At 36.5% G+C, this 72089-nt stretch overlaps 5 protein-coding genes, 1 long non-coding RNA gene, 1 other non-coding gene and 1 pseudogene across 14 annotated transcripts in view; 5 read left to right on the plus strand and 3 right to left on the minus strand.

The window, feature by feature from the left end:
- The window catches only part of LOC113340334, a 2702-nt gene extending 2646 nt beyond the window's left edge, over positions 1-56 (minus strand). For both annotated transcript variants that reach the window (XR_003355450.1, XR_003355449.1), the window contains exon 1: positions 1-56. This exon is cut by the window's left edge and continues 411 nt beyond it. This is a non-coding gene — a long non-coding RNA (uncharacterized LOC113340334).
- A 17714-nt stretch (positions 57-17770) lies between these two features.
- On the minus strand, positions 17771-19962 carry LOC113276388 (annotated as a pseudogene).
- A 6150-nt stretch (positions 19963-26112) lies between these two features.
- Positions 26113-27288, minus strand: LOC113276396. Its single transcript, XM_026526002.1, has 3 exons — positions 26839-27288; positions 26517-26769; positions 26113-26252 (listed from the first exon to the last, which is right to left on the minus strand). Exons 1-3 carry the CDS (start codon positions 27286-27288, stop codon positions 26113-26115), a joined length of 843 nt encoding a protein of 280 aa, XP_026381787.1.
- Positions 27289-29336: 2048 nt separating this feature from the next.
- On the plus strand, positions 29337-32043 carry LOC113324494 (putative disease resistance protein RGA3). Of its 3 annotated transcripts, XM_026572825.1 has the most exons (3): positions 29337-29541; positions 29682-29794; positions 30740-32043. In XM_026572825.1, the coding sequence occupies exons 2-3, from the start codon at positions 29790-29792 to the stop codon at positions 32010-32012; spliced, it is 1278 nt and encodes a 425-aa protein (XP_026428610.1). In that variant the 5' UTR covers positions 29337-29541; positions 29682-29789; the 3' UTR covers positions 32013-32043. The 3 variants fall into 3 exon arrangements, with proteins under 3 accessions (XP_026428610.1, XP_026428602.1, XP_026428606.1); XM_026572817.1 differs by having other exon boundaries at positions 29682-32043; XM_026572821.1 differs by having other exon boundaries at positions 29337-29532; positions 29682-32043.
- Positions 32044-32062: 19 nt separating this feature from the next.
- Positions 32063-35269, plus strand: LOC113324475 (putative disease resistance protein RGA1). Of its 4 annotated transcripts, none has more exons than XM_026572797.1 (3): positions 32063-34210; positions 34311-34444; positions 34870-35269. In XM_026572797.1, exon 1 carries the CDS (start codon positions 32082-32084, stop codon positions 34143-34145), a length of 2064 nt encoding a protein of 687 aa, XP_026428582.1. In that variant the 5' UTR covers positions 32063-32081; the 3' UTR covers positions 34146-34210; positions 34311-34444; positions 34870-35269. The 4 variants fall into 4 exon arrangements, with proteins under 4 accessions (XP_026428582.1, XP_026428593.1, XP_026428589.1 ...); XM_026572808.1 differs by having other exon boundaries at positions 34311-34439; XM_026572804.1 differs by having other exon boundaries at positions 34317-34444.
- A 3464-nt stretch (positions 35270-38733) lies between these two features.
- LOC113324507 (phosphoglycerate mutase-like protein 1) lies at positions 38734-42994 on the plus strand. Of its 2 annotated transcripts, none has more exons than XM_026572832.1 (10): positions 38734-39084; positions 39891-39952; positions 40073-40180; positions 40314-40393; positions 40685-40847; positions 41180-41260; positions 41376-41464; positions 41884-42003; positions 42482-42529; positions 42624-42994. In XM_026572832.1, exons 2-10 carry the CDS (start codon positions 39893-39895, stop codon positions 42727-42729), a joined length of 855 nt encoding a protein of 284 aa, XP_026428617.1. In that variant the 5' UTR covers positions 38734-39084; positions 39891-39892; the 3' UTR covers positions 42730-42994. The 2 variants fall into 2 exon arrangements, with proteins under 2 accessions (XP_026428617.1, XP_026428618.1); XM_026572833.1 differs by having other exon boundaries at positions 38740-39084; positions 42485-42529.
- Positions 42995-48236: 5242 nt separating this feature from the next.
- Positions 48237-48310, plus strand: TRNAV-CAC. Its single transcript has one exon. It is a non-coding gene; the product is annotated as a tRNA-Val (tRNA).
- Positions 48311-71385: 23075 nt separating this feature from the next.
- Positions 71386-72089, plus strand: part of LOC113324521 (phosphoglycerate mutase-like protein 1) — a 4218-nt gene continuing 3514 nt past the window's right edge. Inside the window, exon 1 of the mRNA XM_026572845.1 lies at positions 71386-71712. Coding sequence (XP_026428630.1) covers positions 71511-71712 — 202 coding nt within the window. The 5' untranslated portion in view covers positions 71386-71510. The remainder of the gene's footprint in view (positions 71713-72089) is intronic.

The following is a 72089-nucleotide window of genomic DNA, read 5'->3' on the forward strand; positions in this document are numbered from 1 at the left end:
ATGACGAAGAAGATGATTATAGGCAACGATGGGGGTAGTAGGGATCCAACGGAGGGAAAAGAATTTTAGTAAAAATTTTGTTGAAAATTTTGCGGGATTTAGTGCGCCAAAAATTAGTTATTCCCGCCGATACTGAATGCAATTGCGAAACATTTTGACGAGTGCATAGTACATACAGATTAATGACTTGTCATAGATTGTTGTCGTTGGATTTGAAAGAGATGGAAATGTAAAAATATGCGGAGGGGATTAGATTTTTTGGGGAAAAAAATTGGTGGGATTATTAAGTGGATATGTATGCTTCGAAATAACAAAAAGTTGCTTTAAGAAAAATCATACGTGTATAAACGTGTCAATTATATTTGTGCCCCATGTTTATGGGTTCCTCAAGAGAATTGTATCACTTGTAATCAGTAAGGTCTTGTTTTTTATTAAAAATTTTTAAAAAAAGTCGGGAAAGTACAAGTCGGGTTGTTACGTTACAGGACAAAATTGATGGAATTAATCGAAGTCGGTAGATAGGTGAAATTGATCGATAATAGGAAAATTCGAAAAAAAATCCGAGAGAAATTGAGAAAAGTCGAGCGATATTTGGTAATATTGATGAATACTTGAGAAATTGATGAAATCCATGTGAAGTCGGGTGAAATTGAGTAAGATCCATGTACATTTGGTGAAATTAATGGATAGTCGAGGAAATAGATGGAATCCCGATGAAAACGAGTAAGGTCATGCAATATTGTGTAAGCTTGATGGATAACATGAAAAATGAGCGTGTCCGATGGACATTTGGCGGAATTGGTGAATGTCCAAAGAAACCAATGAAATGCGAGTGCAACTCGGTGAGGCGTCTCTAGAATTCGTTGAAATTTTCACCCGAGTTAAGAATTCGTTGGATCTCAATGAATATGCTTAGAGATTTACATAAGTCGATTTCGAGAAAGATTTATAAGTCATATTAGTAGCAATATATATAAGCCTCTAAAAAGTTCATCCGAGTATTAGGCGTGTTCCAAGCCTGAGCTTATTATTCCAAGCTCCCCGACTGAGTAGGCCCTTGGAGTGGATTAAACTACTTCGAGGAACATAAGTTGTGAAAAATTCAATTGACTTTAGTTTTTGTTCTTTAGTTTTAAAGGTTAATGCTAAATATCAGAATTCGAACTTCGGATTTATTTTCTGGAACATGTCTGTAGAGTTAGCACCCCAACCTAACTCAAATGGAGCAAGCTTGAATAGGATGTCATTGCTCAAGTACGGGATGATATTGGGTAATGTAGATTGAGTTTACATGCATTATACATGGATAATATCAATCGATATGAAGTTATAAGCATGAAAGAGTAAGGTATACCTCAAGATGTTGTATAAACGTGATCCTACGAAGATAATGGGTGTGATGGCTCGAATCTAATAAATTGGAGATTGGCGGTGATTTGGCTTGGTCAAAGGAAATAAAATTAGTCCTACGTGGGATAAGAGAAGTTCAATGTAGAGACTAATAAGTTGTAGAATTTTCCTCCGCATAGTACCGAGGCCTTTTAGACCTCACACCTCCTATCGAAAGTGATGAAAGATGGGGACAATATCGGCACTATATAACCTCCGTATGATCCTTCAGTTATATAAAAGTCATTTGATCTCATCGAATATCGTTACCAATTTACATAAGCCAATTCTAAAAAGAAAATAAATTCATTTGACTTTAGCTTTCATTAATTTCGTTTTTTTGCATCGAAGGTCGATGATAAAAATCGGATTTCAAACTTCAGTTTTCTTTTTTATGATTTATTCTCATTCTTGTACACTCTTACAATTTTTTTGATAAAAAGAGTATAAGTTGATTCCATGTCAAATTATCCCAAAGAGCATATGAAATGTTCTAAATTCATTTGATATTCTCTTTATCAGGTTGTGGAATTCATTTGATCTCATTTGATATGTTTTGAAACAAATTCTCTCAAACTATAGTCTAAGAAGAAAAAATTGCGTGTAGCCGACTTTGGTTATGAAAAAAATTGCGACGTAGAACCTCAATATATATGTTTTCAGAAAAAAGTTCGTTTAGGGAAAAAAATTTACTCGACTTCCTTCTGATTTCTTACCTTCAAATATCTGAGTCTTGTAATATCCCATTATGTTTTTTGAGCAAATTACTCATATTTTTTAACGGTAAATTACTCCTATTTTAGGAGCACGTGTTTCTAAAGAAGAAAAAACAAACTAAATAGTGGGAATCTAATTTAGAGAAAAGCCATTCTTTCTCTGATTTAATCAGATCTTATTCATATTTGTATTTGTCTTCTCCGGTAAACTTTTTTTTTTTGTGGGATTTCTGGATATTGTACTTTTACTGTATGTTATTTTAAGGGGTACAGCTGAATCATTGTAAATAATTTTTTTACATGATTATTTATCGTTAGATGTGGGTTATGAATGAGGACCGGTAGATGGTCTGGCTTGAGAAAAATTGCTAGAGAAGGCTGTCTACTTTTCTACTACTTCGCCGCCTTTCTTTGCAAAACCTAATTCCAATTCTTCTTTTTCCTCTTCCCCCCTCACCTATGTTTCTCTGATCTTCTTTACTCATCATCTCACACAACAATGATCACCACAACAGTACACCATAATTCTTATCTGATTCATTTTAACCTCCAACGAACCAACAATCACAAAACCTTCGCCCTCTCATCATTCAACTAGGGTTTATTTTTTTAATTTTTATTTTGATCCTTTTCTTCAAATTATTTTGTATTAGAAAAACATAGATGGTTCTGAGTTACTTGATCTTGTTCTTCATGTTGGTCTTAAGGAAGCTAAGGATTGTGATTTCCTGCAAGGTATTTTGGAGATCTTAATCAAAAATATTTCCTGTTTCTAATCTGTGTTTCCATCATTTTTTTCAGTTTAAATCTGTGCTTTTAACCATGATTTTCATTTATTGAGATAAGTTGTATCTTCCTTTTTCAGGGACCCCAATGGACGAAGCTCCCTCGGTAAAATTAAATTCAGTTTCGGTACATTTCGATCTCTGTATATTTCTTTTATGTTGAGGAATTTAGAGCAGAGAGGTAATTGACTTTTGTATTTTATTAAGTATTCAATGAGTTGTTTGATGCTTGATGGTGACTAGTGAAATTGATGTTTGCAAAAGCACTAATGGAATTTGTTTTAATTGCGTTGCTAGCCCTTTGATTAATTAGGCTTGCCCTGTAATGAAATAGATTGTCATTATGTATTTCGTGCTATCTTTTACTTGTGTATATGACTTTCTCATATCCTCCTGTAGACACTTTATTACCTCTGGAATCTCTAGTTATAAGACTTGACTTGTTTCTTGTTTTCACACCGTAAGGATTTGTAAGTTTTTGACTGACACTGAAATGGCTAGAGATTTTTGGCTTGGTGTACGAGTTTGTTCATGTTTTGATTTTATGTTTTAGGTTATTAGTGGAATTAAAAAGGAATTAAGTTGTGCTAACCATATGAAAGTGAGCTTCGATAGTTGTAAAGATAATTCTGCTGAGGTTTGTTGTGGTTATATTTGGTTTCTTCGAATTTTTACGGTCATTGGACCGTTTCTAATGTTTTGAGTGAAATCTTACTAGCTTTTGCTTAGGTGATGTTGCAGGAGCTAGTGAGGCTTTGATCTCTGTTGTGCCTTTTATTTCAATCTCATTGAACTGGTCAGACGATATTTCATTGTTTTTAATGGTTTTGTTCTAAAATCAGGCCGAGTTGATCTTAATGACGGACTCAAGAGAATTTTGTTTCTTTAGATTTATATGAGAGCAACCTGCCTTGGTATGGATTAGTGTTTCTTTAGCTTTATGGGGATAGCCTGCCTTGATATGAATTAATAAGGATTGTGCTTTTTTAGCTTAATAGGAGCAACCTACCTTCCTTGGTGATTAATAATGAAGATTAATGTTCTGGATTAATGTTTTTAAATGATGTGTTGAATTAACAAGGGATCTTGATGTCGTAATCATATATAATAATTCTGTTGTGGTTCATTGTTTCAAATTTCTATTTTCTTGATCAATATAAATTTCTATTGTCACTAGACTGCTTCTAATGTTTTGTCCCGAAATCCATTTGTTTTTCTCATGTGTTGATATGGAAGCTAGCTAGGGAGGCTTTGATCTCTGGCACACCTACTCTTTCATTCATCTAATTGCACTGGTAGTCAATGCTTCATTAATATTATATATATAATTATTTTAATTTCAGTTCTATGATGTTCTTTTGCTATATGGAATGACATTTTTTCAGGAAAAAGGATGAGAGTAATCCAAAAGAAGACGTGTCATTTGATGATTCGTTCAAAATGTCAGAAAGCAATGGTTCATTAATAGGTCCAAAGGCGCGGTTTGAAGGGATCACAGTTTCAGAAGCTACAAGAAGACAATCTGGCGAGGGATGCTGAATCAAATGTTTCTGGATAAGATCAATTGTTGCATTCTTGCTTGAAATGTAGTTAGTTGGGTTTATATTTTCAAATTGTTTGTATCATGAATGCCACTAAAATATTCAAACATTGGATCTAATAAAATTAAAAAAAAATTTGCTTTTGTATCTAATGTTTATTATATTTTTTTTAGTAAACCGGGACACAAGATGTTTATAGACCTTTACTATTGACAGAAATCGCAATTTATAAAAATTTTAGAGGCAAAAATAATGACTTTCAGAGAGGAAGAATTTGGTCTCCTAAAATCCTTTAGGAGGCAAAAGAATTGGTCACTAATATAATACTTGGGACGAAATAGTTAGTCTCCCAAATTTGATAAATTTGTCTCCTAAAATTCTTTCTAAGGCAAAAGAATTGGTCACTAATAAAATACTTAGGGACGAAATAGTTAGCCTCCGATATTTGATTTTCAGGGGCTTTTAATTTTGTCTCTCATAAAATAAATTAGGGACAAGTTTTTCGGTCTCAAATTATTATTATTAAAGACAAATTAAATAGACACAAAAGTTTTGTTTTTAAGATAAAATTTTTTTTGTTTCAAATACTAATCATAAAGACAAATTAGGTTGTCGCTGAATTCATGTTTTTGCGACAAAAATATTGCTCGCTAACAAAGGATTTTTGGTGTCGATTTTTTTCGTCATTGAAATAATTTTCACAGATAATTTTTTTTTGTTGGCGAAAGACATTTTTATTGTCGATAATTTTTTAGTTGTTAATTCTTTTTTTTCATGACCGTTTGTAATTTTATCGCGATATACTTTCCCAGACGGGGTATTTGAGACAACTTTGTGACAAAAGAAAATTTTTTTTAGAAAATATTTCAAGACAAAAAAAGGGATTCCCTGACCAATTTTTTTGACACTAAACCACCATTTTCTTGTAGTGTACCACATGATCTACCACAACGAGATGATCTTCCCTGCACACCGTGATATTGATTATCATGGAATCCTTCTGCTCAACACCAATAATTTACTCCAGCACCACCAAGATGATCTTCTCCTTAACAAGATGTCTTACCAACATCTCCATATGAATACTCCATAACGACATATCTTCCAACATCGATCAGTATCCAATAAGCACCATAATGATGTACTCCTTCCACCATTAGGTATTTCACATAACCACCCGTTGGAAAGACATTATTTAAAACAAAATTTTATTTTCATTTATTATTTTATTTAAATTATTTTTTAATAGTCATAATTATCTTCATTAAAGAAATTTATTATATTATTAATTGTTTGACCATTTTATTTAGGGGAAGTTAATTTGGTTAATTTTATGGTAGTTAAGTATCATTAATAATAGAAACTTGAGTACAAAATCAGAGTTTTGGTTGGGAAATAAGTAGAGAGTTTTTCTTTTAATGTTTTTGGAGTTTAAATGGAAAATAAGAACTTTTGAGAGAAAGAAAACTAGTGCGTGATCATCACTTGTTTTCTAGAAGTTTAATTTTGAGCAAAAATAGAAGTGTACGAGTATCACATACTCTCAAGTGCAAGAGTGATTGTGAAAGAGAATTTACTCAGCTGTTTTATCCTGGGGACGGTGCGACATGGAAAAATTGTTTGCACAATTTTGGGCAGAACCGCGAAACGTCTTAAAGAGAGCGACCTGGTCGTGACTCATCCATAACATTATTTGTTTAGTTTCTTTTCTTTGTGATTGTTTTGCAGGAGGATTTCGGCAATTTGTTCCAACAATTTTAAGACGATTTCTTCTGCCATAGAGATCAATCGAGAAACTACTGCTGAATCACGATAAGTATCATTGTTTAATTTTGTATGTTGAATAATGATGGTATAATTATTCATTAACTATTTAACATGATGCTTGGATTTTAGGTTTCTTGATAACTAAAATTTAAGATGTCTATCCCTATTAAACCATAGTTGTAACATGTTATAGAGTTTTAGGTAGATCTCTTAAAGGAAAATGGATTTGGTCTTGAAATTTATACTGTATATAATATATATAATTTTTGTATTCCGAAAAGTATTTTTAAGGTATTTTACAAAAATGTATAACGTGGATGAAAAATTATGAAGAACATAAAATTAGCTCTGCTTGAAATCATTTGTTCTGATTTCTGCGTTAATATTTTGAATTTGTGTAACATGAAACTTGTAGATCAGAAATTTATCTTCAAAACCTATTTTTAATTTTCCATTGGGATTTTTGGTTTGAGAGATGTGGTGAATTAAAAACCGTAGTGTGTGCCTGTCCAAAAATATGAGATGTGATGCTTGAGATCAGAGATTAGAGATGTAAGAAATTACATTAAAAATCATGTTTTGATTTTAATAATTCATATTATCTATCTAGTAATGAAAAATAATATTTTTGTTAGCAATCAAACTAATGCACCACATATGTCTGATAATATGCTTGATAGAAAGTTATAAGTATATGATGTTATAAATATAGAACTTTGAATCTTTGTTCAAACTAAAGAGAAACTTGGAATACTAATATTTTGAAAGATTTTTAAGTAATTTTATAAGTGCATACCTTGCTTATTTTGGGTTTCAAGTTCTCACATTTAAATGATTGTGATAGGTGATAACTTCACTTAGTTGAGAAAGTTTTTTTTTCCCAATGAAAATTAAAATTGCGAGTAAATACTGGAGATTAATCGATGTATGTGAAAAGACGAGGGTACCCAAATATACCTCAATCTAAAACTTTTCCACCTATTAGTCCTTTCTCCGAAAGTGATTGTCTATGGACTGAGTCGAAACAATACAACTAATCGGTTCACACTTCGTGTGGTCGTCAATGGATACGAGATCGAGTCAATACAACAACGAAGTATGTTTATTTGATAGTAGTTTCGGACTTAACCAAACTCTATAGGATTGTTTATCAAGTAAAATAGGAATTAACGTTTGTGTAATTTACTTTAAATTATAATAAGCATAATTATAATTGCGGAAAATAAAAGTAAATGACACAACAAGATTTTGTTAAAGAGGAAACCGCAAATGCAGAAAACCCCCGGGACCTAGTCCAGAATTGAATACTCTCAGAATTAAGTCGCTATACAAAATCATACCAACTTCTTATAGTTGAGACCAAGCAACTAAACCTATAGTTAACCTAGTTCCCTCAGTATTCCTACGCCTCCAACTTATATAATTCCTTTGGTTCGTATTCCAAATAGTAAAGGAAAAACAAATTTGTTTGCTAATAACTCTTTTCAAACAAAGAGATATGAGTTTGACAAAAGGCTCTTCCTTTTATCCAATAAACTCCTTTGTTGGGTCCTTAAATCAATTCTCTTAACAACTATCAAAGTAATTTTTTAGACTATGCAATCAATACTATTAATCACAAACAAGTGTATTGATGCCGATCTACTCAACTAATCACAAAGTAATTTTTTAAACGTAAGAGTGTACAAGGAGAGTTGTTCTATAGAAAGGAACAATTGAACAGGTAAATGAGTAAATAAGCTAACCCTAATGCAGTGAAAGTAAAACACATAAAAGTAACTTGGAATTTAACACGACACTCCAGATACACCAACGGGGTAAAACGACTTGAACTGCTTCCTCTAACACTCTCCCCTCAATCTGATGTATGATGAGAGCAATTCATCAGTTAACAAGCAAGATTGAAAAATGTAGTAATTGGGAGACTCTTGGTAAAAAAATCATCCAATGGATGAGATGAAGGTACAAACTTCACTACCATCGTACCATCATTCATCAAGTCCCTTACAAAGTGATAATCCACCTGAATATGTTAAGAACTGAGCATCCATGTTGTCGCAGCAGATATAAAGAGGTTTGGTAGGAGTAATGTGCAATTCTTCAAGTAAGTAAGACAAACACATCACCTCAACATCTAACACACTTAATGCTTCATAAACATCTTGTGTTGAGCTTATATAGACATTTGGCTGCTTCTTGGAGGACCTGGAGACCAAAGAATGTCCCAAAAATACACAATAGCCAAAAGTAGATCGTCTGATATCAGGGAAACCATACCAATAAGAATCTGAGTAAGATGTAATTGTGCTTACATATCCAGTTTGAATGATGATGCCTGAACCAAAAGCCATGAGTTTGAGTTCCTACCAAGCAGAGTAGTCTCGACCGCTTGGTTTAATCCTGACCGGTCGGTCAAGAGCGGACCGCCAGAAGTGTAAACTCGGTCAGCCAAAACATGTCATCCAACGGTTATCAATTCATCATCCTATAAATAAAATATCCAATTTCATTTCAACTAACACCATTCCTTCAATCTTCATTCATTCACTCCACAAATCCAATATGTCAGTGCGAGGTCGTAGACTTAACATAGCTTAAGATAAATCCATTTGCAGGAATTATGTTCTTGTTACACAAGATATGGTCAATGTTGCACAAGAACAATAACTTACTGTAGGTAGGAACATATTTTAGAGATTTCAAGAAGAAACGTTGAACCTCAATAATCGAGATGCAAATTCTTTGTGTCATCGCTTAAGAATAATCAGCAAGGATGCGATCTTTTTTGTTGTTGTGCTTATTGAAGGCAATCGAAACCAAGTAAATGGTCAAGAATTTGATGTGGGGAAAATGTGTCAGATTGAATGACGCAACAAAGTGGGAAAATATTTTCAATTCGATAATTGTTATCATATCTTGAGGGTGTTTCCCAAATATAATGCATGTAATCAAGATTAACATTTGTATGATGCATTTAATCAAGATTTAAAGTTTAGTTTTAAGATATTATTAATATAAACTAGTACATCTTTCATTAAGTTTCATAATCTAATTTTCGAATTTTAATTCACATTAATCTTTAAAATAAGATATAAACTAGATGTGACTTCCAATAACTAAAGAGTTTAAAAATAAAAATTTGGGACAATGTTCTTTATCTTGCTATCTTCTTCATTTCACCAAATTTCCAATCAATGCGCTCACGAATGGAGTCTTCTTTGTTTATCTTCTTCTTTTCCTTCAAATTTTCCTTGCCTTGAACTTTTCTTTGTCTTTTCTTAGTTGGAGGTCTGATTTGGTTAAAATCCAAAACTTGTAGCCTTCTTTGATTTTTACATATTTCTTTGCAAGCGTCACATATCTTAATAATAGCGGATTCAAGCACCACTCAGGAAAAATCAAGTTGGGTAGCCAAGTCAAGTTGGGATTCAAACTTTGTCATTTTGTAAGAACAAATAGAAAGTTTTTGTGTATCCAATTTTTATGTAAATTTTGTGTTTGAATGTCATATTTGTATGGCGATGGAGATTGAGGTTTAAAGTCTACTGAATTGTCGAGACTCGATCGGTTACCTCTTTTCCCATAGTGACGCGACCAGTTCTATTGCCAGGCCAGCTGGCATGTCAAATGAGTGGGTTAGCCACCCTTATAGGAACCGACCTAAGAAACTAACACCAACCAACACTACGGACACACACCATCAAGTTACAAGTAAGTATATCCAAAGAGACACCATTGGATTTACAACGTTAAGCACAGTTTAACATGGTGATCTCGACAAGTTATGATTGGGTAAAAGTCAACAATGGATATTTGTACAGAAATTACCCGTCTATGATAAAATTGATTTCAAAATGAAAGCACAATTGGGAGATACTTAAGAAAGTAAGAAAAGAAAAAAAAGGTATGAAGTAATTTATGTTCCCCTTAACCAAGTAATTTTTATTATGACTAAATTACCAAGTATCCCCGAATTTCGTTTTGAATTCAACATATAAACAATGTCGATTAAGACGGTTGGTATTGGTTTCATCAGCAAATCAACAGCAAATCAACATACTGAAGGGGATACCAATGACTTGTGGTGGGTTTGGATGTAGAATTTTAAAGGTGAAAATTATGGGTCGAGGGGATTTGGAAGGATTACGTTTCCCTATGTACGTTTGGTTGCGTTAATCCTTGGAATCACGTTTTCTACGGGATTCAGTTTTCCAGCAAATCCTCCATATGGAGTCTCACCCCTCCCCTAACTGGGAAACTTATCAAGGGATTTATGGACCCACTTTTTTTTAACTATAAATCTCATATATAACAATTTTAAGATTTAAGGGTAATGCCAAACGATACAAAGACTTTAAAACAAGAAACTCTATAAATCCTAAGAATTTTAATTGAGTTACAAACACACAAAAAATTTACATGAATTCCAGAATTTGTAATCCCATGGAATTATATATTCATAGAAACGATGAAATCTGCAAACAAACTCACCATTGTTTTTTTTAAGATTTTATTAGGATAATTGGAAAAAATATACCCTTAACCAGAATCTAGTTCCATAATAACCGAAAATATCCCCCAATTTATAATGGTATCCTCCAATCGTGGGTTGAAATACATATAAAAAGTTGAAAATAACAATGTAGAAAACAAAGAAAATTATATTGTTTAACTAGCTGAATTTGGTAGTGCTACATTCGTAGGCTAAGTCCTATGGTCTTCTAATCTAGCAGTCCACGTCAGCTAGGGAAACCTCCTAAGTCCTATGGTCTAGCTAATCTAGCAGCTAAACGCTAAATAGTTCAGCGTTGAACGCTGGATAGATCAGCGCTCAGGTGAACGCCGTACCGAATAGCATTTGACTCAGTCAACTATCTTTGACAGCGCCGAACCATTCAGCGCCTGAAAATCGGGTTATCCTCCTCGCAGAAACCCCTCTCCCTCAGTTCTTCCCCATTTCATTTGTTTCTCAAACACACCCGAAAATGCATGTTCAATATCAATGATTCTAGAAATTTGCTTCTCAAATCCTTCTGTGGGTTTGTTCTCCATCGAATTCTTGATCGTTTGAGAGTGTTTTTATTCAATTCCGTCCAGGAAATTGATTGAGGTAAGGATTTAGAATTTTAGGTTTTTCTTTTTTGATTTTTGATTATGATAAAAATTTGATGAAATTGATGATTGATAGTTGATACAATGCATGATTTAGATGATATGTTTACATAATTTAAATGATATGTGATTGAAATTGATTTTTAGAATTTTTAGGGTTTAATTTGATTATTTGTGATGAACACAAAATGAAATTTTCATTTTTGTGATGAAAATGAATATGATTAGTTTGTAGGTAAAATTTATAGGTAAATTTGTATGATAATTTGATTATTTGTATGATGAAAATGAATGATAATAAATGATTTTTGATAATTTGTATGATAATTTAGTTTGTATGATTGATAAATTTTTTCATGTTTGTTATTAATTGTAGTATGAATATTGATGAATTGCTAGGTCGGTTGGATGATAGACATGTATGTCCAGATGTTATGAAAGGCCCTCGCAAACTAAGCTTTATAGGTAGTTTGAAGGATATTGAAGTGTATTACAATATTGTAGTGAAAGATAATCCGGTAGCAAAACGATATTGTAACAACTATGGGTTTTCTTCTGTTTTTGAGTTTGATTTCGCCAATGGGGATAGAGGCTTAGTTGAATCCATAGATGAGAGATGGTGGTTAAAAAAATAAGAGCTTTCATTTTCCGGAGTTTGAAATTGGCCTCCTTCCTTTAGATTGGTACATGTTAACGGGAATTCCCACTGGTGACCCTAGTAAACGACCAGTAGTTATGACGTCGTTGGGTAGTGATCTAACATATCTTGCTCTAGATGATTTTTTTTTTTGGATATCAAGAATAATGGTGCATGAGATTCTAAGAAAAATTCATTATCCTCAGTCTTGAAAGAGTACATTGAAAGTAGAAAATACCAGGATAATACTGGGTGTGCAGAGACATTGACACGAGCATTCTTTATGTGGTGTTTTGGTCATTTTCTTCTAGCGCATTCTATTAGAAGAATAGATAAACGTTGGGTTCTGTTGTTGGCTAACTTAGATAGATAGAGTTGGGGAGTATGATTCAGGTCTAGCTTCGTTAGGTAATACCTATAAATATCTCGACGATTGGTCAACCAAGGGTACGAATTTAGTTGGCATGGTTATGGTACTTGAGTATTGGTACTATTACTACTTCCGCAACATACAACCCTTGCTTTGTCAGACACCTGGAGGATATTATGATGTTTTCCAAAGATTTGTCTCTTCAATAAGATTAGGATTGCATCAAGGAGTCCGAAAGGGTACTATGAAACACTCAGTCAAAAACGCAAGAATAGAAATTGACACTAGATTAAATGAATCGTGTATTTGTCAACCATGGGAAGATAGTGAGTATTCTGTGGGAGAACAATATGAAAACGCACTAAAGGTATCCAAAAAGAGAGTTCTATTTTTTGACCTGGAAAAACACACAAGAGTTAGTTGTTACTTGGAAGAGAGATTCCAGAGGCAGATTGCAGGTGAGATTGTATAGTCCCAACGAATCCTCCAAATTTGGAATCAATGGAAGACGGAGAGATTGTAGAGGTCACCGACTATTATGCAGTCTCTAAGGATCAATATAACACTTGGTGGAAGAAAAAGAGTGTTGGACCTTATGTCACTGAGTCACACCATGCACAGAACGTCGATGAGATAGCATTGGGTAGCTCAGTTGTTCCTCGCCGTCTGTTTCCTAGTCAGCCGCCTCCTGACATTATGTCGCAGACATATACCTATGACACACATAATGAGCCCCCATCACAACTGCCGGAGACATATTTCAGTTTACCATTTCCCAATGAAGCCGGCATAGCATGCCAATTACAAGTTCCAATGGTTCCTTTTCCGTATAACTTTTGGGAGATGAATTTGACAGTGGTAAGTACATTTACATTTTGTACTCATTTTCATTTTAAGTTTCTTGACTATTCGACTAAATTCTCTAATTTATAAACTTGTAGGATGATTACATTAGGTTTATGGAAAAATCATGTTCATTCCATCTTGGAGCTCGTCAACTCTTATTGGACGAGACATACAAAATGGCTACAACTTCATGTTCATCATCTGGAAGATCTACATCTTCTTCAGTACCATCTATCCAATCACAAGACCTCACATTAGGTGGTACATATGAATGGGCTACAGGTCAAAAATTTTACACTCCTACGGTCGAAGATGGAGCTACTACATCACAATATAAACAACAAGGAAATGAATTGACCGATGCGTTGTTGGAGGAAAGCGAGCCTAACATTGTATATGATAATCAGTTCAACCAACAACAACCCCATAATTTCTTTGACCTGAATTAAATTACTTTTAGTAGTGTTTATGAAAACATATGGAATGTTATTTTTTTTATGGAGTGTTATACTTTTAATTACTATTTATTTTATGGCGTGTTTTTAAGTTTTTTTATGGCGTATTTTTTGTGGCGTGTTTTAAGTTGTTTTTTTTATTTTTTATGCGGTGTTGTAAAAGCTTTATGTTTCGTTGTATTAGGTACATTATGTAGGGAGCTTTGAGAAGAATTTTGTTCAATCTTCCGGATGATGAAGATGATTTTGAAACGAATGTTCTAGAAGTCGCTACAATTTTGGAGTCACAGAGGAGGCAAGGAATACATCAACCCATCTCGAATGAAGTCAAGACCCGTCAAAAAGTGCACAGAAAACGTGTAGATGCCGATGCTCGTATGATGCAACAACACTTTAATTTTAATTGTATGTATGGGACAAATAAGTTCAAAGGTCGGTTTGCTTTGCCTCGTCCCCTTTTTCTTAGAATCTTAGAGCAAGTTTGTGATTATGACCATGATTTTCGCCAAAAAGTAGATGCTTGCGGTATTCTTGGTCATACTCCATATATGAAAATGGTTGTCATCATGAAATATTTTTCCAAAGTTGTTGCGCCCGACTCCTCAGATGATTACACACAAATGGAAGCAACAACTATCTACTATTATGCTATGAAGTTTGCGGATGCAATTATTTGGATTTATAATGGTCGATACATGCGTCAGCCTACCGCTCAAGATACAGAAAGAATTTTGGCAGAGAATGAAGCTCGGGGATTTCCTTGGATGCTTGATAGTGTCGATTGTTTTCGCTGGGCATGGAGAGCATGTCCAATGGATCAAGCAGGATCCCACTGCGGCTATAAGTCATATACCTCGGTTGTTTTGTAGGCGGTAGCTACATATGATATATGGATCTGGCATTCCTATTTTGGGTTGGGTGGGGAAGAACAATGATCTTAATGTCTTGCATGATTTGGGTTTGTTCGATAGACAACTTAATGGTGTAACACCTCCTTTTAATTATCAAATAAATTGAAGGAATTGCGACAAGGGGTATTACCTAGGAGATGGTGTATATCATATGTATGGTTGTATCGTGCAAGCCAAGCAACCATACATAGAACGCAAACAATAGAGAATCTCTTTTCACCTATTGTTTGCGTTCAAACAATAGAGAATCTCTTTTCAATCGATACCAAGAAGCCAAAAGGAAGGACATAGAACGTGCATTTGGTGGTCTAAAAGGTAAGTTTGGCATTATATTGAAACCTTGTCGTTATTATAAAAAATCGGACATGAACGCAATTATGATGGGGTGGTTGATTATGCACAACATGTGTGTTGAGTTGGAATATCGCAATGATGATTGGGGGAGGATCACGGGAGATGAACCTCAACCGCCAATTCAAGGAAACGTAAGGCTAGCTCCTCATATATTGTACAACCCTACAATTTGGGCGGCACTTCGCTTGGAACTAACTACACACATTTGGAACCGACATGGAGAAGGTTTGAGAGATGGTGATATTCCGAACATGCTAATTGATGATGCCTTGCCGGAAGTTCATGAGGGTACAACCGACGTTGACACGGATGAAGACCAATATGACCCTCAAGGAGATGGAGCATTTTATGAGAATGGAGAGTAAATTTCAAGCATTTTATAAGAATCAAGCACGTTTTTGTTAATAAGTAGACATTTTAATTAGTTCTTGTAAACTCCATAATACTCTTTTTTTTCACTTAAGTGCTTTTACATTTACATTACATATTTAACTAGAACTTTATAATACTTCCTCATGCATATACTTCATTCAAATCAACTTCGAGCTCCACCAAATATCTCCAAAGCAGTGATATGAATGAATGGTATTCCATGATCCGTTTTGTATAAATTCAAAGCATCTTCATGATTACCATTTGACCTCCTTAATGAAATCTGAAAACGCTTGCAATTACACTTGATGCTTGCTAACCGAATGTGTAGTTGTTTTTTGCATCTTCCATTAGCATTACCATTGATTCTCACAAATTCTTCAAAAACTTGTTCTCAAAAGGTATTAGTTCTTAGAGACTCGTCGAAGGGATTTGGGTTTTTAATGTTGCAAAAAATTCTCACCAAATCATTGTCTTTGGCAATTGAGAATGCAACCATGCTTGAATTTTGAATTGAGAATTTAGGAGAAGAAAAAGAGAGTGAAACTTCACAAGTTTGGGGTGGGGATTTTGAGTTCATGTGTTGAGTTTATATATCGGGAAGAAGAGAATGGTGCAGCGCCCAAGCGTTGAACCAAATAGCGCTTTGCCTAACAGCCGCAAGATCAAAAACTAGCCGTTATTTTCAACGGTAGGGAAGGCAGTGTTGTTTGGTTCAGCGCTTGGGCGCTGCACCATTTAGCGCTGAACAATCTCAGCCATCAAATAAAATATGACCGTTGAATCTCAACGGTTCTTATTGAAACCTCAACAATTATATTTTCAGGCCACCCTATAAATAGATAACTACTTCTCCTTCATCCCTCACACCAAAATCAATTTATTATCATCTTCATTGATTTTCTTCTTCTTCTTCACATAATTTTTCTCATACAAGATTATGGCACACTTTACTACAAAATAAGATGAGGCCTTAATTTATGGTTGGGTTATAGAAAGCAACGATCCGATTCATGTAAAAGATAAAAACAGGTGCAACATTTTGGAGTAAGATTATTGAAGAGTACAATAAAAGAAAAGGCTCTGATGGTACCGAAGGGAGAAGATTTGTTTCACATGTTAGGCCCTACTTCCGAAACAAACCTACGGGGTTGAATGAACATGATTATGTAAGTACTTGAATTTTTTGTTGATATTTTTTTTCCCATTTTGATCTATTTCTTTCTCTAAATTTTTCCTTTCATTCTTTGTCTAATACATTTTTTTTCCAGCATCGTCTTGGACAAAAAAAATTATGAAGCGGAGATTAAAAAACCTTGGAGGCACGAATCGGTTTTCCAGATCTTGAAGACCTATCAACCCGATTACAACTCAGTGGTGAATAATGATAATTGAGATGGTCCTTCCACTCAACCTACTCAACAGACTCAAGCTACTCAAGAAAATGAAGCTGAAAATATGGATGAAGATTTGGATATTATAGCAAGGTTTGCTAGATCCTCATCTACTCATAATTCTGAAAGCGCGGACATATCTCATAGAAGATGTTATTTCGAATAAACAGATGACGTTAGAAGTGGAGGGAGAGATCAAGCAAAGAAGAGGGATCGTGAGGATAAAGCATCGCAGAAAGCAGATTAGAAAATGGATAAACTCGTCGAACTTCTTGAAAACGCACAAGCACAAAGAGTTGCAAAGTATGAAACAAAAGAAGAGTACCCGAAGAACAACATGGAAAGCTCTTCAATCTTGGCACAAACACTACACCATATTAAGGATTTTGTTATCTAATAAATCCATCACTTAAAATATTTATTATGGATTATAAATGTGTAAAATATGTTGTTATAATTAGTGTTACAGTTTTAATGTGACAACTAATATCCATTACAGAAAATAATTAATATATAATTAGTATTATAACATAAATCCTTCACAATAAGTTTGTTATGGTTTAAATAAAAATAATATATTATGTTTATCATTAACTTTCTAAAGGTTGTAACTGTCAATAAAATATTTTGTTACAGTTTTAACTGACCATCAAGAAGATGACACGTGTCTTTTTTAGTTATGGTTGTAATTGTCATGAATCTTAGTGATGTAATTTGACTGACCATTAAAATTATGACACGTGGCTTTTTTTTAATCATGGTTGTTATTGTCGTAGAGTGTTTTGTAACGATTTCAACAAAATTTAACTGGCTCGTAAGAAAATGACATGTGTCTTTTTTTGTTACAAATTTACTCACACACATCTGAGGTCACAAAATACAGCACCCGCAAATAAAAAAAAATGGATTTCAGGTGGCCCAAAGCTGCATATACGGTGCAAATTTAGGTCATCCTGATCCAACGATTAATAATCAAAGCATTTCATGATCCAACTCACAACAAAACCAAAAGTTTATTACTATTCAGTATATCATTGTTATACTCTATTTTGCAATCTTCTATCTCTTTGTGTTGTCGCCAACATGATTATTATAATTTGTCCTTATTATTGTAAGCTTTCTTATACGATCAATCCAATATTTCCCTTTGAAGCAGTAGCTGGAGCACCATCTTAAGCAGCAGCGGCGACAACAAGAGCAGCTGCAACTACAAATTTGCTTGGATCCTGCAAAAAAAAAAAAAAATCTCAAACGTTAAAATATGTTGCAAACAAATGGATCACGAGGGCACAAAGATATAAAGAATAACCTATTATTAAACTATCATCAAGTATTCTATCACTTTATCAGCATAAGAGAAGGAGTATTCAGTGGCAACAGTGACTGAAAGAATATTCCTATATCCATTGAAAAACATGTAAGGTACAACAGCAAGAGTAGGATACGAGAGATTCAATGAGAGTGAAACAACCATCGATCCGCATAGAATTTCTCAACTAGATCATCATCAGTAAGGTCAAGCACCTCTGGGTTAAAGACTGCACCATTATCATACACCGAAAGCACAACGAGACATTAAGAAAATGGAATTATTCCTAGCTTTAATAGCAAAGCAGCTTCAGAAGAACCCACTTTGCCTCCTTTCTTGAGAAGCTCAACTGGGATTATAATTTCAACTGTACCCTTGTTAATCTTTGTTGGTATGTTGAGAACCTAAAACAGTGAAGTTACTTAACCAATAATACATAGTAATAAAAACTGAAACAACAGTACACAACATCAACACTAACCTTAAAGAACATCAAAAACACAACAACAATAATTGCAGAAAATGTGAGTATAAGCCACAAAAATCTGGCAACTGCCCAGAAAAATTAGTTGTCAAATTCTTTTTGTACTTGGTGAAGGCAACTACTTCCTAGCTGTCTACTTTAGGAACAGGTAAATGCAAATAATCTGCTTTAATCAGTTTTAATTAATAAATAATTACACCAAAACTAACTAAAAATTAAAAAAAAAAAAAACTTCATGAGAATTAGTTGTTTGATAGGCCTACCATTTCTGTAATAAAGTGTCAAATAAGATAACGTGGAAGCAACATAAGCTTCTGAGTTTATGTATACAATTATATAATAATTTAATAAACATAATAGAGTGTATATGGAGGTAGTACCATCATAGTTTTATACGAAGTAACAAATGCAAGGGCATTAAAGAGCTCAGAATAAATTTAGGACTCACCTCGAGCGTTGATGGATTCACTCGCTTAAGACTTAATTCCTCGGAACTGGGAACCTTGAATGCAGGTGCCTTTACTTCTGGGCCCTTCCTCAACAGCCCATGCTGACCTAAAGCAAGTACACTTCTCAGTAATTGGGTTTTAGTCTATTGAGACAGATCCCACCAATCGCACTTCGCCCAGGAATCAACAAAGACATCATTTGAAATTCTGATTTCATGCATAATGAAGGTGGAAGATTATACATCACCAAGATCACTGGACAAGAACTCCAATTCAAACTCTGCGCACCATTAGGATTGAGTCCATCGGTTGAATACCAAACCATACATTTCTTCCCTCCGCTGCAAACTCTGGAAATTTCTTTCTCACTGTAGCCCACTGAGGTGAATCAATCGGATGGCGCATGAAAACGTTGGAAACTTATGCTTTATGATGCCAATACATTTTATCCGATATCCAAGGTGTATTTTAAAATCTCTTCAGTCTTTCTCCAACAGGAAAGTGCCTCATTACGAGGCAAGGTTCTTTCTTCAATTTCGGCCCAAATTTCCGTTCTTTAACCTTATATCTTGAAGTGTCACATACCGGACATCTCGTTGCATTTTCATGCTCTTTATAATACAGAATACAATGATTCAGGAACGCATGAATAGACTTACATTTCATTCCAAGATATGTAACCATTGACTTAATCTCTGAATATTTACTAGTCAATGTGTTTGCCTTTGGTAGCCACCCTTTTATCATTGTCAACAGACTGTTCACACAATTATTGAAAATTCCAAATTGTTTCTTTATATTAAGCAACTCAATAATTGCAGAGAGTGTGCTGACCTCACCTTCACAAGTAGGATACAATTTCGGTTTGGCTAATTTTTTGTACTTATCGTGTCGCTTCTGCATATCTGGTTCAAGCTCAAACGATTCTTCATTACTAGTATATGTCTCATCATCATCATCCATACGAACGTCACTATCAACTTCAAATCCAGCATCAATAAACACACTCAAATCTAGAAATACATCTTCTCTGACTTGCTCCTTAGCCACATTTTCCGGTGGATTTCTCATTACAATATGAACCGGCTAATGCTCACCATACAAGACCGAAGTCACATACGTTTGGTCAATATCGTTCTCGTATAAATGTTGCTCCACTATCCCAATACTCAAAAGATGCCTATTTTCACATTTACACATGGGCAGGCACAATTTGTTTTCCAAAAACCATTTGTAGATGCATACTGAATGAAAAACTTCACCCCATCTCTATATACTTTACCAAACCTATCTGATTGAAACATCCAAGATTTATCCACTTCTCCCGACATTCTGAAAGTTAAAAACAAGCAAATACATCTTTATACCATGAAATAAATAACCCATTACAACATACAAACAGGTGCATGGAAAGTAAAAAACATAAGAACTAACTGGTCATGAGTATCGTATAAGATGCAAAACAAAACTTACAAGCCATCTGTGCATCTCAAAGAAAACTAGGATAAGTCAGTCAGGAGTAACATGTATGTCTACCAATTCCCTAACCACTAATTATGTATATACATGCCAAATAGATTAAAAAAATTAATAAGGTTTAACATACCTAATACTAATACTACACAAAACGAGGTTTGTCATTGCTAGAGCTAGTTGGGCTTCAGAGTTTGTCGCGTCAGTTGCTTGGACACATCATTTCACGGCCAGGGGAAAAATCAAGAACGGTTTTTTGGCGACTACTCCCTTTTTGGTGGGGGACTATTTCGGGTGGATAATGGAAGTAAACTTGGGTGACCCCTTATCCTAATTTTTTGTTAATACCAAAAAGAAACCTTGGTAATCAAATTAGTGTTAGTGTAATGGTTTCTTAGTGTTAGTGTAATAATTAGTTCGTGATTAGTGAGTTAATAATATGATAGGTTTATTAGAATCAGAATTAATGAGAGAAAGAACAAGAAGAAGAAGATGAAAAAAAAAGAGGGGTGAACCCAAAAAATCTTATTTTGAGTTTTGTAAATATGATTTGAGTGATTCATGTGATGATAGCTCCTCATCCGAATCAAAACCTCCTACACCTCCTAATGTATTTGTCAATCTTCATAAAGATTGGATATGAGTTATTTTTTAGATGATGAATGCATGCTTCCCCAAACTCAATGTGACGAACCAAATGATGGATTTTATCAACCACAACCAGAAGATGAAGTTATGGGTACTCATGTATGGCTCAAATTTATTTAATGTAGCTTGAATTGTGAAAACAATGGGCGAAATCGAAAATTTCAAGAAGAAATTTCGGCTAGGTCAAAGTGGTTCAGTTACCTAACCTGCTTTGCGACGTAACCGAACTGTTTTGTAGGTACAATTTGGTTACTTAATTCAGGAGACGCAGGTAACCGAATGATAGGTGCCAAATATTGCATTATTTATCATCATTTTATTGGCACTTATCCCTTTTTGCATACCATATTTCCCCTTTTGTAACGAATTCTGTATTTTACTCTCCTCAAGGATAAATATTTTATTTCACTTAATTTTGCATTTTTAGGTAATAAATAAAGATTAGATGAGTTGCGGAGCGGAGCGAAAAGTGCAAAGACACGGAAAAAGCCGAAGGAAACTCTAGCGGAGAAGAAGTGAAGAAATGTGGTATGGAAGACTGAAAGATAAAATGGGCTTGAAAAGAGGAAGAATTTGTTCTTAAATAAGAATTGGGCTCAAGATTATCTAAGCCCAAATCCATTTTCTAATCCCAAACCCATATCCTAAACTCAAATCCAAACCCAAACCCGTTTCTATCCCTTAGCCGTCAGATTGGATCCATTCCATCATCCAACGGTCTCTCCATCAGAGTTCATCGAGATTTGATGTCCCTGTCTAACACTTTAGCACCTAACTCCATCTTGGACCGTTAATTTTGATGTATCCATCATCTAACGGTCGCTTCACATCCATCCCCATCTCGCCGTTGGATTATTCCCTCATCTTTCCATCCAACGCTTATCACTTACCAAACATCAAATGTTGATGAGTCCGTCTAACACTCTAGTCACCGAACCCTATACCCCTAACCAAACAGACCCTTTCTTCCCGTCGACCCAAAACTCATCTTCTTCCCCCGACATCTCATTCCTTCTCTGTCATTTCTCCTCAGTCTGCAACTCCATCATACCCTGCAACTGCTGCTCCTCGAGCTTCACTACACCCCTCTCCGCCTCTACCAAAACCCGTACGCACCTCAGTTTTCTCTCCCTAGCCTAGTCGTTTCCCCAAACCCACATCTCTCTGACCTAGGTGTGGAGTTGATGAAACAACTCGAGCTAGGGTTGTAGTACATCAATTGGAGCAGGAAGAGCATCAGAGGGACATCAATAATCATGGGTCGAGCTCAATTAGAAAATGGGTGAGAGATTTTTGATATTCCCCAAATTCAAATTAGGGTTTTCAATTTTAGGGTTTTGTGAAATTAGGTATTTTTGTAAAGACTATAAATAGGAATAGCTTTGTAATGTTGAAAGTGTTCTTGGGATTAGCCTAGTTCCCCCTAATTGGGTTAATTTTAATTTCACTTTCAAGTTTAATCCATTGCATATTTTTCTCCCTGTTCACTGTTAGTGTTAATGTTTGATTGTTAAATTGTTTTATGTATTGTTAGTATCCTGTTAGTCTTATGTTAATATAAGTTTTGTTTAATTCATCTCTCATGTCCTGTAATTCTCTTGTTTGACTCACATGTTCTTGCTTTGAGTCTTAATGCTTGCCAACCATGAAAGACTCCTAACTGCAACATGTTCTAATTCACCACTAGGGTGAGAAGACCATTGAACCATGTTGGTTAGCCATTTGGGTTAGACCCTGTTGAGCTCAAAACACTTAGGTTAGTGACATTCCAAGGGTTCACTGGCTTGTGATTAGTGGTGCTTTAAACAGACCATTAATGCTAGGAGTTAGTAATAATCTAAGGGATGAACAAACCATATTAGTTAGAGACCTAAACCCTAAATGACCTGTGATTGCCTATGCTTTAATCAGATAGGCAATGCTAGGGGTTAATCCAAGGACTTTAGGTGGTTAACTAGCCATATAACAAGGACTTATCCTAGGCTAACCAGCTAGGTGAAAGAGAATTCTCATCCATCTTCTTACATTTCATTCCTACTGTTCTTCATTCCCATCCATAATTTCTCTCCCTTGTTCTGTTTTAGTTAGCTTTAGGTTCATATACTCTGTTAGCTTGCTCCCACTTTATTGCTGTTCTTTTTCTCACAAAAATCCTGTTCCATTGAATGTTCCATGATTGTTTGCTTTAAATGTTAGTTAGAATTTGAATTTAGTGCTGTTAATGATTGTTGTAGTTAATGATTGTTAGTATTTAAGGTTAGAGTTTAGAATTAATGATAGTGTAGATTTAAATGTTAATGTTAGGTTAGTGTCCTGATTAGGTTAGTTACCTTCTTATTAGTTTTAGGTTAGTCTTAAGTTAGTTACAGCTCTCATGCCTCAGTCCATTCAGCTCCATGTTAGCTTAGGAAGTAGCTAGACAAGCTAGAAAACAACATTTGCTCCCCCTTATCCCTGTGGATCGACCCGTACTTGCACAAATACCACATTCGACACCGTGCACTTGCGGTTATCATTTGTAGGACTTTTCATAGCCTACCACCGAACTCCATTTTAATGGAGTTTTTTTAGAGTTCGGTTATGTATTTCCAGAAAACGTTGTCGAACTATTTATTACAGAGTATACAGATAATAGTTCGGTTTAATCGTGTGCTCTAACCTGTTAGCCGAACTACTATTTTAGGCCACAAACCTAAACTAAGAATATAATTAATACACAAACCACTATAAATAAAACTTAATAGTGCATTTTTGTGATTTCTGAATGAATAGAATGAGTTTTTCAACTAGTGGAAAAAGCAAAATTTGAGTCTACAAAGAGTAGTTCGGCAATATATCTATATTTTGCTAGCTAACCGAACTCAGTGTTCGGTGACCTCCTAAAATTTCTAGGTAACCGAACTAATCTCCTGAACCTGCCATTGTATGTACAGAGAGTAGTTCGGCAACCTGAGATATTTTGATGTCACCGAACTAAAGGTTCGGTGTCCTGGTTAGCTTTCTCAGGTTGCCGAACAAATAGTTCGATGACCTGGTCAAATTTCACAGGTTGCGAAACTTATTGTTCGGTGACCTGGTTAAAAGTTTAGGTCGCCAAACTGTGTTTCGGTTGCCTGGTAATCAATTGTAGGTTTCTGAACTAGATGTTCGGTTTCATGCTTTGAGTTTCTGCCTAGCCGAACTATACTCTGTAGCCTTTTCATTCAAGATAATGTTGCACGCTACTTATGAACCAAATATAAAATTAAAACACAAACCCATTCAATATAAAAGTGTTATACATATCACACTCCCTAACTAATTGTTCAAAACACACCATAACTAAGATGTTTTCTGAAACTACAAGAAAAGAAGGGATTCAACGACCACTACGACGAACTCTTTTACCACGATTGTTGTGTTTAACTCCCTCATCAGTTGGGGATTGAACTCTTTTACCACGAGCGTCGCGGCTTGAACCTTCTCCTTGTTGTCGACCCTTCTTCAATTGCTTAGACCGACTCTCCTCCACCATTCTTTGAGATATAAGTTCCTCCCACTGGCCATGGAGCACGGTTTGTTCCTCTGCCGATATCGACTCTCCACTACGGATTCTAGTAATCCATTTCTTCAACAAGTTCTTACCCTTTTTCACCTGATTCAAATTTTAACCACAAGTAAATATATTTTCTATAATTTGTGATTGAAGAGCTTTCCATGTTCTTCCTTAGATGCTCTTCCTCTCTTTCATATTTGGCCTCTCTTTGTGCTTGTGCGTTTTCAAGAAGTTCGATGAGTTTATCCATTTTTTCATCTGATTTCTGCGATGCTTTAGTCTCACGAGCCTTTTTCTTTGCTTGATCTCTACCTTCACTTCTAACATCATCGGTTTGTTTGAAATAACGTCTTCTCTTTGATATGTCTGAGGTTTCAGAATTATGAGTAGATGAAGTGCCACCAAATCTTGTCATATTTTGCAAATCTTCATCAATATTATCATCTTCATTTTCTTGAGTAGATTGAGTTTGTTGACCAGGTTGAGTGGAAGTACTGATTCCATCATCATTATTCACCGCCGGGTTGTAATCGGGTTGATAAGTCTCCAGTTGCCGGAAGACCGAATCGTACTTCCAAAGTTCTACTGTCGATGCTTCATAATTCTGTTTTCCACGATGATACTGGGGAAAAAATAAAAGGAAAAATTTAGAGAAAGAAAGAAAGAAAACAAAATGGAACAAAGAAAACATTAAAAAAATTTGAGGTACTTACATAATCCTCCTCGGTCATCCCCGTAGGTTTGTTTCGGAAGTAGGGCCTAACAAATGAAATATATTTCCTCGCATCGGTTCTTATTGTGTTGCACTTTGTTTGGAATGCTTTTTTATCTCTTTCGACACCATTGGGACCCTTTCTTTTATTGTACTCTTCAATAATCTTACTCCAAAATATTGCACTTTTTTTTATCTTTTCCATGAATTGGATCGTTGCTTGCTATGACCCAACCATAAATTAGTGTCTCTTCTTCTATTGTGCTAAAGTGTCTCATAATGTTGTATGAACAAAACTATGTGAAGAAGAGGAAGAAAATCAATGAAGAAGATAATCAATTGATGGTGTGAGGGATAAAGGAAAGTAGTCCTCTATTTATAGGGAAGCTTGAAAAAATAGATAATGTGGTTTTAAACGGCTTTTTAATCTGAGTCGTTGAAAATTCAACGGTCATCTTGATCTGATGGCTGAGACTCAAAAGCGCCTCTTGGTTCGGCGTGCGAACGCCGAATGATAGGGCGCTGCATTTCCTGTCGTTGAATCTTCAACAGTCACTTTTGATCTCGTGGCTGTTAGGACAAACGTCGTTTGGTTCAGCTTTGGACGCCTATTGGTGCGGCGCTCCGGCGAACGACTACATTTTAAGCCCAAACTCACGTCAATTCATATCTCTATGTAAAAAGAGTATTATGGAGTTTACAAGAACTAATTAAAATGAGTGATAAAAAGAGTATTATGGAGTATTATGGAGTTTACAAGAACTAATTAAAATGTCTACTTAAAATATGAAATTTACTCTCCATTCTCATAAAATGTACCATTCTCATAAAATGTCTACTTAAAATATGAAATTTACTCTCCATTATCATAAAATGCACCATCTTCTTGAGGGTCATATTGGTCTTCATCGGTGTCCACGTCGGTTGTACCCTCATCAACTTCCGGCAAGGCATCATCCATAACCATGTTCGGAATATCACCATCTCTCAAGCCTTCTCCGTGTTGGTTCCATATGTGTGTAGTGAGTTCCAAGCGAAGTTGTCCCCAAACCGCAGGGTTGTACAATACATGAGGAGCTAGCCTTACATTTCCTTGAATTGACGGTTGAGGTTCATCTCCCGTGATCCCCCCTTAATCCTCATTCTGATATTCCATCTCAATACACATGTTGTGCATTATCAAGCACCCCATCATAATTTCCTTCATGTACGATTTTTTATAATAACGACAAGGTTTCAATATAATGCCAAACTTACCTTTAAGACCACCAAATGCACGTTCTATGTCCTTCCTTTTTGCTTCTTGGTATTGATTGAAAAGAGCTTCTCTATTGTTTGAGGCGGGTTTGTATGCTTGCACGATGCAACCATACATGGGATATGCACCATCTCCTAGGTAGTACCCCTGCTCATAATTCCTTCCATTGATTTGATAATGACAAGGAGGTGATGCACCATTAAGTTGTCTATCGAACAAACATGAAGCATGCAAGACATTGAGATCATTGTTCTGCCCACCCAACCCAAAATAGGAATGTCATATCCATCTATCATATGTTGCTACCGCCTACAAAACAACCGAGGGATATGGATTATAGCCGCTGTGGGAACCTGCTTGATCCATATGACATGCTCTCCATGCCCAGTGAAAACAATCGACACTACCAAGCATACCAGGAAATCCCCGAGCTTCATTTTCTGTTAAAATCCTTTCCATATCTTGAGCGGTAGGTTGACGCATGTATCGACCATTATAAAGCCAAATAATTGCATCCATAAACTTCATAGCATAATAGTAGATAGTGGTGGCTCCCATTTGTGTGTAATCATCTAAGGAATCCGGTGCAATGCCTTTGGCAAAATATTTCATGACGGCAACCATTTTCATATATGGACTATGACCAGGAATACCGCAAGCATCCGTTTTTTGGCGAAAATCATGGTCATAATCACAAACTTGCTCTAAAATTCTCAAAAGAAGTGGACGAGGCAAAGCAAACCAACCTTTGAACTTCTTTGTCCCATACATACATTTGAAGTTAAAGTAGACATTTTATGAGAATGGTGCATTTTATGAGAATGAAGAGTAAATTTCATATTTTAAGTAGACACTTTAATCAGTTCTTGTAAACTCCATAATACTCTATAATACTGTTTTTATCACTCATTTTAATTAGTTCTTGTAAACTCCATAATACTCTTTTTACATAGAGATATGAAGTGACGTGAGTTTGGTCTTAAAACGTATGGGACGAGACATGCAAAATGGCTACAACTTCATGTTCCTCATCTGACAGATCTACATCTTCTTCCGTACCATCTATCCATCCTTAAAATATGAAAGAAGGTGGCTGACAAATCAAGGGTTGCATGTTGCGAAAGTAGTAATAGTACCAATATTCAAGTACCACAACCATCGCAACTAAATTTGTACCCCTGGTTGACGAATCGTCGAGATATTTATAGGTATTACCTAACGAAGCTAGACCCCAATCATACTCCCCAACTCTGTTCAAGTCATCCAATAACGAAACCCAACGTTTGTCTACTTTTCCACTAGAATGCGTTAGAAGAAAATGACCAAAACACCACATGAAGAATGCTCGTGTCAATGTCACTGCACATTCAATATTATTCTGGCATTTTCTACTTTGAATGTAATTTTTCAAGACAACTAAGGAAAATGTATTTGTCTTAGAGTCCCATGGACCATGATTTTTGATATCCGAAAAATACAAATCATCTAAAGAAGGATATGTTAGATCAGTACCCAACTGCGGCATGACTACTGGTCGTTTACAAGGGTCACCAGTGGGAATTCCCGTTAACATGTACCAATCTAAAGGAAGGATGCCAATCTCAAACTCTCGAAAATGAAAGCTCCTGGTACTTTTCCACCATCTCTCAGTTATGGCTTCAACTAACGCTCTATCCCCATTGGCGAAATCAAACTCAAAAACAGAGGAAAATCCACAATTATCACAAAATTGTTGTGCTACCGGATTATCTTGCACTACAATTTGATAATACTTTTCAATATCTTTCAAACTACCTCTAAAGCTTACACTGCGAGAATCTTTCGTAACATCTTGACATACATGTCTATCACAATTTTTTGTCGAAACTATATCCAACAGATCTAGCAATTGATCCATACTCGTACTACAATCAATAACAAAGATGAAAAAAAATCATTATCATTCATTTTCATCCATACAAACTAAATCATCATTATCATTCATTTTAATCATACAAATTATTATACAAACTAAATTGCCATAAAATTATCAAAAATCAATCATTATCATTCATTTTCATCATACAAATAATCAAATTATCATACAAATTTACCTACACATTTTACCTACAAACTAATCATATAAATTATCATTCATTTTAATCACAAAAATGAAATTTTCATTTTTTGTTCATCACAAATACACAAATTAAACCCTAAAAATTATAAAGATCAATTTCAATCACATATCATTCAAATCACGTAAATATATCATCTAAATCGTGCATTGTATCAAATATAAATCACCAATTTCATCAAATTTTCATCATAATCAAAAATTAAGAAGAAAAAACCCTAAATTTATAAATACTTACCTCAATCAATTTCGTGGACGGAATTGAATGAAAATACTCTCAAACGATCAAGGATTTGATGGAGAACAAACCCACGAAAGGAATTGAAAAACAAATGTGTATGAAATCAGTGATCTACAACATGTATTTTCGGTTTGTAGTGAGAGAGAAAAGAAATGGGGAAGAACTGTCGGAGAAAGGTCTTATGTGTGTTTTGAACTTGATTCACAGACGCCAAACCATTCGGCGTCGTCAAACCTGGATGACCAAGTCAAACGCCGCTTGGTTCGGCGTTCCCTTGACGCTGCATTGTTTAGCGTTTAACGTCAAATGGTCAGGCGTTTCGCTGTTAGATTGGCTATCCCAAAAGGATTAGGAGGTTGCCCAAACTGACGAGGATGACCAGTCTAGCAGCTAACTATCTCTCCGCCTTATAACTTTAGGGGATGCCAGAGGTATAGAGTTTTTCACCCGTAAAATGTGCCGACTAAAAAATGGACCGAAGAGACAAAAGTGCTCAACATCGGTAAATTCGTGAGAATTTGTCGGCCAACATATCATTCCTGTAAGTGGGTCGAATCCCGAGCTGCACATTTAGATTTAAAATTAGGAAAATTTAAGAAGCTCAAACCTGTAACTTTATTCTTTAGAAGAAGGAGAAGGAGAAGCAGCAAAAATCAGAGTATGTTTGGTATGCCCTTAATTTCTATCTGAAATTTTGTTCAATCGCCATTCAAATCCCATGCCATTTTCAATTGGTTCAGAGTATTATCAGTTGAACCTCCAGAAACCTCAAAATCAGTTGAATTGATTTGCTATTTGTTATTTTAGGTAACGTCTATGATTGATTTGATGGCGTCTTTGGATCTCATGTCATGTGATGTTTCTCTATGTGAGGTTTTTGGAATTGGAGAAAGCTTGTAATCAATTTTGTAATGAATGAGGTAACAGCAATTGATCGAATTTGTTTTAGCTTTCGACATTGAAGCTTGTTCATATATGTCAATGGCCTTATAGGTATTGCGACATTTATATCCAAATCAATTTTGAATGGCCTTTTCAGTTCCTTGCTACATGTTTCCTTGTAATCAATCAGCTTCTGTTTTTGATCGACCGCCTGCATCCTGTTGCTAAGATATAGCACTTTCATGAGCCCGAAAAATTTCAGTGAAAGATCCAGTAGTGGCTAGCACATCATGAGTGGTGGGTTAGGAGTAAGATGTTGAAATTGAAATTGTAGGCTGTAAAGCAAACCACACAATACATAGAATAGTCAATGGATTCTATTGTTTAATATACAAGCAGTTCTAGGAAGTTTACGAATACTTGTGAGTTGAACAACTCAAATAAAATGTTAGTGTAAGGCTCCAGGCTGTGAATTGGGTTGACTTCAAAAATCAAGAATCTTATCAAAGATCATGTTGGCCACAATATTGGTAGATGTCAGCCAGTCTTAATCATCCGACCCAGCTTAATGTCAGAGCTTATCCCTACAATCTCCTATTGCAACTTGAGTTCCTTTCTTTTTTAATCAATTACTCATTCCTTGGTTAGCAATTGAGTTTACTTTCTTCACATCTTTTTCCAACTCTAAAGACATTCCTTTCCTACTCATAAACGGTAGTAATTGCTTTGGTTTTCTCTGCTCATCCTCGATTTTTTTGTATTAAGTTGATCTTTTGTGCTACTGTGATTCTTATGGCGCCTGAATTTGGTGCAAGTGTGATATTGAAAAAGCTGAGTTCTGTTGTTGCTCAAGAAATTAGTTCAGCTTGGGGTGTTAAGGATGACTTGAAAAAACTTAAGACAACCTTGGACATGATTGTGGCTGTGACATCTGATGCGGAGAATAAGCAGATTAATGACGCTGCTGTGCGACTTTGGCTCAGGAAACTGAAAGAGGTTGCTTATGACGCGGATGACGTGCTGGATGAGTTCTTGTACGAAACCATGCGTCGACGGGAAATGAATATCCACAAGAGAGGAAAGGTACGGGATCTCATTTCATCCGCAAACCCACTCTCATTTCAATTTAAGATGGCTCACAAAATTAGAGATGTCAACAAAACCTTAGATAAAATTGCTCATGATAAGGTTAGGTTTCAATTGGAACCTTCTAGCAGCATTGATTTTGCTCATGATCAAAGTACTGAGCAGCGGAACCGGCTGACTTCATCTTTCGTAGATGACTCGAAAATTATAGGAAGAGAGGGTGATAAATTACAGATTACAAAGATGTTAATGATGTCTGATGCGTCGTCATCAATATCATCTGGAAGTTATAGTCAACCAGAAAAAGTTTCCGTCATATCCTTACTGGGTATGGGGGGACTTGGGAAAACTGCACTAGCACAATTGGTCTACAAAGATGACTCGATTGAGAAACACTTTGAACCAAGAATGTGGGTTTGTGTGTCTTATGATTTTGACGTCTATAAAATCTTAACAAATATAATCGAGTCAATTACTAAAAGAAAATGTGACGATGTATCAAATGTTGAGGTCTTAGTTAATCAGGTTCATGAAAAGTTGAGTGGGAAAAAGTATTTGTTAGTTCTAGACGACCTGTGGAATGAGAATGCTGAGGACTGGGAGAAACTTAAAGACTTGCTAGTCGTGGGTGCTCAAGGGAGCAAAATTTTAATCACTACACGTAAACACAAAGTTGCATCTGTTGTTAAGGGTATAATTCCTCCTTATGAATTAAGTTTTTTAAACCCTGGTGAATGTTGGTCCATTATCAAGACCAGAGCATTTTCTCCTGGTGGAGCATCTGAAACCCAAAACCTGAGAGATATAGGAAAGGAGATAGCGAAAAAATCTGCTGGTTTGCCCCTTGTGGCCAAATTTCTAGGAAGTCTTATGCATTCAAAGAAGTCTGAGGATGATTGGTTGTCTATAAGAGACAACGACAGCCTCAATGGTATTTTGAATACAAATGAAAACCACAGCAAGGTCATTCAAGTTTTGAAGTTAAGTTACGATAATTTGCCATCTCATCTAAAACAATGTTTCTCTTACTGTTCAATGTTTCCCAAAGATTGGGAGATTAATAGAGAAACTTTGATTAGATTATGGATGGCTGAAGGGTTCCTTCAACGATCTATAAATTCTAGAGGAGGAAAAAGATCAGTTGAAGATATTGGAAACGATTATTTTTAGAGTTTGTTATTGAACTCATTCTTTCAAGATGTAAAAGGTAATGAGTTAGGTGATATTAAGACATGCAAGATGCATGATCTAGTACATGATTTAGCACTGTCTGTCGTTGACAGTCGTGAAATTATGACTGCGGATGCAACTGAAGCAGATGTTTCTGAAGTTCGTCGTTTGCAGCTAGTTTCCAATGAAGCAACATCAGAAATGCTTGGAAAAGCATTGAGCAACTCAAGCAAATTGCGAACAATTTTCGCACTTAACTTGAAAGGTGATTTTAAGATTAAGGATTTCGTTACTAGTAAGTGTCTGCGAGTACTATGTTTGATAGGTTTATACACTCTAGAAATTCCATCTTCAGTTGCTGCATTTAAACATTTGAGGTACCTCGACCTCTCATGTTCTACTATCGGTGAAGGATATGATGGTTACATCAATTGTCTTTACAATCTGGAGACATTAATACTGTGTCAATGCATTAGCGTCTGGAAGCTTCTCAAAGATATTGGCTCTTTGAAAAATTTAAGGCACATCTATCTTTCTCGTTCTGATATTAAAGTGCTACCTGATTCTGTGGTTCGCTTAAGTAATTTACAGACACTAGATCTCAGTGAATGCCTTAGTTTTGAATCGTTGCCAACAAATATAGGGTCGTTACAAAATCTAAGGTACCTTAATATTAGAGATTCGTTGATCACAAAACTACCAGAGTCTATCACTACTATCAGCAGTTTATCTGAAGTGTATTTCACTTATTGTAAACTCTTAGAAGCTTTACCTAGTGACTTTGGAGCATTGACACGATTGAGGGCGCTTTACCTTAATGGGACGGGGATCAAGTTATTGCCTGAATCTTGCATTACCAACCTCTGCAATTTAGAGGTAGTTGATCTAGGGTGGAACTGTGAGCTTCCAAAAGAAGTTAAGAACTGGCGGAAATTAAGAAGTCTTGAGTACAACAGAAAGGAGGATGAAACGCCTAGGGGTATAGATAGGCTGACTTGCCTTGAATCCTTAAGGTATATGGTGCGGAAAGAAGATGTTCTCAGACCGGATAACAGTGGTATTGAAGAGCTGAGAAGCCTGAGTTCACTTCAGGAGTTACATATCCTGAATCTCGAGAATGTGAGAGGTCAGGTAGACGCAGAAAGAGCAAACTTAAAAGAGAAGAAAAACGTTCGTCAGTTGAAACTATTTTGGTCTTTCATTCGAGAACCTGGTTGTCCCCCCGAAGATGGCGATGATGAGTGCAGTATCAGCAGAAGTATCAATGATGGTTTGGTGTTGGAAGGTCTTCAACCTCACCCTAATCTGAAAATACTGTATGTGCTTGGATTTTACGGTTCATGGCTTCCAAAGTGGATGGGTGGTGGTATTAATTCTTGTATTCCGAATCTGGTGGAATTGCACTTTTCATGTTGTGAAGGTTGTGACCAACTTCCAGCGCTAGGTCTGCTGCCATGTCTTAAGGTTCTTTGGATGACTGGAATGAAGACTGTGAAATGTTTGGGTAATGACTTTTATTTTGAAGAAAAGGGAGGAGAAGATGGCAGTAGTTACTCGATGAAGAAAGCAAACCCGGCTACTGTTATATCATTCCCTTCGTTGACTAAGCTGATCATCCAAAGCATGAATAACTTAGAAGAGTGGGTTTCTCCTCCTTCACCTTGTAAATCCTTTCCTCGCCTTGAGGAGCTGAGTATCAGTTACTGCAAAAGGTTAAAAACCACGCCTAGCCATTTTCCTTCCCTGAAGAAATTGGAATTAGAGGGCATCAGTGACCAGGATTTAATCTTAATGGCCAATAGAGGCCTGACCTCTTTTAGATCTCTTACTATAAGGAATTCTCCCGAGCTGATAATTTTCCCACAATGCCTACTCCTTAACAATTATCATCTTCAATCTCTAGAAATCTTGTGCTGTGAAAAGTTTCAAGGTTTTCGTCTAAATGAGGCTGAAGCACTATCATGCCCCGAAGGCAACTATACCAGCAACATCCGCTTTTTGAAGTTATTTGCATGCCCTGCTGTAACATTTCTGCCGATCTTGGAATTCTGGACTTCTATCCGGGAAATAAGTCTTAAAGATTCTGGAAGACTCAAAGGAGTGCTGAAAATTGATCCACCACAAGGACAATGAAATTCCTGTAAAGGCTGCGCTGTAGTGATGCTGCACAATGAAGGAGATGTGAGTTATCATGAAAGGTATGATCTTTCTCTCTCTCTCTCTAAATTATATGCGATTAGTGTTTCCAAGAAATTATGGTATTTAATTTTCAAGCACTTATTCTTTTTCTTTTTGTAGATGCAGTTCTTTGTTCGGCTAGCTGGAGTATTGCGACGGCCATTCAAATAGTATCACTATTGTTCCTACGGCTTCCCATTCAAGAAGATCTATATGTGGATGCAGGGCAATTTCCTCAACTTCTGGCAAGTATGGTATGCCTCACTGAACTCTTATCCTATTTTCGTACTGTCTTGATTCACATCTGTTTGCAGGACCATATACTCTCATACTGATTACACTGTGAAACTTTCTTGCAAATGACACCAAAAATTTAAAGAACACATGCTTGATAGAGTCTATATGAGGTACTTTTGCTGGAGAAAGACTCGATCATGAGAAAATTTAGCTTTAGTCCTTATTTAACTGTAGTATATTACGCTAAACATATGAGAACCTTGTATTAGGTTTCGATTATTCTGAATTATTTCCTCAAAGCCATGCTTTTGTTTATCATAGTAAGGTACACATTTGGGTGGTTATAAGCATAGAAATTTTGTTTCGTGACCATATTTGTCTTAAATTTTGAAAGGCCTTTGGATGATGTGGGAAGATTCTAATGTCAATCGAACTTGTACAGATACATATATTTAAAGCGTCTAACGACATTGGTGAACTGAAAGTCAATGAGCCAAAGAAAGCTAGAAAAACTAAATCTGCCAAGACAGAGGATGCTGAACAAATTACCAAGCCTACGGGCAGAAAAAGTCGCAACTCAAAGAAAGCTGGACATTGTGATGCAGAAATCAATTAACACAAGATCTTTGCTCAATCCAGAACCAAATTTTTTGCGGAAGAAGTACCAACAAACTCTAAACTCAACCGAAAAATATCTTTCCGTAGAAGGGAAATTATTTTTAACAAAAATGTGATAACAAGATCTTTCCAGTTATGAGAAAAATATATGTGTACAGTCTACAATGATATTTGAATCTGAGATATCTGCTGCCAGTATATTGAAAAGAATTATATTTGATGCATGTGGACAAGCTACTGGTTCATTGTCTTAGCAAATAAAAACACTAGTGGCTGATTGCAAACTGCACCGCTAGTACCCATCTTCCCTTCTGTGTTGCAGTAGAACTATGTATGCTGAGGCCTCAGACCCTGTAGTTCAGGATTAAAATCTGCATAGCCAACACAATGGTGCAGTAAAGACAGATTGAATATACGAGAGTGCATGAGGGAGAAAAAAACAATTAAAGCCCCGGTTTAGGAAGCGCCGCCTAAATTCAGCTATAGCTGGATCATCCAGATGCAAAACATGCTTGATCAAATCAGTTATATTTGGATCATCCTGATTCTCAAATTGAAGGCCGATTAAGTTTGAATCGAAGTAACCGCCGTGAAAGCCAGGTGGTATAGATGGATCCAGCCAGCCAACAACACCAAGTTTGAAAAACACTACTGTAAACAAATGGCCAGAATTCCGACAAGGGAAATTTAAAGAACGATCCGGATGGTCACCCTATGAATTTCAGAGGAACAAAGAGGGAGAGAAAAAAAAAATCTGTATAAAGAAGATTTTGGATATAGCCACGGTTCTTCAATTTCTTTTCCTCGCTTTCACATTAAACCAAGGTCGGTTTAGAGTTTGTTCTGAGATTGGAATTCATTTTTGTACCTCAACCCCTGTATATCGGCATGTGCCCCCAGATTTGGACTGACTAAAAGAAAACGGACATAGATTTGAAAATCCAGACTTCCGATGACTAGAGAATCTAATGTCCAATAAAATTCGGAATGAGCTTTCTGGTTTTGGGGTCGTTGATTTCCAATATGTAGGAGTTAGCGCGAGAGTGGTGTGTTGTCGTGTCGTTTAATTGATAACTAAGTCCACAAAGTTAACCAAAGCACAACAATATTAAAAAATTAACTGAGACCGAAGAATCGCAGCTGCATACGGTTTATTCCATAATCGAGAACCGAGAAAAGGTTCATTAATAGATACAAGATGATAGAATATCATAGAATTGATTCGGAATCTATTCTGTTACTTGCATTATGTGAGAAATTGAACGGTTTCACTAACTTACATGAGTTAGAACTTTAAAAATAAAAATGGAATGGGGATGCATAAATTTAGAAATATTGTTTATTTTGATAAACTCACCAATTTTAGTTGAAGGAAAATAAAGACTCGCATAAATTAGTCGGCTGAAATATTGGTTAGTATCCAAAGTTTGATTTGATTTTCTACTTTTAGACATGTGAATTGTGTAATATCTAATAAACTCTAAAAGGAAATCATAACGCGCATATATGAATTAAAGTCAACCAATATCTAATTTATGGCTGATTTAATGCCTTCAGAGTTATATAAGCTAGCAAACTTACCTTCCCATCACATTTTGTTACACACATCCTGTATTTTATAAGATGGGAAATTACCTTCCCAATCATAACCATCCTACTTCAATCACACATCAATCTCTAAGTTTTCGTTATGTTATATGTGGTTACTCATTGCAATAGGTTTGATTAGGTATTTGGTCTTTGTATTTGGATCCTAGCCACTCATAGTGTCTCACTTTGAAAGGATGACATAAATTTCTAAAAAAAAATTCTTAAATTAAACTACAAAATGTGGGGTTTTTTTTATGTGTGAATGGATCATGAAAAATCCTTAATTTGATGGTATGTTTATATATAAAGAGTGAATCTGGTAATTTTAATTTGAAAATCTTGCCTTATTTAGAGGTACCAGTTTCTGATTTTGTGTTGGTCACAGAACAACACAAAACTAGTTCTCTAAAATCTGCAAATTCTTCATTGTATTTGACCACCTTATTTGGTAAAGAAGACATAACTAATTTTTTTTTCTTCCATAAAATTTAATGAGATACAATAGTAAGTCATGGTTTGCGAAAGAATTTTAATTATGAAAAATGACTTTAACCGTTTAGAATCAATATTTGATTTTAGATTATAAAAGTTGGGTTAGTTTGGTTGTAATTGTGCAACTTCTCCTGAATTTGTTATCTAGACCTTCTTGAATTTATGGTTATTTTGAGTAGGATAACATAGACCAATATACTTTGTTCTGATCATAAATGGCTTTTGAACTATGTGTAATTGTTTGGATGGTAAAATATTCTTCTATCTCAAACACGAATTTAATGGCTATTTGTTGAGAATCGATATGTTGCTTTTTTTTCTCCAATTGAACAGTGTAGGGGGTACCTGTAAAAAATCCTTCGATGCTCAAGTTAGGTAGAGTTTTTCACAGGAGTATTAGTGAGGAAGATTTCTAACCTTACGAACCCATCTATTTATATGTCGCAAATCAGGATCTTACCCTCATTTTCGAGCTAAGCGTGAATTGCATTAATTGGCCCTTGCATGCCTCCTGTCCTAAATTGCATTGACTGGCCCTTACATGCCTCCTGTCATGAATTGCATAACTGGCCCTTGCATGCCTCCTAGAAGTTTCCAGAAACTTCCTCTATGGCCATTGAATTAACCAAGCCAAATAGTGCAAAGGGTCGGCCCAAACAATTAGGTGTACACATGCCAAGCCCAAAGAGAAAAGTGTGCATAAGCCCATAGGGTCGGCCCAAACAATTAGGCCTAGTTAGCCATATTTGGCTCATAAAGGAAGAATGTTTAGGCCTAGTGAACCGTACTTAGCAAACAAGAAGAGTATTTTAGGCCTAAATAACCCCATTTTTGGTGTAAATGTAATAGGGTACAAACAATAATTTGAACTTGAATTGTTTAATTCAAATTATTCTAATATTGATCGTGATATAATTTGAAAACAATAAAATTATTGATGTTGGGCATTTCACTTGATTACGGAACAGTAAAATATAGAGCAATCATGGTATATTAAGCATCCAGGGTGAGCGATCCATGCACAATTCCATAAGAAGTCAATTATCAAGACCTTGTAGAGACAAGACATAATATTAATTTACAAGCAAATAAAGTTTGAACCATGCTTGGACACATAAATTCAGTGACCATCAACCCTTAACAAAACAAATATAAGATTATACTAAATTCACAAATGAATCAGATCATTACCTTCATGATTATCTCATAAACATCACTGGGAATAAGAGGAGTCTTTACATCGTTGTAAAACTTAACATCTTGGAAAAACACAAGGTGATGCATGAGTATCATAATGCTCCCACTAGTAAGCAACATATGTAAATGTTTCATCTCTAAGAAAAGAGCAAGATTAACATCATAATACTTAGATGATGCATCCCTTTTACAAATAATGCATCAAAAGTTCGAGTTTGTGCTCCATGCATGGTTTTCAATGCCAAATGGATAATTTTTTTTTTTTTACTTTTTGTGAAACAAAATATTTCTAGATATTAGAAGCAAATAACCTATTTGGATTTTGAATTTATCAAGGAAAAAAATAGCAATGGGAGTGAAGTCATATCTTGAGATGCTCCAACAGACAACAATTATCTATGAATGGAACATTGTTCCTTTCGCCTAAAAAAAAATAAAAAAAATCCTCCAAGCCCATTAATGGTCCCTTGATCCGTTCTGATATCCTCCACTTCCCATTAGTCTATTACAATCTTCATCACACAGTCCAAGTAGTAGGTAAGAATTTCTTTCACCACTAGCTGGAAGGGAGAAGAATGGAATCAAACAAAAAGAAATCAAAACAAAAAGAAATCAAAAGGAGAGAATTTAAATAAATAAAATAAATTTTTAAGATTAACCCTAAAAATCAAACCTCCTTCTCCTCATTATCTTGGATCAAAATCATTTTCATTAAAGAGAAAATATCCTCTGGTACTTTCAATATTATCATCATCTTCAGGTAATTAACAAAACCCTAACTAACTTTTTCGATAATTTCATTCTGTTTATTCATGTATCTAATTGTTTAGGCTGTTTGATAACCAATGATGGTTTAATGTTGTTGTTTACTTGTTCTAATGATTAATTGGAATGGTTGAAATCCTAGAATTCTATGTATAGATTTGTGAAAATTGTGAAATTGCAGATGAAATATGGATAAATAGGGAATAAAAGGGTGTACAGATAGTGTTCATGGATTTTAACTGCGTAAGTTTTTCATGTACACAATTCATGTAGATAGATTAAATCTAGGTATTGGGTGCCAGAAAACTGTGAAATTGCAAATAAAATATGTAATAACATAGTGCATATATTCTGTTCATAGATCTTTAAATGCGTAAATTAGACGGAATCGTTTTTCATGTACGAAATTCGACCATGTAGGTAGATAAAATCTAGGTGTTGGGTGCCGAAACATGGATAGGATACAGTTACATGTATAGCAGCTAAATTGTCCAGCGAGACCCCAGAAAAATCTAGGCCTCCACAGTTTGGCTTATGGAATTTTGCTTTAAGTTTCATTTCTTCTTTAATGTTTACAAATTGATAATTGTTTCTTCGAAACCATTATGGTGTACATATTTTTGAAACCCCCCAAATCGGTTAACTTTGGGGAGCTCCATGGACAACTTGGCAGTCAGGATGGGGACTCGAACAGATCTCGGGAATGAGTTAGCCAGCCCCATGGCGAACTGGGCTGTTCTCAGTTGGTTGTTCGATTTAACTCTTTGCCAATACTAAATTCTCCTACCTGGTTGTTTGCAGATATGGATGGTGGTATAACTCCAAGTTTGTTCCCACTACATCGTTGTAAAACTTTGCATCTGGTTTATATTCATTGCCCTTTTCTTTGGTATATTATTATCATCCCCTGTTGATTTGACCTGTTATGAGTGCTCCAACATGCTTATTTGTAAATCTCTAATTCAAGTTGATTAATACTACAGGTTAGGCATGCACAAGCAGTTCATAATGTAGAAGCTGAAAAGGATGACAGCGCATATCTATCGTACTCAATTTTTGATGCACCTCTTACCCCTCTAGGTTGGCAACAGGTCATTTCTTTGTTCCCGTGTAATTATTTACTTTATTACATGGGTTTATGGTTGGATATCTCTATTTTGTAGACTTCGGCGGTGGGCTTAACACGAATTGTGATAAACTGATAATATTGTGCAATCTTAACAGGTTGATAATTTGCGAAATCATGTTTATGACTCCGGCCTTATTAAGAAGATTGAGCTGGTAATTGTATCTCCTATGTCGAGGTAAGATAACCACTTTAAACTGCAATGTGCTATTGCATTAGGAATCAAAATAACCACTAGATAGTGTCGATTTTTTGGATTTTAGTGAGTAAGTTTTGCAGGGAAGAAAACTGTATGTAACATTTAGTCGTCTTTTTTTAAGCAAAGCTTGTCATAAGAGTCATATTGAACTCTATCAGATGGTCTCCCGAGTTACTCTTTTAACTAGTGTGGTGGTGTTATTGACTGTAACCACAGAAAACTTGGATTGGTGATGATTTTATCAATAAATATCCTCTTTTACTGTTGCAGGACGATGCAGACAGCAGTTGGCGTATTTGGTGGCGGAGGATATACTGATGGAATGGATATACTCCCTCTGATGGTGGCAAATGCAGGGAATAACGACCGTTCTGCATATTCAAGCTTAAATTGCCCACCAATCGTAGCAGTAGAGCTATGTCGAGAATATTTGGTATGTAGGAAGCATTCTGTTATTTCTTTTTGCTTCATTTTGTGTCACATTCAGCCATAATACATATTTATTTGGTCTGGGTAGCATAAATGGGCATGTAAATGGAATAAAAAAGCAACATGAAAAGAAAGCAAGCGATATCTGCTTTTGTATGTGTTCTATATGCGAAATTTACTATGCTTCTCTGTGCTGTATGAAGCTATGAGAAGGGGATTTGGGGTCAGGTTTATTAATTTTCATGTAATTAAAGTTCACTCCGAAGGTTTACGCACTTTTCTACGTTACAAGACTATTCCATCTTCTGCTTGTATCTGACTCCTAGTGTTGTGTAGCTAAAGGAAGTTCGTCCGTGTGATAAGAGGAGAAGTGTCAGCGAGTATGTGCCCCTTTTTCCTGCTATTGATTTTTCATTGGTGAGTACATATTCGACCTTAGCCCATTTTGATGTTATTGTCATTCTTTGACTGCTTATCTCTGGTTCAAAGGAATCTAATTGACAGTTAAGCTAATTTTTGTAGTTGTTTTCAGGTTGAAAGTGATGAAGACACTTGGTGGAAAACCGACGTAAGAGAACCAACCGACGGTGTGACAGCAAGGGGAATTGAGTTTTTGAACTGGTGAATGTTGTTTCTTTAGTCTTCTTTTTTTGTAGTATGAATGATCATATAAGAAACTTGAACAAATCAAATACCACATTGGAAATCATGTTTCGTTGTATGCTTCTATTTGGCTGCCAAAATTTTGTTGAATTGTTATGATCCTAAGAGAAAATAGTATCTTCATGATAAACCATGCATACTATGGCTTGTTAATATCTAAGTTATTTGGTTATTGAATCAGACCTGGCATAGTCACAAAGCTCTTTCTCTTCCTAGCTTACCATCAGGAAATGGGTTTTCATAGAAGGATATTAGCATTTTGCCCAAGTTTTCAGTGTTATTACCTCACCCATTACTTAACTTCCATTTGGCAAAACTCTGGATTTCCACATTATATATCCGTGTTTCGGTTGTAATATTTATTTATCTTTACCCAGGTTATGGACGAGGAAGGAGAAAGAAATTGCAGTTGTTACACATAGTGGATTCTTGTATCATACCCTAAAATCATTTGGAAGTAGCTATCATCCACTGATGAAGGACGAAGTCTGCAAGCAGTAAGTGTTTAATCCACAAAGATTCTTTTTCATATTGTCCTTTGTTTTTAGTGGGTACTTGCCACTTCTTTGTTTTGTGCAAATGCCACAAAATGTGCTTACTTTTGGGAAGTATTTGTATTCCCTGTTGACAGACCAGACTGGCAGTAACAAATCACACCTAAACAAGTCGACCTCATATTCCTTAATTTTTACACCATTGCGGGTCCCCAAAAACAGATGTCACATTTATGTTAACTTCTAGAAAATGGCTGCATTGTTCTGTATTCTGCCGGCTCCCTAGGAGCTGAATCGTAACAGTCTTCCCATAACCAAAACTTAAGTAGTTAACTGAAAGAAAAGGTTGAAGCTGGCAGAGAGTCCTGATATGTTAAGTAAATGAATTTTTTACAATATTCACATTGTTTGAAGCATACATCATGTAAATGCCATAACTTGTCAGCGGTTCTAACTTCTAGCTTTCTATTTAAACCACCAGTAGCTTCACCAATTGTGAACTTCGGTCAATGGTGATTGTGGATAGAGGGTGAGTGTAACTACTTGCATTGGTTTTGCATAGAAATTTGTTCAAAGGTTTTCTACCTGTCAATGTTCAAAACTTTGCTTCATTTAAATATCAGTATGCTTGGGTCGGATCCTTCGGTTACTAATTATCCAGGCAAGATTCCGCAAGGTCCTGATGTTCCAAGTGCAGCAGTGAAAATACCACCCAATTCATCATCTTAGACGAATGTGGGTAAGTGGAAATTGAACCTGATACACTCTAATATATTTTATGAATGCCCCTTGTCTTGATTGCCATTTCATTTTAGGTGATTGTTTTTCTGTAATAGTAGTTTTCATTGGGAAGTTCAACAGAATCTTCTTACATGAGACAAACTATTCTAAATTTTTATTGATGTGTGATCAAAATGCAGTCTGACAATCAAACTAAATCTAACTCATTATGTAATGAATCCTTCAAGAATCAGATCCAAGTCTTTTTCTTGTTTTCGTGTCCTATATTATAAATTTGTTTCTGCTCTTAGAAAATTTTAAGTAATGATAAAAAGGACTAATTTGTATTTGTTCAGGAGAATCCAATATTATGTGCAGCTAAATTGATAAATTCTTACATAGATACAAACACACGTATATAGAGACATAGTCAATGTATCATGTGCATTCACGTTTATGCATTAAAATCTCAGCGCCGTTATTATTCTCTCATTACATGTCTGCATATTATAATAACCATTTTTTGTCAGGAGAAATAAGAAAATTCATAACCACTGTGAACTCATGACCAGATACAGAGAACCCTAGTTTTTATATCTGAAAAGAGAAATAAGAAAATTCATAACCACTGTGAACTCATGACCAGATACAGAGAACCCTAGTTTTTATCCGTTAGTTGATAGATGGCCGTGATTCCCATTACGGATGGGGAATAAAAAATCATGTTAATGGGGAGGTGCTCTTCTTCATGGGCTCATGACTACAGCTTCCTTTAGTCTAATAATTGTAGTAGCAAAGATATGTGCAGTAGTAGTGCAGACATACTCTGGTGTGTATTTCAATTGCATGTGAACTCTCATTATAATATACAGTCGACAGACAGAAGAGAAGTGATAAAAACTGTGGATGAGTTGGTGCCTGTGTGTTTGAGTTCTGACTGCGTATAAAAATAACTCGTAAAATAGTTTAATCCAGAGCAATCCAGTCACTGCACTAAACGATATCATTATTATCTTATGATGGAACATGGTTCATTTATCTCTAGCTTTTAATAAACTGTCTATGTATTTCCTTGGCACATTTCCATAAGCAACTTAGGAATTAGTTGTAAGCACTGCTTCCAAAACTTCGTGTTCAGTCTAAAACCATACCGGACTGACTGACGTGTAGTCTTAGAACTATGCAGGTCCATCGACTAGACTAACTAAGATTCACCGTTCTGTTAACTCTGGCCGATTGGTAACCTCATTAGTGTTAGTTGAAAATCTCACACTATCGGATAACCGCAGTGACTAAGCGTGGATAATATTGGGGGAGGATCGGGTCCTTGCAAATGGTATTAGAGTCGACCACGAGTTACCTGTCGAGGGTGAAATAGCATGCTTGACGGATTGTGTTTGGAAAGGGTCTCATGAGTGAGAAAACATGCCAAAGTCTAGGATGGAACATATTCCGGAGCCGAGGACGGCTCCAAATTAAGTTGGTGGTATTGTAGTACTCAGAAACGGCATGTAGCACTCGTCAAATTGAGTACAGGTAATGGTTTGTCTTTTCCTAACACCGAGGCCTTTTCAGCATAATTGGCTCCATAGTTGGCAAAAAAATCTCTATAGCTAAGCATGCTCAGTATTGGGTAATCCTTGGATGGATGACCTCCTGAGAAGCTGCTGCTAGATGACCCCAGCGGTGACCATTCAAATCCCAAAACTATCAGATGACCATAGCGGCTAAGTGAGGACATTATCAGTAGAGGGTCGGGTCATTACCTTATACGACATTACACTTCCAAATATGAGGTTATTCGTTGCATAAAAATAATAAAACCACGATTAGTTAGTTAGTCAAATCGTTAAGTACTTAACTTAATAACAATACGTTGTACTAATAATAAACTCCATTTATCAAAATACGTGAGGCGATGCGAAATTAGTCACTGGGCACCAATACTTTCCACCGTCACTATGGTCTACTTATTAGCCGATCTAACTAAAATTGGTGTTGTTTTTTTCATTAAAAAAGTACTTTGAAAACATATTTATAACAATATTTTTTTCATCCTAGTGTTTGTTAAAGATGTCATAAAGTGATTTTTATGTAAAACACTTCCAAAATCTATCAATTTAAAAGTGGGGGAGAAGGATCTTTTAAAAGCTTCAAAAGCAAATGCTATAGTTCACCCTACAAAAATTATCCTTGAATCTATATATCACCAATTTCAATTCGTTATATTTTATTCTTTAAAGATAATTATTTTTTATTTTCAAACTACATTTTATGTTATATCGTATTACTGAATAATAAATATTAAGCAATTATTGATTTTTAAAAAGTGGTTAAGAAAAATAATAGTTTTTAGTAATAATACTAATTAGTAAATTTAATATAACATATATGTACTTTAATAGTAGAAAATTTACTTATTTTAAACACAATAAAATAGAATAAGTAACTTTTAGAGATACGTCTTCTTTTCTCATTTTCTCACTAACATTTGTTGACCCAGATATTTTCTCATGCGCAATTTGATCGCTTTTTAAAATTGTTTTAGCTTTGGTTTATAATTTGCAGCCATTAAATTGCTTCTTTTTTTTGTACAGAGCTTGGCACAGTAACGTACATCGGCAACCATTCAATTTCTTTTTTTTACATAGCTCAGCACAGTAACGTACATCGGAAAAGCACTTTTACAAAGCTCGCAGCAACACCAAACTATCCAAGTATTAGCTAATAAAAATATATTTATTATCATTATTAGTAGAATAATTTATATAAAATATAATTTTTTAAAAATATATTTTCTATTAAAAAATAAAAAATTAGTAGAATAATTTATATATTATCATAGAAAATTAAAAGAGTATTTATTACGAAGAATTATGGAACCTTAATGACAGGATAAATTTTATCTGTTAGATGCATTTTTAATCTCAATCACAACCATCACTTATGCAAACAATTACATTTCTAGATTTATCTCTTATGAGGACAAATCTGAACCGCCACTTACATAGAAAAAATTAGCCAAAGTGTGTTTTATATTTTTGATATATAAGTGGACCTCGGTCCAAAGTCAAGGAAAAAAGCGAGCGGCATGCCTGCACATCAGCCTTAGCAAATGTCAGCAGAATGGCAAGCTAAGCTGTCTGTCCATGCCAGGTAAGCATATCTATTAGCGCCACGTGCAGCCGCGACTGGAACAGGCTAAGGTATTGATTTCCGGTCGGGTCGGGTCTGGTCCGGTCCTGAATTAAATATTGCCTAAAATACTCACGGATCTTGATTTAGAATTGGTATAAAAGAAAGGAAAATCCTATTGATATTATGCTCACGGATCTTGATTTAGAATTGGTATAAAAGAAAGGGAAATTCTATTGGGATTAAAGGAGTACTATGCTCACGGTTTAATCGAGGGTCTTTTTTGGTTTTCTTCGTCTTCAAATATAAATTTTCCGTCAGGGACATTATTGATCGGGTATATATATCGGATTTAGATTCTGCTTCTAAATATATTCCTCCAATCTATGTTTTTAAGATTACGATTGATTTTGATGTTTTGTACCCTAGTTGGGTATTGGACGGATTTAATTAATTTTGTGTATGTGCAATGGATATATATATTTTTTAAATTCGGATTTTGCATGTTTTTGAATTATTATCATTCATATATAATTCTTTTTTCTTATTTAAATTTAAAGGGATGCTATAAGTAAATTGGTTCTGTATCGATCAAATTTACTTAAGAAAAATAATACACTCAATCTTCCTTCTTCTTTTATGTTGTTGTTATATTGGAAAGCCTAAGTTATAATAGGTTACGGAATTGTCTTGAAATTCTTTCATCCGTAGTAGTTACAGTATATAAGGGGCTATTATGCCGTATGAATTTTATGTGATCTTTATCAATTTGAATTCTTTGGTTTGTTATTGTTTTCAGTGACATATATAATTCCTTCTCCAAAATTCTGATTTTATTTTTGTTTTCCATTAAGTGTGCGTGCCAATGGAGATAGTAAGAAGGTATATATGATGTTGTATCGTCACACTTCTTAAGGAAGACAAGCATGGAGCCATTCGTTAATTCCAACTCTCTTGGTGTTTATAATTGTCTTGCGGCTCATGTTCATATTCGTAGGTTACCCGACGACATTGTAATAGAAATTCTGGGCAGGCTCCCGATGAAATCGCTCATGCAGTTTAAGTCGGTATGCAAACATTGGTTGTTTCTGATTAAACAAGATACGCACTTGATTAATTTACATTTCAGCCGTTCAAAATCACGCCCCAATCTCCTCTACATCAATCCAATGCCAGAAAAGGGCATCGGTTACACTAGCTTTCTCGCTACCTTTGCAGCAAGCAAAACAATACAACAAAATATTTCTTGTGCAGACATATTTGAAAGCAGTAGTACTAGTACTGGTGGTGAGGAAGCACAAGTGGAAGCCATTATAAGTAAGGTTAGGATAAATGACGATAAATGGCTCCGTTATGATCAAGTCTTTGAACCGATACATGGTTTGGTTTGTTTCGTGGATTATAAGAAGACACATGCTGTTAGGGTATACAATGCAAGTACAAGGGAAGCAACACCGTGGATCAAATCAACGTTGCTAGCAGAAGAAAATCACAAGCTTGCAAACCAGGGCAGCGAACTTGAGATAAAAAGTGTTGCTAGTTCATTTTATCGATTTGGGTTCGACCCAGAGAAGGGCCAACATAAAGTATTCTGCTTTTGGAGACTAGCTGCTAAACCTCCAGAGTATTGTTATAGTTCCATTGACCGCCCTGATTATGAAAGTTGGGAGGCATTGACCTTGGGCCGTGACACTAAATGGAGAAGGATCAACGCGCGCAGTTCCCAACGAAAAAAAACAAATAAAAATTACAGCGGTGCTCCCTCCGATTAACAGTCATCGGCCGCAGGTGTATGCAGATGGTACCATATATTGGAGTAACAAAGGATATTCTTGGGATAGCAGCTCTAATCGTGATGATCCTGATGTCATAGTTGCATTTGATGTTGGAAGTGAAAAATATAGAGTTATCCCAATTCCTAATTTCATCCTCGACGAGCCTCGTGATGAGAAGATGTATAGGCTGCCTATTTGTATGCTAGTATTGGGTAGCCATGTAGCTCTGTTATACCGGTTGGGACCTTCTGTCGTTAAGTTATGGATGCTAGATGATGGAGATGACAAAAAACTGGGAAATTGTCGAGGAAAGGGACATAATTGGATCTCAGAGACTATAACTGCACTACCCTTTAGCCGTGACAATTGGATTCAAGGTTCTGCGATTGCTGGAAGTACTGACAAGATATTCTTTGAATGCCGGCGATGGGAAAACTCTGTATGCTTGGTCGTTGTATTCATATGATCGTAGGAAAAAGACTTGCAAGAAGATTGAGATGGATGGAATCTCCTCGTTTACCCTTCCCTCCTGCATGTCCCTAGTAACAACCTTTACGGAAAGCCTCTTTCCTGTCTCAGCCTCTCAACAAGAGGATAAAGTTAGCAGTCTTGGTGGTGTAGTCGGTTATCACGCTAGTCTCACACACTAGAGGTCCCCAGTTGGAACCTGGGCTCAGACATTTTGAATTTTTTTATTTATTTTTTTAATTCAACTTTGGCATCCCATCATCAAGCAAAAGATCAACCCTAGAAATCAAAACTCCTCCTTCACATTATCTTGGATCAAAATCATCTTCATTAAAGAGAAAATTTCATCCAAGTACATTTCTGCTTCTTTCAGCTTTATCATCATCATCATCATCTTTTTCAATAACTTCATTTTTTGTTTATTCATGTATGGATTTGTTTAGGCTGTTTGATTACCAATGGTTTAATGTTGTTGTGTACTTGTTCTAATGATTAATTGAAATCCTAAAATTTTATGTATAGACTTTGGTGGTGGCCTTCACACAAATGGTAATAAAAACTAATAAATTATGCAATCTTAATAGGTTGATAATTTGCGGAATCATGTTCATGACTCTGGCCTTAACAACAAGATTGAGCTGGTGACTGTCATTGTATCTCCTATTTTGAGGTAAGCAATTGATGAGTGCCAAATATTGTATATATTTATCCCTTTTTGTTGGCATTTAACTCATCTTTTGTGCATTAATTCTACATTTTATCCCATATTCTGTATTTTCATTGTTTTCAAGAATAAATATTTTTCTTACTTAATTTTGCATTTTTAGGTAATAAATAAAGTTTGGATGAATTGCGGAGCGAAAAGAGAAGAAAAGTAGTGAAAAGACGGGAGGAATTACGCAAGGAAGCCGCGAAGAATGGTGCGCACAAGACCAAAAGGCTAGAAGTGGGCTCAAGAAGGAAGAATTGTTCTTAAAGAAGATATGGGCTTGGCATACCCAAGGCCCAAAACCCTTACCCAAACCCATTTTCTATATCCAAGCCCGTCTCGGATTTCATCCGTCAGATCGAAGCATTTCAGCATCCTACGGTCGCTCCATCATCGCACATCAAACTCCGAAGCCCCCGCTTTACATCGCAACGCCCATCTCCATCTTGGGTCGTCCGTTTCGCTACATCCCTTCATCCGACGGTCGCTCCACGCTTACCTCCGTATCGCCGTTGGATCCACCTACCATCTTCCCATCCATCGGTCCAGCTTCGCGAAACATCAAAATCCTCTACACTTGCTCAACACCCTAGTACCTAATACCTATACCCATTGCCAAACACACCCTTCCTCAAACCCCATCGACACCATCTTCCCCCCCCCCCCCCCCCCCCCCCCTCTCTGCAACAGTACCACCATGTCCGTCTCCATCACCACCATCTTCTCCCCAAATCACTCCACCATCTACGCCACCAAATCACTCTACTCTACCTATAACCAAAAACCCATCATCACTATCACGTTTTACCTCTTTTTCATCAACTAATCTCCTCAATTTCTCATCTCTCATCACTGAAACCCTAGGTGAGAAATTGAAGATATAAGTTGATGTTAGAGCAGCAATTGGAGCAGGAGATGACCCAGGAGAAGCAGAAGAAGAGTGGGTCGACGAGATGGAGTGAGTATCTCATCAAAATTAGGTAAACCAAATTTACCTAATTTTCTGTTTTTGGGGAAAAGGGGCTGTGAACCCTAAACTGATAATTGGGGGGTATAAATTGGTATTATGTGGTGTGTGTGAAGGACACGGTGTATCTCTCTGGATTAGCCAGTAGAGAATTGAGACAATTTTTATTTTATGCAATTCCAATTTCAGTCTTCTTATGCAATTAACAGTTGATTGTTATGTTATGTTTGAATTATTTCTGTATGATGAATGCTTGTGTTTGTAACATGTTGAGCATGAGCTAAGTAGCACTAAGCTAAGGCTCAGTTGAAGCCTTGTGTACTGTCAATTGACAGGTTGCTAGGATAGTTCTCTCTGTGCCATGTTTTGCTTGAGCAAATGGGAGATACCAATGCTCATAGTGCCTGTGATTGGCTGTGCTGTCAAAAGACAGCCAATGCTAGGGGCAAACTATTGAGCAATTTAGTATTCTTCTATTTCTAGATGTATGCATAGGATCAAACTCAACCTAGAAACATGTCATTTGATTAGGACACAAGGTGGATCCTAAGCCTTGGCTTAACCACCAATCCCTTTGCAGTCACCTCTATTCAGTTCTATTTTGCTTCCTGATCAGTTATTCTCCTTGCCTGTTTTTCTTGTTTAAATTCCTGCAATTTGTAGCTGTTGTGCACTGAAATCAGTGCACAATCCTCACCTTGCCCTTGGCTTCCAAGCCTTGGTTCTTTGCTGCTTTATCTTGTTGTTTTCTTAGCTGTTTCCTTTGCTTTACCTTGCAGCCTTGGTTCATGCCATTTGCCTTCTTTGTTTCACTGCCACTATAACATTGTGAAATTGTATCTTGTTTTACAACATTTGCTAGCTTAGGAAAACTTCTTGTATGCTCCCACTCCCTGTGGACTTTCCCCTGCTTTCCTTCCATTCTATAACTTGACCTTGTATACTTGCAAGAGTTTATGTGTGTTTTCCATTGGCACACCAAGTTTTTGGCGCCGCTGCCGGGGACCATTTTGCATTTAAATATAATATCTTTGAGGCCCACCAAGTTTTTGGCGCCGCTGCCGGGGATTGGTGCTGTGTTTTTCTTGTTGTTTTATTAGCTATTTTTGCATTTCACTGCATAGCGTTTGCATCTGCATCTGCTTCACTTCATTTGCTGTTGCTGAGTTGCTGCAGAGCTGTGTTGCTAGGCCACCTGAGCTGCTGCTGCTGCTGTTGCTGCTGCCAAGCCAAAGCAACTGGGCTGCTACCTGCTGCTGCTGGGCTCTGCCTTCTACTGGTGGGCTTGTACTTCTCTGAACTGGGCTTCACCAACTTCAACTGAACTGGGCTTGCCAAGTGTTACTGGGCTCGTCCAACTGAGGTGGGCTTCGTTGCTGTTGCTTCTGCTAGGCTGCTAAACCCAACTGCTGTTGCTGGGCTTGAGCGTGAGCTGCTAAGGACGATCCTAAAGCCCAACTGGGCTGTGCAACTAAAAGGGGACTAAAAGCCTATTTTTGGGCTTCCCTCCAAAAACCAAGTAAGCCTAACCCATGAGTTAACCCACTTGGGCCTCATTTAAATTCAAATTCGGGCTTGTAATAATTAATTTAATTATTTTTTGGGATTGTAATAATTTTTATTTATTTCTTTTTCTTTTTTTTTTTTTTTGGGACTGTAATTTTTTTTTTTTTGTTTTTTTTTTTTTTTTTTTTTTTTTTCTTTTTTTCTTTTTTTATGGGTTTCTTAATTATTATTATTGTTTTTATTTTCTTTTATGAGTTGTGCTAATTTATGCTAGGTTTAGTTCAAAAATTTTCCAAAGCCCAATTTTAAACCAAAAACAAAATCCCTTATTAAACCAAACCCATTCAAAACCAAATCTTCGTAACCCTTGTGGGCCAAATTGTTTCCGATTGCTCTGACCAACATGTTAGTTAAGGTACCTACTAGGACATGATTGTGACCTACAGAGACCAAACAAACAGACTTGTTAGAATTAACCCAGACGAACCTATCGAAATTCTAAGTTCTGAGGGAGACAGTCCAGATCAACCAGAAACAATGGGAGAACCCCGTACCCTCAAGGATTATATGTACCCAACTAGAGCCAGTCAACCTTCTTGTATTGTGCTACCCGAGGCTAATGGCCATTATGAGCTGAAATCAAGCACAATACAGATGCTTCCTATTTTTAGAGGTGTTGAGAATGAAAACCCGTACCACCACGTGAGAGAATTCGAGGAAATTTGTGGAACTCTGCGTTTCACTCAAATGTCCGACGAAACCCTGAAGTTAAGGCTTTTTCCTTTCTCCCTGAAAGATAAGGCAAAGGCCTGGCTTATGCTTTACAGCCTCAATCCATCATGACATGGGATGACCTCATAAAGGAGTTTTTCAAAAAGTTTTTCCCGAACCACAAGACTGCGACAATTCGTCAAAGTCTGAATAGCTTTGTGCAATTAGAGGTGAGACCTTAGCTAGATACTTGGAGAGATTCAATGAATTATTGCTCCAATGTCCCCATCATGGTTTTGAAAAATGGAGACTTGTGCAAATTTTGTATGAAGGTCTAGATGTGTCCACCCGAACAACGGTTGAGTCGATGTGTAATGGTCTATTCGTAGACAAAACTGCTGATGCGTCTTGGGACTTCTTGATTGAAGTAGCTGAAAAGACGCAACAGTGGGAATCCATCCGTGAACCAGAAAGACTACATCCGAAGCAAGGCTTTTAGGATTGAAGCGGATTTCGAGGGAAGAGCAAACATGGCATCAATAGTTAGGAGATTAGAAGAGTTAGAACTACATAAAAATTCAAAACCTTCCACCACTACTCTCCGAGAACATGTCGCTTCGTCTGTTTGTGCCGCTTGTAACGATCCCAACCATCAATTCCAAAATTGTCCCGATTTGCTTGCAGTCCAGGAATCTAGGCTTGAACAGGCACATGCCATGTTTCAAAAACCAGAGCATAACCCTTATTCACAGACCTACAATCCAGGATGGAGAAACCACCCTAACTTTTCATGGTCAAAAGGACCCACTCAGGGAGGACCATCTCAACCCAATCAGAGCTATCAAAACAATCAGGGATATCAGAACAATCAAGGTTATCAACACCCGAGAAACCCTCAACAACAATCAAACTCTCAACAACAATCATATCCTCAACACAATACCGACAAGAGATTATCCACCCTAGAGGAAATGTTCCAGAGTTTGATGCAAAGTCAGAAAAATCTAGATCAAAAGATGGATCAAATGTGAGAGAGAAAAGGGTAAACTTCCGAGCCAACCCCAACAAAATCCAAAGAGGATATTTCAAACAGGCACAACATCCTGCACTGAAACCTCACGATCAAATCCATGCCATTACCACCCTCCGAAGTGGTAAAGTCATCGAGAACAACGTGGGCGAACCTAATGAATCTGATACAAATTCCACGCTGTCTCCACAACCCCAGAAAACCAAAGAATCTGAGCAAGTTGGAAAATCTGACAATTCTACTGCTGTGAATGTCCCTTTGCCAACTCATTCTCCTGTTGCCCCATTTCCTCAAAGATTGATCTATCAACAGAAAAGTACCCATTACAATGAGATGTTAGATCTGTTCAAGAGAGTCAACATCAACATTCCTTTTCTTGAAGCAATCAAGCAAATCCCTGCTTATGCCAAATTCCTCAAAGACTTGTGTACTCAAAAGCGCAAGCTCAATGTGCAAAAACGTGCTTTCTTAGCTGAGCAGGTGAGTTCCATCATTCTGAACAAAACTCCACCCAAGTTTAGGGATCCAGGATGTCCAACAATTTCTTGCACTATAGGAGAACACACGGTCAATAAAGCGTTATTAGACCTAGGTGCAAGTGTTAACCTACTGCCATATTCTGTTTATGAGCAGTTAGGTCTTGGGGAGTTGAAACCAACATCTATCACTCTACAACTGGCAGACCGATCTGTCAAGATTCCTCGTGGAGTGGTCGAAGACGTTTTGATCAAGGTTGACAAATTCTATTTTCCCGTAGACTTCATTGTCTTAGACACTCAACCTGTACAAAACCCAGACTGTCACATTCCTGTCATCTTAGGACGTCCTTTCTTGGCTACGTCCAACGCGATCAATTGTCGTAATGGAGTGTTGAAACTGTCTTTTGGTAACATGACGGTAGAATTGAATGTGTTCGATATTAGTCAACAACCTGTGAATCTTGATGATGATGATGTGCATGAAGTTAATATGATTGAAGGATTAATGCAAGATTCGTTGACTAACATTCTATCCGTCGACCCCTTTCAAGCATGTATGGAGAACTTTAACCCAGATTCCTATGATGATGCATACTGTAGTGACGTCCTATCTCTGCTCGAATCTGTACCTCAAATGGACATCACTGAAAGGAAATATGAAGTGGAACCACCCTTACTCTCTGATTCCAAGCTTATTCCATCCATTGTTGAGCCACCCAAGCTTGAATTGAAAACATTGCCTAGTACGTTGAAGTACGCATTCCTAGGTTCTTCTGATACTTTACCTGTCATTATTTCATCATGTTTAGACACGGAACAGGAAAGTAAGCTTTTAGAAGTACTTAAGGAACACAAAGAGGCCTTAGGATGGACCATCTCAGATCTCAAAGGAATTAGTCCCACCATTTGCATGCACCACATTAACCTTGAAGAGAATGCCAAACCATCGAGGGAAATGCAAAGGAGACTTAATCCTAACATGAGAGATGTAGTCAAAGGAGAATCCTGAAACTACTTGATGCGGGTATCATATACCCAATTCCCGATAGCAAATGGGTTAGTCCCATTCAAGTTGTGCCTAAGAAGTCAGGCATTACTGTAGTTCAGAACGACAAGAATGAATTAGTCCCTACTCGTACAACCACAGGATGGCGAGTATGCATCGACTACAGGAAGTTGAACACAGTAACAAGGAAAGATCACTTCCCTCTCCCTTTCATTGACCAAATGCTAGAACGTGTGTCTGGACACAGTCACTACTGTTTTCTAGATGGCTTTTCCGGGTTTAACCAAATTCACATTGCTCCGGAAGATCAGGAAAAAACTACATTCACGTGTCCATTTGGGACGTTTGCTTATAGACGTATGCCCTTCGGGTTGTGTAATGCACCTGCTACTTTTCAGCGTTGCATGATGAGCATTTTTTCTGACATGATAGATAGTTTTCTCGAGATCTTTATGGATGATTTCTCTGTTTTTGGTTCCTCGTTTGATGAATGTTTGAAGCATCTTGCCCTCGTGATATCCAGATGTAAAGAAAAGAACCTTGTTCTAAATTGGGAAAAATGCCATTTTATGGTGAATTCAGGAATAGTTCTAGGACACATCATCTCAGAAAAAGGAATTGAAGTGGATAAAGCTAAAGTTGACCTCATTCAACATCTACCACAACCTCGCTCTGTGAAGGAGATCAGATCATTTCTAGGTCATGCTGGTTTTTACCGGCGATTCATCAAAGATTTCAGCAAAATCTCCAGACCTCTGTGCAGTCTTCTCTCCGAAGATGTTGCCTTTAATTTCGATGCTGCTTGTGTGAAGGCATGGGAGGAATTAAAAACCCTTCTCACCACCGCTCATATAGTCCGACCACCCGATTGGAAGCTTCCGTTCGAACTTATGTGTGATGCCTCTGATTATGCTGTTGGTGCTGTTTTAGGACAGCGAGTTGATAGACTACCATATGTGATATACTATGCTAGCAAAACCCTTAATGATGCCCAACTCAATTATTCAACTACCGAGAAGGAATTGCTTGCCGTCGTTTTCGTATTAGACAAGTTTAGATCTTATCTGATAGGGTCTAAGATCATCATATACACAGACCATGCGGCTTTGAAGTATCTTCTTTCCAAGAAGGATGCTAAAGCTCGCCTTATTCGATGGATACTCTTATTACAGGAATTCGGTCTATGTGGACCAACCTGGAGGACCCAGTCTATGTGGACTAAACTGGTCCACTCTTTCCCTAAATAACCAAAAAGTTTTCCAAATCTTTCCCTAAAAACCAAAAATTTTCGTTTTCCCAACAAAACCAAATTTTTCCCAAAAAGTCCAATCCCATTAAAAAACCAAATTTTCTTGTAGATAATGTGTTAGTTAAATTTCCTTTTGTATATATTGTGCTCATCCATTGTGACTCCTAATATGATGGATTTTTGCCTTGAATAACGGAGTTTTAATCGAGCTTCCGCCGTACAATCGGGTATTCTCTCTCCTTTTACTCTACTCAACATGTTCCTCTTCATATATTGTTTTATAATTCTTTCCATATTTTGAAACATTGAGGACAATGTTTAGTTTAGGTTTGGGGGTATAGAGTAGATACCACGATAATATGCCATGATAATATGCTATAATTGAAAACAAAACTCCTTCTTCTTTTTGAAAAAATTGAAAAATTCCAAAAAAATTGAAAAATCAAAATTGAAAAAAATTAAAAAATTGAAAAAAAATCATAAAAATGGAGCTCATTTACCTTGAAATGTTGACTCTTGTGCAAATATGTATTTTTATTAGGAGTCTTAGTCTAGATATTTAGGCACCCTGATTCTAGCACAATTCACATAGTGATAAGAAATTTGCACGCGCACGATCTACCAATACATGTATGGCCTCGATCTTCAAGGTGTTTGATAGGAAGTTACGATTGCCAATCACTTTAGAATACTGAACGAAACTTGACTAGCTTGTTCTTTGGTTGGTTGGGATAGAAGGTGGAGGTTACATTAAGAAAGACAACCATCGAATTTAACTGGGTGCATCAAAAAGGGCTACCCCTTGCAAAGTGTCATGTAATTTTTGTTTCCTTTTGTATATGTATCAAAGTGTTTCCTTGCATCAAAAAAAAAAAAAAAAAAAAAAATCAGAAAAATACAAAAAAATCAAGTATTTATCAATTCCATCATCTCTTGTTCCAAAAATAAAAAGAGAGTAGTCAATGTAAATAAGAGTCATGTAAATAGTCATTTTGTTGTTTCATTATAATAAGCAAGGAGGGTGTATGCCATTGATGTACAACGCGAGTAATTGTGAAATACCTCCAACTCATTCACAATTCTCGTAAAGTCCGGACAGCTAGCTAGATTTCGACCTCGGTTCTTAGCCTGAGAAACTATCTCTTGGTGATTAGTAGTCATAACATCTGATCTTTCTTTACACATGTGTAGATACACTTTACACTCTTATCACATGTCTTTATTTGTTATCAGTGCTAGGATTGTGCCTTACATAGCTAGATTGACATCTCCATTTTGCTGTGAGCTTAAACTGTTTTGCACATGTCACATTTGATGGAATCTGAGCTTATATTTTGACCTAGAACTTTGTAGGTACGTTCTAAGCAAACCTTCACGAGACTTCAACTCGTCCACTAGGGACACTTAGTGGTTTAAAAGGCTTAGTGCATACGCTAAATGCATTCGAGAGACCAGCGACAGTGGTATAGGTAGGATTTCCTTAGTTTTGTTTTACTTGAGGACAAGTAAAATTCAGGTTTGGGGGTATTTGATGAGTGCCAAATATTGTATAATTTTATCCCTTTTTGTTGGCATTTAACTCATCTTTTGTGCAGTAATTCTACATTTTATCCCATATTCTGTATTTTCATTGTTTTCAAGAATAAATATTTTTCTTACTTAATTTTGCATTTTTAGGTAATAAATAAAGTTTGGATGAATTGCGGAGCGAAAAGAGAAGAAAAGTAGTGAAAATCCGGGAGGAATTACACAAGGAAGCCGCGAAGAATGTCGTGCACAAGACCAAAAGGCTAGAAGTGGGCTTGAAGAGGAAGAATTGTTCTTAAAGAAGATATGGGCTTGGCATACCCAAGGCCCAAAACCCTTACCCAACCCCATTTTCTATATCCAAGCCCGTCTCGGATTTCAGCCGTCAGATCGAAGCATTTCAGCATCCTACGGTCGCTCCATCATCGCACATCAAACTCCGAAGCCCCCGCTTTACATCGCAACGCCCATCTCCATCTTGGATCGTCCGTTTTGCTACATCCCTTCATCCGACGGTCGCTCCACGCTTACCTCCGTATCGCCATTGGATCCACCTACCATCTTCCCATCCATCGGTCCAGCTTCGCGAAACATCAAAATCCTCTACACCTGCTCAACACCCTAGTACCTAATACCTATACCCATTGCCAAACACACCCTTCCTCAAACCCCATCGACACCATCTTTCCCCCCCCCCCTCTCTGCAACAGTACCACCATGTCCGTCTCCATCACCACCATCTTCTCCCCAAATCACTCCACCATCTACGCCACCAAATCACTCTACTCTACCTATAACCAAAAACCCATCATCACTATCACGTTTTACCTCTTTTTCATCAACTAATCTCCTCAATTTCTCATCTCTCATCACTGAAACCCTAGGTGAGAAATTGAAGATATAAGTTGATGTTAGAGCAGCAATTGGAGCAGGAGATGACCCAGGAGAAGCAGAAGAAGAGTGGGTCGACGAGATGGAGTGAGTATCTCATCAAAATTAGGTAAACCAAATTTACCTAATTTTCTGTTTTTGGGGAAAAGGGGCTGTGAACCCTAAACTGATAATTGGGGGGTATAAATTGGTATTATGTGGTGTGTGTGAAGGACACGGTGTATCTCTCTGGATTAGCCAGTAGAGAATTGAGACAATTTTTATTTTATGCAATTCCAATTTCAGTCTTCTTATGCAATTAACAGTTGATTGTTATGTTATGTTTGAATTATTTCTGTATGATGAATGCTTGTGTTTGTAACATGTTGAGCATGAGCTAAGTAGCACTAAGCTAAGGCTCAGTTGAAGCCTTGTGTACTGTCAATTGACAGGTTGCTAGGATAGTTCTTCTGTGCCCTGTTTTGCTTGAGCAAATGGGAGATACCAATGCTCATAGTGCCTGTGATTGGCTGTGCTGTCAAAAGACAGCCAATGCTAGGGGCAAACTATTGAGCAATTTAGTATTCTTCTATTTATAGATGTATGCATAGGATCAAACTCAACCTAGAAACATGTCATTTGATTAGGACACAAGGTGGATCCTAAGCCTTGGCTTAACCACCAATCCCTTTGCAGTCACCTCTATTCAGTTCTATTTTGCTTCCTGATCAGTTATTCTCCTTGCCTGTTTTTCTTGTTTAAATTCCTGCAATTTGTATCTGTTGTGCACTGAAATCAGTGCACAATCCTCACCTTGCCCTTGGCTTCCAAGCCTTGGTTCTTTGCTGCTTTATCTTGCTGTTTTCTTAGCTGTTTCCTTTGCTTTACCTTGCAGCCTTGGTTCATGCCATTTGCCTTCTTTGTTTCATTGCCACTATAACATTGTGAAATTGTATCTTGTTTTACATCATTTGCTAGCTTAGGAAAACTTCTTGTATGCTCCCACTCCCTGTGGACTTTCCCCTGCTTTCCTTCTATTCTATAACTTGACCTTGTATACTTGCAAGAGTTTATGTGTGTTTTCCATTGGCACACCAGCAATCAAGATAACAACTTTAAACTGGAATGTGCTATTGCACTGGATTAGGGCTGCACATGGGTCGGGTTGGGTCGTTTTTGGCCTCACCCACCACCCAACTCACTGCTGGTGGATAACTGAATTTGTCACCCGCAACCAACCCACCAAAACAATGGGATGGTTTTTACCCGACCCACAATATGGCGGGTTGGGTCAGTTCGGGTGGCGGGTTATCCGCCATAACTTGCAAGTTATTTGTATCATATAAAATTATAGAATTCAAAGTGGGTTGGATCGGGTGCGGGTATTCTTCGACGGGTGCGGGTCGGGTCGGTGGGTCGAGTTGGTTATGTGCAGCCCTAGTTAGGTGTTTTATATTGTCAATTCAATGGCTGAGATTCATTCTATGATAAATAATCTAAGGGCTAGAATGCTAGGGAATATTGGGCGGGCGGGTGGGTCGGTTGCGGGTAGAAACTCACCCGAACCGACCCAACATACAGTGGGTTCTCGTGTGCCTCACCCATAGTCGACCCATGCCTGGGTGGGTTGGATCGGGTGCGGGTCGGATCGGCGGGTCGAGTCCGTTATGTGCAGCCCTACACTAGATAGTGTTAGAGTTGCACAAGACCCGGTCCATTTTACCTGTACCGGTCCGGAATCGAAAAACCGGACTCGTACCGAACCGGAACCGGAGTAGATGGGACAGGTACCAGTTCTTAAAACTGAGAACCGGAGTAGGACGGTACTGGTTCTGGGATGAGTCCCGGCCTGTCCCGGCCCATAAGACCCGGTACATAGTAGTCGTAGATGAATGCCAATCTTAGCCATCAATATTAGGTATCTATATAGGTAATATCGAGTATCGATTATTATCATCACTCTATCAACTGTTTTCACTTGTCTTCTCATGTCTGAAGAACAACGACACCATTCGAAGATCCAACCAATCCATTGTTCACTTCTTCACCATCGCCTTTTTCGTCAACTAATTGAAGAGAAATCAATTAGTTCTTATCTTTCATCAAGTTAAGGCATTACAGATGGAAATAGAAATCAATCAATCATAATCGATCTGAGTGATTTAGGGTTCAAAAAGTAAGTCTTGAAACCCAAATTCTATTCTTGCTCACATCGCATGCACCATATGTAATTGAAGTATTTTCAAGTTACAATTTTTAGGGTTTACACTAAATTTAGGAGTTTGTTGTTAATTTGATAAATTAGAGATTTTAATTAATTTTCAATTTCTGAGATAAAACGGTAGAATCACATGTAAGTCTTTGGTGTTATTATTAATTAATGGTGATGAGAAGAAGAAGAAAAGGATGGTCCAGGAATTTGATTTGAGGTGGTGAAGAAAGCTTTCTTGCTAGTGGATAGTTAGGGATGGTTTGAGATATCACAACAAAAGGGATCTGAGAAGGAGATGAACTGGTATCATTGATGAGATTAAGATGGGTTGTTGTTGTAGGGAGTCTGTAACGGAGAAGGGTAGTTGATTTAGATGTTAATTCCAATGGAATTTTAAAGTGTAAATTATGTGATCATCAGTATTTCAGGAATGCTAATTGATTTGGTTCTTTGTTTTTTTGTCGTTGTGTTCAACTATGATCAATCTAGTGCAGCCTTGAGCTCTTGGTATATTCAAACGTGACTGCATCTTCATTGGATTTTCCTTTCTGCTCAAAACTTTAGGTAAAAACCCGGTCCCGATCAGTACCGAACTGGTCTTATAGGTACAAGTACAACTCCAGGTACAAGTACAGGTACCGGTCCTCAAAATCAAGACCCGGTCAACTCCAGGTACAGATATCGGGTTCATAAGAAACCCGGACTGTACCGTCCCATGTACAGCCCTAGATAGTGTCGATTTTTGGGATTTTTAGTTACTACTTTTGCAGGGAAGGAAGCTGTATGTAACACTTAGTCTCCTTTTTTGATGCAAAGCTTATTAATTGAAACTGGTTCAAGTATTTTTCTAGTTGTCAATGTTTAAAACTTGGTTTCTTTTGAAATTTCAGTATGATGGGATCAGATCGTTCAGTTATGAACTATCCAGGCCAGATTCCTCAAGGTCCTGATCTTCCAAGTGCAGCACCACCCAATTCATCATCTTAGACGAATGTGGGTAAGTGGAAATTGAACCCAATACACTCTAATATATTATATGAATGTGCCTTGTCTTAATTGCCATTTCATTTTAGGTCATTGTTTTTCTTAGGCAGTTCGAAAGAATCTTCTTACATGAGACAAATTATTCTTAATTTTTATTGATATGTGACAATCAAACTAAATCTAACTCATTATGCTCAAGAATCAGATCCAAGTCTTTTTCTTGTTTCCGTGTCCTGTATTTTAATTTCTTTCTGCTCTTAGAAAATTTTAAGTACTGATGAAAAGGACTAATTTGTATTTGTTCAGGAGAAGGAGAATTGTTGCTCATCGAAGATGTGCCGATTCCATAGTATATGGCAAAAACAAAGTCAATGATCTTCTCTTTAAGATTTGTAATCCAGTGATATACCAAATATGAAACTCTTCGGTTAAGAGATCAATCAAGACAAGGATTATCAAAATAATCAATCTTGATTACAAGAATTATGTTTTATGATAAAATCAGAAACAACTTGTACATATCACGAGACATCGACATAAATAACTTTTCTAATCCCAGAAAATCAAGGCATATAAAGTTATGTACGAGGTCTTCAGTCTCTGATTAATCTTCAAAGTTATAATGAACATGGAAGCAACTTGATTCCTTTATTGATATGCGACACTGAACAGAGTATGTTAAAAACGAAAAATCAATAGAATCACTTAAATCTTCGAATTTATTGAGTGGCTTTATATCATGAGCGAAGGAACAAAGAATAAACAAGAACTTATAGCTATTTTAATAATGCATCGCTTTTACACATATAATACATCAAAAGTTCGAGTTTGTGCTCCATGGTGCTTAATTACACAAAGGGCATATTGTTGCCAAACGGAGAATTCGCACCAAAAAGGTCAATGAAAGCGACTTCTACAACCAATTTTTTTTACTTTTTGTGAAGCAAAAGTATTTTGCTTCTGATTTCTGAGATAATCTTCTGCTTATGATATCGAAACATCTTCCTATTAGGATTTTAAGTTTGGGTTGAGTGGTAAAATGTCCCAAAATCGATCCCTACTTTGTGAAAATGTCCCGGACTTTTGGAAAAAGATTGAAATGCCCCATTCCGTTAGTTTGGGGCATTTTGATCGGTCAATGGAGTTTTGAAATTCCATTTTTATCCTTTTAATCAAAATACCTCAATCTGCCACTACCAAACGAACAACCACCAACCACCATCGCTATCACCACCACCGTCGCCACTACCACCACCATCCCCACCACCGCCACCACCACTACCATTAGAACAACCACCAACACCACCGCCACCGCTACCACCTCCTCCTCCACCACCACTACCACCACCATCGTCACCACCACTGCCACCACCACCACCAACGCCACTATCACCGCCGCTACCACCACCGCCGCCACCACCACCACCGCTTCCACCACCACCAACGCCACCATCTGAATCATAAATCCTGAACCCCAAACCCTGAACCCTAAGCCTTGAACCTAAATCCTGAAATCTGAACCCTGAACCCTTAATTTTAAACACTGAACCCTAGATTATGAACAATGTACCTTGAAGGGTAATTTGGACTACATAACTCTCTCTAATGGAAAATCTAACGGAATGGGACATTTAAATCTCTTCCCAAAAGTTCGGGACATTTTCACAAAATTGGAGTCAATTTCGGGACATTTTACCACTTAACCCTTTGAGTTTATCAACAAGAAAAACATCATTGGGAATGAAGTTATAGCCTGAGATGCTCTAATAAATGACAACTGTCTATGAATGGAATAAGGGAAAGGGTAACCCATATGGTTCCTCCAGAACGAAAAGAAACACATCGTAGAATGGTAAGGAGAAGCAAACTGGATCACTATAGCTTTATTTGTTGTAGTGATACCATTGTTGGGTTTATTGTTACACTCGCAGGAAAATAAAAAAAAAACATTAGACCAAACACTGAAAGATTTCCCAACACACTCGTGTAGCTGGTCATTTCGATAATTTTGGTGTACCAATCATTTCCGACAAGCGAATGTAGGAAACCGTTCCATCCATTTGTTTTCATGGTGCTTCAAATCTCTTACCGAAGTCAAGATACATGAAAATTCCGTAAAGCTCTAAACGATATTTAACAAACGGATAATTGCTGTCTCGTATCCGAACTGATAATTTTTCCGTTCGTATCTGATATCTGATAATCCATTTTCAATCTTAATTACCAATATGCAATAATCGGAACACTATACTAGAAGAAAAAAGAATTTAATATGGTTATAACTTCTTCTTCACATGATTCTACAATTGTAACATCGAAGTATTTGTGATTTACAAAAGAAAAAATTGGTCTTTAGAATCTTCAAACCATTCGAAAATTGAAGGATGTTTTTAGGCATATCAAAAAATTTATAGGCATACAACTTTATTTTCCTAACTAGGGTGTGTTTATAAGGGATGTCTAATGGGTATGTAATGACCTATATACCCTTAAACACTTCGAAAATATTGATTTTTAGGCTTTAGGTTCGGCCGACTCGTGTTGATGAGTTATTAGCCGAATTTCCCTCTGTAGACTCAATTCTTTCGATCTTGTTTTGACCATAACTTCTTCATCCGATGTCGGAATGACCTCATTCTTTTTGCGTTATCTTCGTATTTTCATTCTCATGAAGATGAAGATAAAATCTACTTGATTTTAATGGGTTGAATTTGGAACTTGGTAGTCGGACCCCTAAATGTGTATAAACCTAAGTGTTTTTTGTAAAATTAGAAACATGTTCGGCTCATATGATTGTTTGAATATGAGCCGAACTTGGAAAAATATATGGTTCGGCTGATACGATATGAGCCGAACTTGGAAAAATATATCGTTCGGCTGATAATTTGTCTCCGTTATCAGCAGAATTGTTCATTGTTCTTCGTTCTGAAAGTGTTTATGAACAGTTCGGCTTATAAGTCAATACTTTTATAAGTCGAACCGTTCATAATCACTTTCAGAAGAAGAACAATGAACAGTTCGGCTCATAATTCATCTCGCTAATCAGCCGAACTTCGTTCTATAATCACAACAAGTTCTAGTTTTTTCTCAATTACTCATTCGGGAATCATTGTTGTAGTTGATGTGTATTTTCGTAGGTTTTTTAGATGAATAATGACCCTCCTCATCCTCCATTGAATCAGCAAATGAAATTTCTCACTTTCTCCTTCTCCTTCTCTCCTTCTCAATAAAATTTTTTTTCACCTAAAATTTTTCATCTACACATATAAACCTTAATTATGAAAATTATCTTAATCACTAAATAAAAATTTTAATCACTAATCCAGATTATTAACACTAATACATAAAGGATAGATTTGTCATTATATAAAAATTTGGTTAAGGGGCTTTCTCATTTTGCTATTTAACATCTCCTTTTAAAATAGTGAAGTATGCCTAGAAATTTTGTGTATGCCTAAAAACATGTTTCCTAAAATTTTATAATCATACTAACTTCTTTACGGTTCTTTTCCTCTCTAAAAGGTGAAAAATTACTATACCCAAACATAGGCCCATTGAATGTGTGTGTGGATCAGATGTTCTAGAAATGAGAATCTTGAAGACCAAAGTCAAAGTCCTCTTTTATCTGTGGTCCCTTTGATCCCTCCTGATATCCCAGTTGTCCACTTCCCATTAGTCTATTACAATCTTCATCACACAGTCCAAGTAGTAGGTGAGAATTTCTTTCACCACTAGCTGGAAGGGAGAAGAATGGAATCAGACAAAAAGAAATCAAAACACAAAGAAATCAAAAGGAGAGAATTTAAATAAATAAAATAAATTTTTAAATAAACATCTTTTCATCTAACAACATCACAATCAGATAATCAGCCTTAGCCGGACCATCAAGAACACATCCATCTCCGTTCAATTCAACTTCAATTATCTTTGGAGCCCTTACTTCCAAGAAACTCAGAATATATAATTGTTGGAGATTGACCATATTTGTTGTTTACTCTAAAACACGTAAAGTAAATGTCTGCTGGAATTTATTTATTCTTTGGGAGCCAATTGTAATCTGAATCGTAACTAAAGTTTTTATTGTTCTTGTGATCTATATTCGAAAAATGAGATCGTTGGATGGTGCTAAACTCTCAATTCAGACCGTGCAAGACTGAAAGTGCAATGACTATTTTTACTAGAAACGAACGAATCAGTGACTCAAAATATCTCCGAATCAGATGTATGAGCCGAGTCAGACTTCGGAAAAATGAGACGATCTGATATCTGACTCAGCTAGAGTCAAATGTCGAGTCAGATTCATATCACGAGTCAGATCCAAACAAACATGATGTTAGTTTTCTTATTCGTTCTTGGAGGCTAATATTGCAACCTTTGGAGGCTAATATTGCAACCTTAGAGACCCCAACTACAAAGAGTACATCTTCCGAGAGAAAACTATAAACAAGCTTCTGGACAAGAATTTAAGAAGCTAAATTTCAGAGAAGAATGCAGACATTTCAGACAACTGCCTATCCTTTCATTTTTAGAATCGTTTATAACGCGTCTAGATATCAGAAGTAAAATATTCGTGATTTGCAAAAAGAAAAAAAAAAAAAAAAAGTTTAAGTTTTTGGAAAATTTTATACTCAAACTTAACTTCTTTCCATTTCCTTTCGCCTCAAACAAAAAAAATCCTCCAAGCCCATTAGTGGTCCCTTGATCCGGAACTATATTTTGGGGATCATGGTTTTTTTGAGGGGATCATGGTTCTATTTTGGGTAAAGACATTGGAAGTAATTCTAGGTCACCCCATATCTGATATTTATACTAATACCGAAACTACCCTCATAATAAATTTTAGGTTATGATTAGTGAAATGATTTAGTTAAAAAAAATTAGGAACGTAATTAGTGAGATTTAATTAAAAGATGGGTTTATTATTAGATAAGTAAATTATTATGAGTAGAATTTTTGTGAGATTAGAGTTAGAGAAGATGAAGGAGAAAAACATGAAAAATAAAAAATATTTTTAATTCACCCCATTTGAGTATTCAAGTGATGAATCTGATTCTTCATCTCTATCCTCTCATAGATAATGTATGTTTAATTGGTAAAAATTCCCCAAAAATGTAAGATTTGGAAATGGATTTTGAACAATTCGGTTAGTTGTGAGGATGAACAAGTAACCGAACTCATCTGAAGGTGCTGTTCGGTTTCCTGGTTGGATGAACAAGTAACCGAACTAATGGGAATAACAGCAAGGTTCGGTGCTTACAGTACTCAAAATAATGGGAATAACAGCAAGGTTTTGTTACATAAGAAAAATTCTTTCTAATTTTTTTAACCCTATAGTTCGGTTACATAGAAATTTTACAATTTTTTGCGATCGAACCGAACTCGTAGGTCAGAGTTTGGTACTTACAGTACTCAAAATAATGGGAATAACAGCAAAGGTTCGGTTACATAAGAAAAATTCTTTCTAATTTTTTTAACCCTATAGTTCGGTTACATAGAAATTTTACAATTTTTTTGCGATCGAACCGAATTCGTAGATTAGAGTTCGGTGCTTACAGTACTCAAAATAATGGGAATAACAGCAAGGTTCGGTTACATAAGAAAAATTCTTTCTAATTTTTTTAACCCTATAGTTCGGTTACATAGAAATTTTACAATTTTTTTGCGATCGAACCGAACTCGTAGGTCAGAGTTCGGTGCTTACAGTACTCAAAATAATGGGAATAACAGCAAGGTTCGGTTACATAAAAAAAATTCTTTCTAATTTTTTTAACCCTACAGTTCGGTTACATAGAAATTTTACAATTTCTTTACGATCGAACCGAGCTGAACCTTTAAAAAATTAGAAGTTCAAGGCTTGAGTTCGGTTACTTGTAAAATTTTCTAGGTAACCGAACTCAACCTTTAAAATAAATCATAAGTTCAAGGCTTGAGTTCGTTTCCTGGTAAATTTGTGCAGGTAACCGAACAATGCCATGTTTTTTGGAACACTAGAGTTCGGTTACAAGATATTTTTCTGCAGATAACCGAATTGAGGAGTTCGGTTATCTGCCATTTTGTGACAGTTCACCGAACCTTCTCCTGGATGTTTTAGCATGTTTTTATTTTAGTTCAACAGTTCAGTTCGGTTATAATGGACATTTGAAGTGTAACCGAACTCACAGTTCGGTTACACTCTAAAATTGATATCCAATCAAACAACTAGTCAGGAATTCAGGAAAACTAAATATTGCAAACTTCAAAGTCTTTTTCAACATAAAATGAAACCAAATAAATATTGCAAACTTCAAAAAACTAAATCCGTTGTTAAAAAGTCAACATCAGTATTTTTCACCATAATAAGAAACCAAATAACTCCAATCACTCATTTACCACGACCACTACGAGAAACTTTTCCCTTCTTGCGTCTCAGAGCTCTAGCAATACCCTCGTCACTATGAGTATCCGCTTCACTGCTTTGTTGTTCAACCATATGACTTCTACCTTCACCTTCTTTGCGAGTCCTCTTTGTCGGCATTGGATCAACAGTGGGGGTTGCAAAAACATGACTCAATTCACCGTAGAGGTCTTTAAGTTCATTAGTTTTCATCGAGTCTCCACTCTTGATCTTTTCCATAAGTTTCTTCAACATTTTAGCACCAGCCTTTTTCTATTTAGAGAACAAAAATATAAATAAACGACTATTATTTCTATTTTCAATCAATAGCATAAATAATTGACTAGAAATAAAAGACGAGAAAAATATCTTACAGCCGCATTCCATAACATCAAAGCCTCATCACCACATTTAGGAGTATTCTTCATAATCCTCTGAGCCTCTTTCTCAACCATCTTCGTTTTCGCTTTCTCAGCACGAGCTTGTTGGACACGGTTTATTACCAAAGGATGAGACCAGTTTTGATACCATTCAATGTAACCCTCTTCACAAGCATCTGGATCATCAGTGATACCCGGTAAATCTTCAACAGGAACCACATACTCATACATGTTGTTCCAATGGTCCACAGATGGAGTTGGGTCGTATTTGGGAACAAAATTCTGTTTTCGGTGTTTTTGGTTCCTCGCTTCATCACCTTGAAGTTGAATTTGTCCTCATCTGGGATAGTTTGAATGCAAGAACATTGTCTCAATACTCTCCGAGGATTATACATTGTACAACCTCCAGGATGAAACAACGGTCCGTTGTAAGCCGCGACTGGAGAGAAATCAATAATCTCAACATCCATATCATCTTCATCTTCATCTTCATGATAAGTGTATGGATGGAAAACCACATCTTCAAGCGTCAAATCATCTAATTTCTCCCTCAACCTCAACACCTTCTCTTCCTTCTTCTTGTCCTGTGAGTTCAAAATTTCATATTTACCAGCTGTAGGCTTCCCATAAGGCCAGGTATCGTGAGAATATACAATTATGATTAGTGACAATACAAATTAATTCAATTATGGAAAACAAAGGAAAACTTAACGGCGTACCTGAACAAGGGTGTATAATCCTCCAAAGTAGAGACTCTTTATCCTCGAAGCTTTTCTGAGCTCCGATTGAACAAATGAAAGAACCGCAATGCCCCAACAGTAGTTGTTCACCTCACCACGTGGGTCCAACAACTGAAGGTAATGAGCGTTTACCGCAGCGCCTGAAGTGTCAGGGAAGAAAATGGTTCCCAGTTGGTACAACAAATAAGCAGTCACATGGTGTGTAAGCTTCTCCTCCGTCATCACCAACTTTCCTCCAAGAACTTTAGCTCTAGTCCCTGAGAACTCATCAAACAAGGTGTTCAACTTGATCTTTTTCAACATCTTCTTGGCCGTGCGGTCAGCATTGAACGGATTAAGCTCATCGCCTCTCTTAGGCTTCTTTGCAACTTTTCTAAACTCACATTGTGCCTTTGTAGAGTCCCATCCTATAAACTTTTCAACCAACTTTTCAAGAGATCCAAAATTCATATTAGGATCGTAGCCAGCTCGAACACTTGTTCCAGTAATTGGTAGTCTTGTGATTCTATAACAATCATTTGGAGTTATTGCCATCTCGCCAAAGGGTAGAAGGAAAGTATCCGTCTCTGGATAAGCTCTCTCGGCAAACGCAGTAACAGTGACAGCATCAAATTTATGGTGCGCTTGTTCTATCGCTTTCCAAAGTACACAATCATACACAACAATCTTGAACTCATCACACTCATGCTCTATATTCCATTTCTTGTTCTTTTGACGTTTTAAAACACGGACAACCTTATTATGGTCCTACAATAACAAGATCGTATCTTATACAAATATATATATATATATAGAAAAATAGAACCAAATTAACAAATCTTCATGGATAAGATTCAATACCTTGGTCGCAAAAATCTTGGCAGCCCATGAGTTTTTGTAGCCAATCAATTTCAGCCCTCCATCTCTGGGAGTACCATAGGTTGGGTTCTTCGGCGGCAAGCACAGTGCATTTTCAGGAATGTATGCATATCTAGCACAAGGCGGTTTAGGCGTCTTTTGAACTACCTCTTCTTCTTCTTCATCATCATCATCTTCCTCATCCTCATTTCCTTCTTCTTCCTTATCCTCATCCTCATCTTCTTCACCGTCATCATCATCCTCATCCTCATTTCCTTCTTCTTCTTCAACTACTTGCTTACCTTCTCTTTGATTGTGTTATACGTGTTCCAAAATCACCTCTTCATGTTCTTGTGCACCCGTTTCTTCCACAATCTCCTCTTCATGTACTGGATCACCCGTTTCTTCCATAATCTCCTCATACACTTGTTGAATGACATCGTCAACATTATCTCTATTGACATCGTCAACATTATCTCTATTGACATCGTCTCGGTTGACAACGTATTTGGTTCCACGCTTAGAGGCACCTAAGTGTACCCCCCTCTAGGTGGAGGAGTAATCAAATATTCAGGTAATGGTTGGTTGGATTTATTACCTTTGACACTAATAAAGAAAACAAAATATATTAGGAATAAATCACAAAAAAAGGCCAACTTAAACAAATTATTGGTGATTCAGGGTAAGGTTCGGTTACCAGATCATGTTTTGCGAACAAACCGAACTCAACCTTTAAAAAACAATCAGATGTTCAAGGCTTGAGTTCGGTTACTTGTAAAATTGTGCAGGTAACCGAACCTTCTCTTGGATGTTTTAGCATGTTGTCATGTTTTTTGGAACACTAGAGTTCGGTTACATGGAAACTTTGCGAACAAACCGAACTCATAAAAATTTACTTCTATGCTATTAACCCTAGAGTTCGGTTACATGGAAATTTTTAAATTTCTATGCGAACAAACCGAACTCTACATAATCTGAATCACATATAACCGAACTGTTCTTCGTTTTTTTCAGTTCAGTGAGTTCGGTTAGAAACCTAGGGCAAATAGAAAACACGATCTAACCGAACCCAACACTGTAACTACCATTCCAAGCCTATTTTGATGATTTCTGTTCAATAGAATCGATGAAAAACAAATTAAAAAGAATGGGTTTGTCGAGAAATACCCTCGAATCGGTCCCATGGAAGATTCGGCGTTGTTCTTGCGGCTGTTACGACGAATTAGTTGCTGCTCCGGTTGAACTTCTTCCTCAATTTCATGTGGTTGATTAGCTAAACGTCCTAATGATGGACCTGTTCCTGGATTTCGGTTGGTTTGCTTTCGACGGGCCATTGTTATACTAGATTGATTAATCGACGATGAAAATTTTATGAATCGACGATGGATCTACGATGGAGACGACGAGTTTCCAATGAAGAAGAAGAAGAAGAAGAGAGGAAGAGGTTCGGTTTTTTGTTGTTTTTTTTTAACATTGGGGGTAATATATCACGGTTAGGGTTAGTATTAGAGTTAATGTTAATTAGGTTAAGAGCAAATTAGTAAACTTGCTAAGTAGGATTATTGTTAGGACATCCCTTATCATTGTAGGGTAGGTGGCCTAATAAGACCATGGTCTCCTCAAAAAAACCATGGTCCCAAAAAACGGTTCTTGATCCGTTCTGATATCCTCCACTTCCCATTAGTCTATTACAATCTTCATCACAGTCCAAGTAGTAGGTAAGAATTTCTTTCACCACTAGCTGGGAGGGAGAAGAATGGAATCAAACAAATTCTCAAATTTAAATAAATAAAATAAATTTGATTTTATTATCATGATGTTGTTGTCTAGAAATGACAAGTAGGAGTACTGGGATTCTGTCTGGTTGTGGTAGTGGTGGTAATTTATTCAACTTTGGCATCCCATCATCAATCAAAAGATTAACCCTAAAAATCAAACCTCATTTTCATTATCTTGGATCAAAATCATTTTCATTAAAGAGAAAATATCATCCTAGTACATTTCTCCTTCCTTCAGCTTTATCATCATCTTCAGGTATAATTAACAAACCCTAACATTTTCCATAATTTCATTTTGTTTGTATTCATGTATCCTATTGTTGAAACTGTTTGATAACCAATGGTTGGCTGCACTTAATGTTGTTGTTTACTTGTCTAATCATTAATTGAAAGGGTTAAAATCCTGAAATTTTATGTATAGATTTGTGAAATTGCAATACAGATAGTGTTCATGGATTTTAACTGCGTAAGTTATGGGTTTTCATGTACACAATTCGACCATGTAGATAGATTAAATCTAGGTATTGGGTGCCTGAACATGTATTAGGACCTAAATTGTTCAGCGATACCCCAGGAGAACGGTATGCCTCAGCAGTTTGAATTATTGTGAGAACTGTGAAATTGCAAATGAAA

The sequence above is a fragment of the Papaver somniferum genome, chromosome 1 (genome assembly GCF_003573695.1).
Source record: "Papaver somniferum cultivar HN1 chromosome 1, ASM357369v1, whole genome shotgun sequence".
NCBI lineage: Eukaryota > Viridiplantae > Streptophyta > Magnoliopsida > Ranunculales > Papaveraceae > Papaver > Papaver somniferum.

Coding starts and splice junctions, on each gene's coding strand:
- LOC113276396 (XM_026526002.1), bottom strand. CDS start 27,288: ATGTATGGGACAAAGAAGTTCAAAGGTTGGTTTGCTTTGCCTCGTCCA. Junction 26,770..26,838: donor GCTATAATCCATATCCCTCG/GTTGTTTTGTAG, acceptor TTGGGTGGGCAG/AACAATGATCTCAATGTCTT. Junction 26,253..26,516: donor TGCATTTGGTGGTCTTAAAG/GTAAGTTTGGCA, acceptor AACACGGAGAAG/GCTTGAGAGATGGTGATATT.
- LOC113324494 (XM_026572817.1), top strand. CDS start 30,549: ATGGCGCCTGAATTTGGTGCAAGTGTGATATTGAAAAAGCTGAGTTCT.
- LOC113324475 (XM_026572797.1), top strand. CDS start 32,082: ATGCATGATCTAGTACATGATTTAGCACTGTCTGTCGTTGACAGTCGT.
- LOC113324507 (XM_026572832.1), top strand. CDS start 39,893: ATGGATGGTGGTATAACTCCAAGTTTGTTCCCACTACATCGTTGTAAA. Junction 41,465..41,883: donor GGAATTGAGTTTTTGAACTG/GTGAATGTTGTT, acceptor ATCTTTACCCAG/GTTATGGACGAGGAAGGAGA. Junction 42,530..42,623: donor ATGGTGATTGTGGATAGAGG/GTGAGTGTAACT, acceptor TTTAAATATCAG/TATGCTTGGGTCGGATCCTT.